The sequence below is a fragment of the Arachis stenosperma genome, chromosome 3, assembly GCF_014773155.1.
Source record: "Arachis stenosperma cultivar V10309 chromosome 3, arast.V10309.gnm1.PFL2, whole genome shotgun sequence".
Taxonomy (NCBI): Eukaryota; Viridiplantae; Streptophyta; class Magnoliopsida; order Fabales; family Fabaceae; genus Arachis; species Arachis stenosperma.
The window spans coordinates 136,885,158-136,957,246 of record NC_080379.1 but is presented as its reverse complement, the minus strand read 5'-3'; the positions used below and the strand labels follow the sequence as shown (position 1 = coordinate 136,957,246).

The 72,089-nt window shown below is 35.0% G+C and overlaps 3 protein-coding genes and 1 long non-coding RNA gene across 4 annotated transcripts in view; 3 read left to right on the top strand and 1 right to left on the bottom strand.

Annotated features, from left to right (window-relative positions):
• Window positions 1-38,341: 38,341 nt before the first annotated feature.
• On the top strand, window positions 38,342-39,142 carry LOC130966743 (uncharacterized). Its single transcript, XM_057891569.1, has one exon. It carries the CDS (start codon window positions 38,342-38,344, stop codon window positions 39,140-39,142), a length of 801 nt encoding a protein of 266 aa, XP_057747552.1.
• A 23,603-nt stretch (window positions 39,143-62,745) lies between these two features.
• LOC130968991 (uncharacterized) lies at window positions 62,746-64,059 on the top strand. The gene is made up of 2 exons (XR_009081762.1): window positions 62,746-63,132; window positions 63,894-64,059. It is a non-coding gene; the product is annotated as an uncharacterized LOC130968991 (long non-coding RNA).
• A 284-nt stretch (window positions 64,060-64,343) lies between these two features.
• LOC130968990 (bifunctional UDP-glucose 4-epimerase and UDP-xylose 4-epimerase 1) lies at window positions 64,344-67,670 on the bottom strand. Its single transcript, XM_057894531.1, has 9 exons — window positions 67,292-67,670; window positions 67,139-67,188; window positions 66,908-67,043; window positions 65,818-65,919; window positions 65,477-65,704; window positions 65,175-65,256; window positions 64,958-65,040; window positions 64,760-64,851; window positions 64,344-64,568 (listed from the first exon to the last, which is right to left on the bottom strand). Exons 1-9 carry the CDS (start codon window positions 67,484-67,486, stop codon window positions 64,484-64,486), a joined length of 1,053 nt encoding a protein of 350 aa, XP_057750514.1. The 5' UTR covers window positions 67,487-67,670; the 3' UTR covers window positions 64,344-64,483.
• Window positions 67,671-69,126: 1,456 nt separating this feature from the next.
• Window positions 69,127-72,089, top strand: part of LOC130968426 (16 kDa phloem protein 2-like) — an 11,126-nt gene continuing 8,163 nt past the window's right edge. The window contains exon 1 of the mRNA XM_057893690.1: window positions 69,127-69,469. Coding sequence (XP_057749673.1) covers window positions 69,457-69,469 — 13 coding nt within the window. The 5' untranslated portion in view covers window positions 69,127-69,456. The remainder of the gene's footprint in view (window positions 69,470-72,089) is intronic.

Sequence of the window (72,089 nt, the reverse complement as noted above, 5' to 3'; positions counted from 1 at the left end):
CTAATCAAAGGTGCATTCCGCCAGTATGAAGAACTGAATCAGAGGTTTGCTAATATGGTTTTTCGCATAGCACAGAGGCTGTTGATGAAGTCAATCTCCTTCATGTTTTACTGATTGTGATATATTTTTCTAAGCTTATCTTTCTGTAATTTCTTGAGAGAAAAGGCATTGTGAGAAAGCTTGAGAAAAAGCCAAGAGTTGAAAAAGGCTGAGAGATACACTTTAGAGAAAAGCCTAGAGTTATTTTCAGATTTCTTTAGGTTGATTAAGTGTCTTGTATCTTGTACCTGTTTGGTATCCCTTTCTTAGTTGGGATAGTACTAAGAGTGAATAGTTGAGTGTTAGCATAGCCAATGTCAAGTTAGGTTAGAACTTGAGTGTGAAATTGGTGTATGTAATACTGTTAACTATAGTGAAATTCTTCCACAGTTGTGGAGGAGACTGGATGTAGGTTGCATAGCACAAAGCAACCGAACCAGGATATATGTTGGTGTTAGCTTTTTCTTCTCTGTCATGTTCTGTTTTCTGATATTCATGAGACAAAAATAAATTGTCTCATAAATTTCCGCTGCTGAGTTCAAACAGAATCAGATTTGTAACTTTACTTAAAAAGGGTCAAAACAGCAACTTAAAAGGAAGGCATAGATTCAACCCCCCCCCCCCTTCTCTAAGCCTACCATAACCTTCAATTGGTATCAGGAGCTAAGGTCTTAAGAATCAAGCTTAACAGCTTGGAGCAAAGATCCAATGGCGAACAACCTGGGCACAACCACAGTTTCCTACACCCTCACTAAAGGCCAGTCAAACAACCGGCTACCTTTCTTTAACGGAAAGAACTACTCCTACTGGAAAGAAAGGATAAGGATCTTCATCCAATCCATTGACTACAACCTATGAAAGATCGTTGTGAGTGGTCCCAAGATCCCAACAAAAATAAGTGCTGATGAAGTGGTGACTCCGAAAGAAGAAGCTGAATGGAATGAAGATGACAAGAAGAAGATAGAACTGAACGCTAAAGCAATCAACCTTCTTCACTGTGCTATCAGCTTTGAAGAATACCAGAAGGTGTCTAGATGCAAGACAGCCAAAGAAATCTGGGAAAAACTCAAGGTTACACATGAAGGCACTAAACAAGTCAAAGAAACGAGGATTGATATGCTGCGAAAAGAGTACGAGATGTTTAGCATGAAGGATGGAGAAAGCATTGATGAAGCGTTTGAGAGATTCTCAATCATAATCAACAACCTTGATGCTATGGGTACAAACTATGCAGAACAAACTTTGGTGAGAAAACTCCTTAGAAGCCTCACAAAAGAGTGGAAAAACACTGCCACTGTCCTAACCGAGAGTAACAATATAAGTCCTATAATCTATGATGAGCTGAGAGGAAAACTCCTTGCCTATGAAGCCACACACACAAACACAGACTCAAAAAAAAAGGGAATAGCCCTCAAGTCACAAATAGAACCGAAAGAGAGTGAGTCTAGTGATGGTATTTCAGATGACGAGCTTTTGTTTTTTGCTAGCAAATTTAGAAGGATGATGAAAAGCAAGGGCAAATATAAAGGTTCAAGTTCAAAGGAGCAAAAGATAGACTTGAGCAAGGTGACATGTCATCATTGCAAGGAAACTGGACACTTCAAGTCAAACTGCCCAAAGCTCAAAAAGGAGGACAAAGGAAAGAAGGAAAGGAAGAGAGTACTCATGGCAGTTTGAGAGGATCTTGAGAATGACTCAAATGAAGAAGAAGAATCTGAAGGAGATGACAAGGACTGTTTCATGGCTGGAAACAACAATCTTGATGAGGTAAACTATTATGATTTAACCATTGAAGACTTGCATGCTATTATTGATGATCTCACTTTAAATACATCAAAACTGCTTGACAAATATAATGAGTGTAGATCTGAAAGAGATGTGTTAAGAGCTGAAAATGAATTTTTAAAGGAAAAAGTAAAGGAAACTGAATGTGCTTCGGACATCATTGAAGAAAACAGATTTCTAAAATCTGAACTTGAAAAATTAAAAGGAAAGCACATTGTGGATCCTTCTCATGAGTTGATTGCTGAAAATGAAAGATTAAATGATAAAATTAAAAGGATGAATTCACAGTTTTATTTAAATATAGTTTTCAACCATGAAATATTTTTTTATGTGCAACAAAATCATATACCATATAATAGTATATGTGTCATACATACTTTTTAAAACACATCTAATAATCATAATCTATCTATTATAAAAAAAGAGATATAAAAATATCTTGGTGTCTGAATTATTTTTCAAAAATGTCGGTGACTTAGCAAAATTTGCTCAAAGTTCTAGTAACTTGGATAAATTACTTGCAAGTCAAAGACCTTTGCTTGAAAAATCTGGTTTAGGCTACATAGCCAAGGAAGATGCAGTTTCTAATATTTCTTTTATAAAGTTTGTGGCTTCTTCATCAAATACCAAAACTATACCAAACAAAGTTGGTGTTGAAAATGCTCCAACATTTGAAAAAAAATTTGATGAAGTATACACAAGTGAAATTGAGCATTCACCAAAAACTAAACCGAGTTCAAACCGGCCAGGTTTGGGTTACATTTCAAAAAATGAGGATGCTTTCAAGAAACAACCATTTTACAACAAAACCTCATTTTCGAAAGGTAAAAATATTCAAAAAAATTCTGGTGAAAACATTTTTGCAAAGAGGAATAATTATAACAAAAATCAGTTTGTCAAAAGAAATGCATCTCCTCCAAAAACCAGAAAATTCCAACCATTTAATTATTTCAAGCAATATAACTCACCTCAATTTCAGCGGCACACATCAGAAAATCATTGTGTTAATTGCAAGAAATTTGGTCACTCATGCACAATGCTTCATTGAAAAGAGAGTTGTAGAAAACAAAGTTTACAATGTTGTTTGTGATTTCAATGCACTTGGGCAACCAAGATGGATTAACTTCAAAGGATCCAAATTAGTTTGGATACCTAAGGCTACTTGAAACTCTTCATGCAGATTTGCCTAGCATCCAAGAACAAAAAGGACATGTGGTACATGGATAGTGGATGTTCAAGGCACATGACTGGAAGGTCAACCTACTTCATCAAACTAAATAAGTATGATGGAGGTTTTGTGACCTTTGGAGATGATGGTAAAGGTAAAATCATTGCTGTTGGAAAAGTAGGTAATGAGCAATCTACTTTCATTGATGATGTGCTTTTGGTATGTGGTTTAAAGCACAATCTTTTGAGCATAAGTCAGTTGTGTGATTTAGGATATTTAGTTATTTTCAAAAGGCTTGAATGTTGTGTTATAAATGAAAATACAAATGAAGTGATGTTTGTTGCCAAGCGTTTCAATAATATGTATGGACTTACTCTTGATGAACTAAAAGATCAAAATATAGCTTGTCTCCACTCTAAAGATTCTGAAAAGTGGTTATGGCACAAGAGATTGGGCCATGCAAGTATGTTTCAAATAAACAAACTTGTAAGGAAATAATTAGTAAGAGGTCTTCCTTTGATAAAGTTTGACAAAGACATCACTTGTGATGCTTGCCAAATGGGAAAACAAACAAAAAGTTCTTTTAAACCAAAGGAAGACATCTCTACTAAAAGACCACTTGAGTTGCTACACGTTGATTTATTTGGTCCAACAAGAACTCAAAGCCTAGGTGGTAAACATTATGGTTTAGTAATTGTGGATGACTATACTAGGTTTGGTTGGGTTTTATTTCTTGCACACAAAAATGAAGCCTTTTCGGCCTTTGAACCTTTTTGCAAGAAAATTTAAAAAGAAAAGGATTTGAAAATCTCTTCTATAAGAAGCGATCATGGAACTGAATTTGAAAATAATTTGTTTGAATCCTTTTGTGAGGGATTTGGAATATCTCACAACTTCTCTTGTCCAAGGACACCACAACAAAATGGTGTTGTGGAAAGAAGAAATAGAAGCATACAAGAGATGACAAGAGCTATGCTTTGTGAGAGTAATGTTCCAAAATTCCTTTGGGCTGAAGCGATTAACACGGCTTGCCACATTTTGAATAGAACAATCATAAGAAAATTTTTGAAGAAAACCCCTTATGAACTTTGGAAAGGCTACCCACCAAACTTAGATTACTTGCACATCTTTGGATGCAAATGTTTTGTTTTGAATAACAAAGAAAATTTGGAAAAATTTGATCCAAAGGCTTATGAGTGCTTGTTTGTAGGATATTCCACAACTAGTAAAGCATATAGAGTTTATCATCAAGATGCTAGAATTATTGAAGAATCCATACATGTTACATTTTGTGATACTAACTTGGTGCAAAGCATTTTGGAAGATGGTGATGCAGGAAATCAAGCTCAAAAGGAGAATGAAACTGCTCAGAATCTTGGAAAAGAAAAATCTGGACAAGCTGAACCAGAAACAGCAAATGCTGAAAATTCAAGAGACAATTCCATTTTGTCTCATGAATCTGAAGGAAATTCTGCAGACAGCAGCACACAGAATCTTTCGGTGACTGAATCTGCCTCCAAGTCCACCAGACCTCGTGAATGGAGATTCTTGAAGAATTATCCTGAAGAATTTGTAATTGGGGACGTCTCTCATGGAGTGCAAACTAGGTCTTCCACTAGAAAGGCAAATGAAGTTCAAACATTGCCCTCCTTTCACAAATGGAGCCTCAAAACTTCAAGGAAGCCCTTAGTGACCCCTCTTGGATTAAGGGTATGGAGGATGAGCTTCTTGAGTTTGAAAAGAACCAAGTGTGGACGTTGGTTCCAAGGCCAAGTGGAAAGAAAGTGACCGGCACCAAGTGGATATTTCGGAACAAGTTGGGAGAAGATGGTAGCATTGCAAGAAACAAGGCAAGGCTAGTGGCACAAGGATATGACCAAGAAGAAGGAATAGACTTTGATGAATCCTTTGCCCCTGTTGCCCGAATGGAAGCCATAAGACTTCTCCTAGCCTATGTTGTATTTTGTGGTTTTAAATTATACCAAATGGATGTGAAATGTGCATTTTTGAATGGTGTGATAGATAGAGAAGTATATGTGGAGCAGCCTCCTGGTTTTGAAAATAAAGAGCTTTCTAATCATGTTTTAAATTGTCTAAAGCTCTTTATGGTTTAAGACAAGCTCCTAGAGCTTGGTATGAGAGACTTAGCTCGTTTCTTTTAAAAAATGGTTTTCAAAGAGGCACCACTGATACAACTTTATTTATCAAAAATTCTAATGATTCTTTTATTTTAGTCCAAATATATGTTGATGACATTATTTTTGGATCAGCAAATGAATCCCTTTGTACTGAATTTGGAAAGCTCATGACAAGTGAATTTGACATGAGTATGATGGGTGAACTTAATTTTTTCCTTGGGCTATAAATTAAACAAACTGAAAATGGTATTTTCATTCATCAAGAAAAGTATGCCAAGGAATTGGTTAAGAAATTTGGCCTTGAAAATGCCAAACCCATGGGAACTCCCATGTACCCAAATTCTAAATTAGATAAGGGAGAAAATGAGAAAGATGTTGATGAGACGAGGTATAGAGGAATGATTAGTTCTCTTATGTACTTAACTTCCTCTAGACCCGATATTGTGCAAAGTGTTGGATTGTGTTCTAGGTTCCAATTTAAACCAAAAGAGTCACATCTTTCGGCAGTTAAGAGGATCATTAGATATGTTCATGGCACATCCAATTTTGGTCTTTGGTATCCTAAGATTGATGTTTTTTCTGTAGTTGGTTATTGTGATGCAGATTTTGCTGGTGATAGAGTTGATAGAAAGAGCACTTCTGGTTTATGCTGCTTCCTTGAAAAGTCCTTAAATGTTTGGTCAAGTAAGAAGCAACCAACAGTGGCCTTATCCACTGCAGAGGCTGAGTATATAGCTGCTTCTTCTTGTTGTTCTCAGCTTTTATGGTTAAAAACACAGCTTGCTGATTACAAATTAAATGCTGAAAATATTTCCTTAATGTGTGATAATATGAGTGCCATCAATATTTCTAAAAATCCAGTTTTGCACTCTAGGACTAAGCATATTGAAGTGAAATTTTACTCAATAAGAGAACATGTCCAAAAGGGGATATTTGCATTCAATTTGTTAAATCAGAGGAGCAATTAGCAGATATTTTCACAAAACCATTAGCTGAGGATAGATTCTGCTTGCTTAGGACTTGTTTAGGAATTTTAAGTTATGATTCTTTATTTGAAAAGTGCTGATGTATTTGCTGGAGATTTTTTGTCTCATAAAGAGGCATGAGACAATTCTGGGCAGGCGATGAACGTTTTCCTCAAGTCAGCGTGATCTGGGCTTGTTTCAAGTGAAACTCAATCTGGGCCAACTTCAAAATTCAGATCAAGAGTGGTCCAAATGTGTTTCATTAAATCCAAATCACTTCAAGGCCCAAACATGAATGTTACAAATTTTTTAAATTTTAGTGGCCTGTGTGTTTATTTTTTATTTTTGTCCAAAAAGGATTTTCAGTGTGATTTGTTTTTTTAAAGATTTTGAAAATTTAAAATTAATTTTTAAAATCAAATCAAATCTTTCTTTTATGATGTCATGTCTTTTCAAGTCTTTTCAAATGGTGATGCAGTTGCATGGTTTTGGAAACTTGCTTTTGGGTTCGGTTACCAACACTCCCTCTCTTCCCTCCATAACTTCTCCTCAACCCTTCGGTTTCTTCCCTCTCACACCACTATCTCTCTTCCATCAAAAGCATCAATTTAACCAAAATGGGGAAGAAAGTCATTGCCAAAAGAGCACCTCGTGAGAAAATCCATAAACTTCCAGGTTTTCCTAGACCATCAACCCGTTCTCAAGACACCACCTTCACTCCCTCACCTTCTCCTCCTACCTCTCCTCCTCGCTGTGACCCCATGGCTCGGACCAAGAACACTCCAAGGTATCCTGCTCCTGCCAAACCGACGCCACCATCGAAGGCAACGCCATCCAAACCAAGTTCCACAAAACCTAGTTCATCCAAGGGTAAGCGTCCTGCTGCTGAAGAACCTGTTCCTGAGCCTACAAAACCTAAGTCAAGGTCTGTTCCTGTGCGTTCACAAAGAGGTAACCCTCATCACCCTCTCAAATCTGTTAACGAATCAGACATTGATCCCTTTGCTCACAAATCACACTTCATGACATCTCACTCAGACTATAACCCCCATCGTTTCAAATCTGCCATGAACCATGACTTTTATGAGGGAGTTATTCAGTACCGTAATCTATGTCCCTCTTTTCTTGCTGATTTACCTGATTTGAAAAAGAAAGGATTTTCTTTTGTTGAAAATCTGGAATTTTTAGACTGGAATCACCTTTTCAAAATCAAAAAACCAGTATATCCTAAGTTAGTCAAAGAGTTTTATGCAAACATGACTTACCATGAAGGAAGCGTGCATTCTTATGTTAAGGGCAGAGACATTATCTTGAATAATGAGACAATCAGTGACTCCTTGAAGTACACTAATGTAGGGCCGTGTGCTTATACATCTGTGAAGTGGGATGAAGGTGTTGGTATCTCTTACCATGATGCTCTTGCTCACATCTGTGAACATGTTTCTTTAATTGATGGCATCACACCCACTCACAAAGCCCTAGGATATGAACGTGCTCAGTTGCATCGTATTATCAACCACATTTTAATTCCTCAAAGTGGTTCATATCAAAGGGTTTCTTACACAGACACACTTGTTTTGTATGCCCTAATCACTAAAACAGAAATCTCTTTTGCCTATTTGATGGCTAGATACATGTTTGATTCTGTTAGAAGTGTGAAAGATAAAGCACTACCTTATGGCATGTTTTTAACTTGCATATTTGAAAATTTTGGTGTTGACCTGTCAAATGAGGATTATGAAAACAGACATTCATACCTAAAAGGGGGTGGTTCAGTGAAATAGTAAAAAGGGCCAACTAGATCTGAGAGAGTAGTTTTAGATGATGATGATGAGGAGTATGTACCAGATGACTCTCCTCCTCCTTCCACTGAGGGTACTTCCATTTCCACTGGGAAGAAATCTGCTCTGCTGAATGTAGTCAAGGATGTTGCTCAAGAGTTTGTTTCACAATCAAATCACTTAATTGCCATGAGCAAGGAACAAAGGAAGCTAACTAGCAAGCATGAGAACTTCCTGAAGAAATCAAGAGATAGGGTGGCTGTGCTCATAACCTTCATTGACAACCTTAATAATGATGAAGACATTGCCACCGATGTTGAAGAGGAAGCTGTAAATCATGTTGCTTGTATGCGAAGTTTGTATTCGTAGGTTTTGATGAATGACAAACCAACAAACGACATGAAAGACAAACCAACAAACAACTTGAATGAACAAGCATGTTGAAAGATCAACCAACATTCAACGTTGAGGAATGAAGAGTTGAAAGCAACACAACAACAACAAGAAACTCAAGTCCACAACATTTGAAGACAAGTATAGTGTCTTAGGACTTAGGTAACTTCTTGTTAAGAACCAATTGCTAAATCTCTCAACACACACTCACAAAATGTTTTGATTATCATATCATATGCACATCTTGCAATTCGATGCTAGCCAAATGGTTTAAAACTTGTTTTCAAAGGTACAAAAGCATAGGAATTGACTCCAACAAGTTTGAGATCAATCCTAAGTATTTTAAAGTGATTTTAAGCCATTCTTTAAGGTTTGCATCGATGCACACTCATCTTGCATTGATGCAAAGCATGCAACGACTTGTTGCATCGATGCAAAGATGTTTGCATCGATGCAACCTAGCTGAAAATTCAAATTTCAGCTTCAAAGACACATTTGCATCGATGCAAAGTGTTATGCATCGATGCAAATGATTCAAAAACATAAAAAAACGGCTAGTTTTGACAAAAAGGCTCCATCCCATTAACTCCCCAACGTTTCTAAGGTTTGGGGAGTCTATAAATAGATGGATTGAAGCCTTATTTCATATACTTGAGTATTTGCAAACTATCTTGTTCATATTCTTTCATTCTACACATTTTTTAAGGTGTTATAATACACAATTTGAGAGAGCAATATTAATTGGTTCAATAGTGCTAAACTTGTAATCATACACTTTTCTAGAGAGTACTCATTTCATCTCAACAATTCTTTGAGAATTGTTTTCTTGTACACTTTGTAAATTGGAGTGTGATCTCCAAGGTTGAGTCAAGAGTTATAAACACTATAGTCGGTGAGGATACCAAAGAGGTATACTAAGTACTCAAGGCAAATCTTAGAGAAGGTATCTCTAAGTGGAGTGGGTTAGTATACGAGTGGTGATCATATACCGTGAGGTGTTAGAAACTAAGGACTCGGATTGTAAAAGGTTTTGTGCAAGCACCTTGAAGCTCGGCAATAGTGGAACTTCTCAATAGCGATTGAGAAAGAAAGTGGACGTAGGACAAGGATTGTGCCGAACCACTCTAAATAGCGTTTGCATCTCTCCAAACTCATCTCTTCAATATTATTGTCTTTTACCTTTGAGCAAATAAATTGTGATCGAAAAGTAGCTTCGTAAGTACTTAAGGAATAGCTTAAGTCCGATTGGTGAAAAGCTTGATCAATTTATTTGAATTGGTGTCTATTGGAAAGTAAAAGCTCCTTATAAATGCTTAGCAATTGAGTTAAGCTCTTGGAAAAATACTAGTACAATAACACTTTTGTATATTGTCTTTAACTTTCGCAAAAAGATTCATTGTTGTTGCAATACTCAATTCACCCCCCCCCCCCTCTTGAGTAATTGTGCATAGGTTCTACAGAAGCTGCTTCGGAGGGGGATGGTTCTGATGCCTAAGATTTGTCTCATGAATTCAATTTATTTTGCAACTGTTGAACTGTTTGTATTTTGGATGACTGTAATAACTCTAAATACTGCTGCACTTTTGTTGGTTTAGTTAGAACTTTGGACTGTGATCTAACCTTTTCTTGCAGGATTTATATTGATGTTTTTGTTGATCTTGTTTATTTTCCACCCTTGATGACAAAAAGGGGAGTACTAGAAATTCTTGCATTATTTTGGTGCCTCTTGACTTGTTTGATATTGTTGGGTGATGAAACTTTTAAATCAATGCTTCATCTTGTATGACTCTTGTGTCTTTGTGCATTGATATGACCTCATATTGTCTTTCATGACCCACTTCTTCTTATTTGAACTTGATGCTCAATACACTCTTCATGCTTTAACTTTACTCTTGCATCGAGCTTAATGATATGCCTTAGCTTACATTGTTTTCTCACTCACATGCTTAGCTAACATGTAGTAGAGAATCATACTCTTATTTGGCATTAGCCCCCGCCTATGTTCTAATTGCCTGGATATCTTTATTATAGGCTTAATTTTCTTTCTTTCTTTCCTTTTGGGTTGGCCACCAATACGGAAGGAAAGGAAAGTTTCTAAATGGGGCAACGAACAAGTCATCCGCACAACCTTTTGAAGGAGCTCATCAATTGCAACAACCCGTCCACCCTGCTCTTCTTTGTATGCACCGAGGACGGTGCAAACTTTTAAGTGTGGGGAGGTCGTCCGACCGTTCGGCGATTTTGGGTGACAAGTTTCTAATCCCAACACTTTTGCATTTTATTCTAGGATTTTAGGATTTTTACTTGCATTTTCTTATTTTTGCATATATATGCACAATAAGCTTAGTCAAAATAATGAATTTTTCATTTTTCAAGATTTCTATCTATAGGGCACCTTAATTGATTTGAGTAAAAAAACTTTTTCATAGAACTTGCTTGAAATATATATATATATATTGTGGAACATGAATTTTTGAGCCAAGAACACAAGCAAGTGAGTTTTGAGCCTATTGATGTGGTTACATTTTATAATCACTTATTTTCCATTCTTGTGTGAAATTGTTCTCTTTCTATGATTGTGATCCTTGATTTGCTTGATTATATATGTCCATTTATTTCTTGTATTCATGCATCTATATGATTGAGGCCATCATTTCATTGAGCTTACTTACCCAAATAGCCTTACCTTTTATCTTCCTTTGTTAGCCATATTTGAGCCTACGCTTAACCCACTTGTTCTTAATTTAGCACATTACAAGCCTAAAGCGGAAAATAATAAATGTCCTTATTTGGATCTTTGATTGGCTTAGGCTAGTGTGTGTGAGTATCATTCAAGTGTGGGAATCTTGGGACATTGGGGGAATAAAATGGTAGTTTTGTATTTTTATTGAAATTATTGGGAATTGGGGTACATGCTCATGTATTGATTAAATGTATAGATCTTATGCATTGATGTTCTTGTGTATATAGAAAGAAAAAAATGAGAAAAAAAAAGAAAAAGAAAAGAAAAAAAAAAGAGAAATATAGAAAAAGAAAGAAAAAGAAGAAAAAGAAAGAAATAAAAAGGGGACAAAATGCCCCAAAGCGAAGCTCAATAAGATCAATGCATAAGTGTTGAGAAATGAAAAGGGATACATGAGTATGTGAAAAAGTAAAGAATGGGTAGTTAGGTTAGCTTTGAAATTGTATAGGATGTCATAGGTTAGGTGGGAAGCTTAAGCTTATCAAAGATTCAAATTTCAAGCTCACTTAACCATATATGCATCCTACCTTGACCCTAGCCCCATTACAACCAAAGAAAAGACCTCATGATACTTGTATGCATGCATGAAATATATGTCGATTGTTAGAAGAAAAACAAATCTTAGAAAGCATGATTAGGAGAGAATTGAGTGAATCAACCCTAAACACTTGAGCGAATAGAGTGCAAACACTACCGGTGAGGGTTTTGATGCTCAATTACGTGTTTCCACCTATGATCATCTTTTCATGCAAGTTTGTAAAAATATTTAATAACTCAATTCAATTGTGGATTAGACTTGCTAGTCCTTAGCCCTTGTGCATATATGCTTCTTGAGAATTGATTTATTTTGACCAAGCAATTGCATTCATTTAGATAGTTGCATGTAAGTAGATTGCATTTAGTTAGTTCCATTGAATAAATGCCATACCCTTTACTTCATTCTTGGTTTAAGCATGAGGACATGCTTGGTTTAAGTGTGGGGAGGTTGACAAACCCCATTTTTACGGTTTATCTTGTATTGATTTTAGGGGATTTTATAACCTTTTACCCTCATTTATCCATTGAAATAGCATGGTTTTGTGATTGTCTCCTTATTTGTGCTTAGATGAGAAAACATGCTTTTAGACCCTTAATTTGATGGTTTTAGTCTCCCTTTGATTCCACTAGATGCCTTGATATGTTTGTTAGTGATTTCAGATTGAAAAGGGCTAGGAATGGATCAAAGGAGTGAAGAGGGAAAGCATGCAAAGTGGAGAAATCATGAAAAGTCAAAGAAGTTGAACTCGCCCATGGACGCGCGCGCGCACCTGGCGCTTGCGCGCACTTGCGAATTACCCCATGGACGCGTACGCGTGATGTGCGCGTACGCGTCGGTGTTGGTTTATGATTTTTTAATGAAAACGTGGTCAACGAATTCTGAAGGGTTGTGGGGCCCAATCCTAACCAACTTTGGCGCCAAAGATGCTATTTAAAGCCAAGGATTGAAGAGCAAGGGGGATCCCATTCATTACACACATTAGGATTAGTTTAGAAGTAGTTTTCTAGAGAGAGAAGCTCTCACTTCTCTCTAAAATTAGGATTAGGATTAGGTTTAGTTCTTAGATCTAGATTTTAAATCTTTGCTTTCTTCTACTTCTACATTTCAATTCTTTGTTGTTAGATTCATTCTTCTTCCACTCTTTTGTTGTAATTTCCTTTATGTTGTTCTTATATTTTGTTGTAGATCTAGTATTGTTCCTTCTACATTCTTCCAATTCAATAAGAGGTAATTCATACTAAATATGTCTTCTTTGCTTTTCTATTGTTGATCTCTTGTTTTTGTAGTTGTAGATTCCTTTAATTCTTGCATTTAATAATGATTACTTCTATTGCACTCTATGTGTTTGTTGAAATGCCTCTTCTAGATATAGTATAGATTTTGTTCCTCTTGGCCTAGGGAGAGTAATTAGTGACACTTGAGTTATCTAATTCCTTTGTTGATTGGTAATTGGAGAGATTGCTAATTGATTTGGAGTGCACTAAAGCTAGTCTTTCCTTGGGAGTTGGCTAGGACTTGTGGCTCAAGTCAATTCATCCACTTGACTTTCCTTTATTTAGTAAGGGTTAACTAAGTGGTAGCAATGAACAATTCTCATCACAATTGAGAAGGATAACTAGGATAGGACTTCTAATTTTCATACCTTGCCAAGAGCCTTTTATAGTTGTTAGTTTATTTTCATTGCCATTTACTTTCATGCTTCTTATCCAAAACCCCAAAACACATTTCTAACCAATAACAAGACACTTTATTGTAATTCCTAGGGAGAACGACCCAAGGTTTGAATACTTCGGTTTATAAATTTAGGGGTTTGTTTTAGTGACGAACAACTTTTTGTATGAAAGTATTATTGCTTGGTTTAGAAACTATACTTCGACAAGATTTTATTTGAGAAATTCTAAACCATCAAAAATCCAATCATCAAAATGGCGCCGTTGCCGGGGAATTGCAATGGTGTTATGTTATTGGTTATTGTATATATGTGAATATTGTGAATATGTTTGCTTTTTGCTTCTTTGTTAGTTTTTAGTTTGTTCTCTTTATTTGTTACTATATTTTTTGTTTTTATCTTCTCTTTTCATCATGAATTCTCACTTTGGCTATGAGTGTGATTACAACTATGTTGTAGGAAGTGGAGATTACAATGAAGATGTGTATCAAGGATGGAATAATCAAAGGTGGGAGGAGCCATATGCATATGACCAATCCTCATGGCAACAACCTCCACCATTGCACTATGAAGAAGAGCCATTTTTTGATGCATATCAATCTAATGGCTATGGTGAATCACCTTGTGACTTTCAAGAACCACCACCATATGCCTATGAACCATATCCTCAACATAACTCTCAACCATACTCACAAGCCCCTTCTTACCAACCACCTTCATATGACCCTAATCCATATCTATCCTACCAACAACCATATGAGCCATATGAACCACATATAGAGCCACCAACATTCCAACATCAATATTTTCAAGAGCCACCCCCTCCATATTATCACCAAGGTGAACCACCTCCAATATATGAAAATTTTCAACCACAAGATGAATACTACTTTCCACCACAACCTTCCATGGAAGAATACTCATATCCATTGATCCAAGAGCCACATGATCCTAATCATATTATCCAAGAGGAACAAGAGTCAAGGGATCATCTCAAGGAAGCATTGGATCAATTTCAAGCAACCATGGAGTGTGTTGTGCAACAAGTGGAAAGAATGGAAAACATTGAACCACCACAACTCTACCAAGAAGAACCACCTTCCTACTATGAACCCTTCTCCCAAAATGATGAATCCTTCCACCAACCCCAATCTCTAATGGATGAAACCCTTGGTGTTCTTGTTCAAGGGCAAGAAGAGATGAAAAGGGACGTGCAAAATTTCATGGTCGCCTTGGATGCGGTAACAAATCAATTAGCCTCCCAATGCTTGAACACTCAAGGAACTCCCACGGCTACATGTGGAGAATCAAATGAAGAACATAGCATGAAGGAGAGATTGGAAACTCCGGTGGAAAATGAAGGAAGTTGCTTTGTATTGGAACAATTGGAGGAAGCTTTAATTGTTGAAGACAAGGAAGAAGTGGTAGAAGACTTAGGAGATGCGGAGCCTCCATGGGAACATAAAGTTGAAGAAAACCCCTACAAGATGATTGAAATTGATGCTAGGGAGGAAAGTGCACACCTTCCAAGGCATATTCCATATGAAGACTTGGATGGGATAGAGAAAGAATTGAGTTCCCTTGGTGATGAAGATCAAGCATCAAGTCTTAGTGGTGAAGAATCCTTTGAGCATGAAGAACCTTCTCCAGTTGGATTTAAAAACGTTGAGGAGGTAAATTTTTCTCACCCTCTCTATTATGATTTGAGTAAAGGAAAAGATTTAGATAAAATTGTTAAACAAAGGATTAAGATTAAGAGATCTTGTGAAGAGGTGGAAGTCCCTAGAAATAGAAGAACGAGGGTTGGATATGCTTTGTCAAGATCTTTGGAAGCATATTTGCCTAGGTTGCCATCTACACCTTCATTTGAGTGGGTGAAATTCATTTCTATTAGCTTTATTATCCCACTTGAATATGGTTTGCTTGAAACGGATGGCCAACTTAGGGAAGTTTGTGGGATGAAGCGTAAGCGGAAAAGGTTTTGTGGTGGGCGTTGCAAATCAAAGCTCATTATGGTTGATGCATCAAACATGAGATATAAAGGTTGGAGTAGTGCTCAAATAGATGGGTCTAGAAGGATTGTTGGGCACTTCATAGAGAATTCACCTTACTCACCACCCGGTTGGACTAATAATGATGATCAACCTCAAGACGGGTGTGAAAACAAAGTGTGGGACCCCGGATCACAAGAAGAGGATCAACTTTGGGAGCCCCAAGCTTGTGAAGAACTCCATCAAGACTTGGCTCAATCCATGAAGAATCTTGGGGCACAATGGAAAACCAAGCATTGGTGGGAGTTCCAAGATGAATACAAGCACAAGCCACCTTGATAAGAAGCTCCCCATAAGTCCAACTTAAGGACAATAAATAAAAGTGCTTGGTGGGAGACACCCCACCATGGTAAACTCTTTCCATACTCTTTTAGTTTGTTAATAAGTGAATTGAGTTGCCATTATAGGTAGATTCTCATTTTCATTTTTATCTTTTGTAAATATTAGTAGAATTAGTTTAATTTCTTGTTTTTATTGTTTTATCAAGTTTAGTTAGTAGTATAGTATGTTGAATAAGGTTCTAGGGCGTTTTGGTAGCTGTTTGGAGGATTGAAAGGCTTGGATTGGTGTAAGAACTTAGAAAAATATTTTTTGAAAAACAGAACACCATCCACGCGTGCGCGCACATGACGCGTACGCGCACCTGAGCATTTTTCGACCACCCACGCAGACGCGCACTGTACGCGTACGCGTGGATGCAAAATTTCACCTCCGGCTAAAAACCCGAGAGTTAGGCCTGCGCTGTGCGAACATTGGGCCTAAGGCACAAGTCTATGCACGCGTGCGCGCACTTGGCGTGTACGCGCACATGATCTTAAATTCGCAATGCACGCGCACGCACACTGTGCGCGCGCGCGTCGATTGAACAATCTGCACCCCCAGTACTTTTACCCGAGAGTTGTGCCAGACTTGGGCCGACACTATGCGTCCGGCCTAACTCGACGCACGCGTGCGCGTACCTGGCGCGTACGCGTCCTTCGACCAATATACCCATCGACGCATAAACGTGCATGACGCGCATGCGTCGGTAAAAAAAAAAAGAGTTTTTTTTCTCATCTTCCATTTTCTTTTGTTCACTGCATTCGCATACTTCTACTCTTTCCATTTTCATTTTGTTTCTATAGCATGTTTTCATTTTTTTTAAGTCATTTCAATAATGGTGTTGGATTCTTATACTCAATTGTTGAGAAATTCTTGCATTATTTTGGTGCCTCTTGACATGTTTGATATTGTTGGGTGATGAAACTTTTAAATTAATGCTTCATCTTGTATGACTCTTGTGTCTTTGTGCATTGATATGACCTCATATTGTCTTTCATGACCCACTTCTTCTTATTTGAACTTGATGCTCAATACACTCTTCATGCTTTAACTTTACTCTTGCATCGAGCTTAATGATATGCCTTAGCTTACATTGTTTTCTCACTCACATGCTTAGCTAACATGTAGTAGGGAATCATACTCTTATTTGGCATTAGCCCCCGCCTATGTTCTAATTGCCTTGATATCTTTGTTATAGGCTTAATTTTCTTTCTTTCTTTCCTTTTGGGTTGGCCACCAATACGGAAGGAAAGGAAAGTTTCTAAATGGGGCAACGAACAAGTCATCCGCACAACCTTTTGAAGGAGCTCATCAATTGCAACAACCCGTCCACCCTGCTCTTCTTTGTATGCACCGAGGACGGTGCAAACTTTTAAGTGTGGGGAGGTCGTCCGACCGTTCGGCGATTTTGGGTGACAAGTTTCTAATCCCAACACTTTTGCATTTTATTCTAGGATTTTAAGATTTTTACTTGCATTTTCTTATTTTTGCATATATATACACAATAAGCTTAGTCAAAATAATGAATTTTTCATTTTTCAAGATTTCTATCTATAGGGCACCTTAATTGATTTGAGTGAAAAAACTTTTCATAGAACTTGCTTGAAATATATATATATATATATATATATATATATATATATATATATATATATTGTGGAACATGAATTTTTGAGCCAAGAACACAAGCAAGTGAGTTTTGAGCCTATTGATGTGGTTACATTTTATAATCACTTATTTTCCATTCTTGTGTGAAATTGTTCTCTTTCTATGATTGTGATCCTTGATTTGCTTGATTATATATGTCCATTTATTTCTTGTATTCATGCATTTATATGATTGAGGCCATCATTTCATTGAGCTTACTTACCCAAATAGCCTTACCTTTTATCTTCCTTTGTTAGCCATATTTGAGCCTACGCTTAACCCACTTGTTCTTAATTTAGCACATTACAAGCCTAAAGCGGAAAACAATAAATGTCCTTATTTGGATCTTTGATTGGCTTAGGCTAGTGTGTGTGAGTATCATTCAAGTGTGGGAATCTTGGGACATTGGGGGAATAAAATGGTAGTTTTGTATTTTTATTGAAATTATTGGGAATTGGGGTACATGCTCATGTATTGATTAAATGTATAGACCTTATGCATTGATGTTCTTGTGTATATAGAAAGAAAAAAATGAGAAAAAAAAGAAAAAGAAAAGAAAAAAAAAGAGAAATATAGAAAAAGAAAGAAAAAGAAGAAAAAGAAAGAAATAAAAAGGGGACAAAATGCCCCAAAGCGAAGCTCAATAAGATCAATGCATAAGTGTTGAGAAATGAAAAGGGATACATGAGTATGTGAAAAAGTAAAGAATGGGTAGTTAGGTTAGCTTTGAAATTGTATAGGATGTCATAGGTTAGGTGGGAAGCTTAAGCTTATCAAAGATTCAAATTTCAAGCTCACTTAACCATATATGCATCCTACCTTGACCCTAGCCCCATTACAACCAAAGAAAAGACCTCATGATACTTGTATGCATGCATGAAATATATGTCGATTGTTAGAAGAAAAACAAATCTTAGAAAGCATGATTAGGAGAGAATTGAGTGAATCAACCCTAAACACTTGAGCGAATAGAGTGCAAACACTACCGGTGAGGGTTTTGATGCTCAATTACGTGTTTCCACCTATGATCATCTTTTCATGCAAGTTTGTAAAAATATTTAATAACTCAATTCAATTGTGGATTAGACTTGCTAGTCCTTAGCCCTTGTGCATATATGCTTCTTGAGAATTGATTTATTTTGACCAAGCAATTGCATTCATTTAGATAGTTGCATGTAAGTAGATTGCATTTAGTTAGTTCCATTGAATAAATGCCATACCCTTTACTTCATTCTTGGTTTAAGCATGAGGACATGCTTGGTTTAAGTGTGGGGAGGTTGACAAACCCCATTTTGACGGTTTATCTTGTATTGATTTTAGGGGATTTTATAACATTTTACCCTCATTTATCCATTGAAATAGCATGGTTTTGTGATTGTCTCCTTATTTGTGCTTAGATGTGAAAACATGCTTTTAGACCCTTAATTTGATGGTTTTAATCTCCCTTTGATTCCACTAGATGCCTTGATATGTTTGTTAGTGATTTCAGATTGAAAAGGGCTAGGAATGGATCAAAGGAGTGAAGAGGGAAAGCATGCAAAGTGGAGAAATCATGAAAAGTCAAAGAAGTTGAACTCGCCCATGGACGCGCGCGCGCACCTAGCGCTTGCGCGCACCTGCGAATTACCCCATGGACGCGTACGCGTGATGTGCGCGTACGCGTCGGTGTTGGTTTATGATTTTTTAATGAAAACGTGGCCAACGAATTCTGAAGGGTTGTGGGGCCCAATCCTAACCAACTTTGGCGCCAAAGATGCTATTTAAAGCCAAGGATTGAAGAGCAAGGGGGATCCCTTTCATTACACACATTAGGATTAGTTTAGAAGTAGTTTTCTAGAGAGAGAAGCTCTCACTTCTCTCTAGAATTAGGATTAGGATTAGGTTTAGTTCTTAGATCTAGATTTTAAATCTTTGCTTTCTTCTACTTCTACATTTCAATTCTTTGTTGTTAGATTCATTCTTCTTCCACTCTTTTGTTGTAATTTCCTTTATGTTGTTCTTATATTTTGTTGTAGATCTAGTATTGTTCCTTCTACATTCTTCCAATTCAATAAGAGGTAATTCATACTAAATATGTCTTCTTTGCTTTTCTATTGTTGATCTCTTGTTTTTGTAGTTGTAGATTCCTTTAATTCTTGCATTTAATAATGATTACTTCTATTGCACTCTATGTGTTTGTTGAAATGCCTCTTCTAGATATAGTATAGATTTTGTTCCTCTTGGCCTAGGGAGAGTAATTAGTGACACTTGAGTTATCTAATTCCTTTGTTGATTGGTAATTGGAGAGATTGCTAATTGGTTTGGAGTGCACTAAAGCTAGTCTTTCCTTGGGAGTTGGCTAGGACTTGTGGCTCATGTCAATTCATCCACTTGACTTTCCTTTATTTAGTAAGGGTTAACTAAGTGGTAGCAATGAACAATTCTCATCACAATTGAGAAGGATAACTAGGATAGGACTTCTAATTTTCATACCTTGCCAAGAGCCTTTTATAGTTGTTAGTTTATTTTCATTGCCTTTTACTTTCATGCTTCTTATCCAAAACCCCAAAACACATTTCTAACCAATAACAAGACACTTTATTGTAATTCCTAGGGAGAACGACCCGAGGTTTGAATACTTCGGTTTATAAATTTAGGGGTTTGTTTTAGTGACGAACAACTTTTTGTATGAAAGGATTATTGCTTGGTTTAGAAACTATACTTCGACGAGATTTTATTTGAGAAATTCTAAACCGTCAAAAATCCAATCATCAAGCACAAAGCAACCGAACCAGGATATATGCTGGTGTTAGCTTTTTCTTCTCTGTCATGTTCTGTTTTTTGATATTCATGAGACAAAAATAAATTGTCTCATAAATTTCCGCTGCTGAGTTCAAACAGAATCAGATTTGTAACTTTACTTAAAAAGGGTCAAAACAGCAACTTAAAAGGAAGGCATAGATTCAACCCCTCTTCTCTAAGCCTACCACAACCTTCACTATTTTATACAAAAATTGGGTCTATGAAGTTTACGCCGTTCGAAGAATGGATGAAAATGTTTTAGAACGAAAAAGTAACGTGTGTCGAAAGTTTGGAGGGTAAAACTGAAATTATGTAGACTTAGCCATTTCTGGTCAATCTGCAGTGTATGCGTACGCATACCCTTCATTCGTGAAGGATCATTTCTGCCTCGAGCACATGCGTACGCGGACAAGGCTATGCGTACACGAAATGGTCCGATATGTCCGCCCACGCATACGCGTACGCGTGACCTAGGCAAAATTACACATATGCGTACGCATAGCCCTGTTTTCCAGCAAATGAATATTTTGTGTTTTAAACCCAATTTTGAACCTCTAAACCTCTATTTTCATTCTTTTAACCCTAGATCTTAATAGTATGCATAATAATGATATGGAATGAGGAAAGAGTGGTAACTTGGGGTGAAGTAAGGTTGAAAAATAATGAATTATGTATAAAAAATTTAAAGAACTGAAGTATATGTGATGCCATTGCTGTAAAGGATGATTATGCATTAGTTATAAATGATTATGAATGAATTGGGAAAACGATAAAAACTGAATTAGATTGTGAAATTGAAGGATTATGAATGAATTACAATGATAATGAAATTGAAATTGATTGTGTTATGCCTCCGGGTAAGATGCAGTGGTGTCATCCGCTTGCTTCGGGTAAGAGATGAGATTGCCGGGTTAGATGCAGTGGTGTATCCACTTATTCCGGTTAAGAGTTCGAAGCTCTGGGTAAGATACAAGGGTGGAATTCTGTCGCCGCTTGCTCCGGGTTGAAAACTATAACACCACCTGGGTAACAGGCATAGTGAAGTTGTCCCTTACTCCGGGTACACGGGTAAGATGCAAGGGTTGTGGCACTGTCTCACTTGCTCCGTGTTTGGTGTTCTGTCCATGGTTAGCTATCAGGACATGTCAGGCTAGCTAAGTAACTGACAGTTGATATCAACAGCCATAGGACAGGCATGCATCATATGCATATTGTTTGAATTGCTTGTTCATGCTCTAATTGAAAATGCCTATGTGACTTTCATATGCTTACTTGTATATGTGCTACTTGCATTACTTGTATCCTAATTATGTTTGTTATTGTCTGCTTGTTTGTTTGTGTGATTCTACTGGTGTTGGAGGTTTTGGAGGAAAGAGGATGATGGAGAGTTAGGTTAAAGTATTTGGTTAAGTTTAGGAATCCTTAGAAAACCACCTTATTTATGGTTTCCGTTTTATTTCTTAAGTTTTATAATCTGAGTGTCGGCATTCTAGGATTGTCTCTGGCATTCCAAGGACCTTATATCTTATGTACGTGGCACCTTTACCATGCTGAGAACCCCCAGTTATCATTCCATACGGAAATTTGTGGTTTTCAGATGCAGGACAGACGGCACCTCGCTAAGGCATATGCTGGAAGCTTCTGATAGCGGAGATCTTTGTCTTTGAGACTTTATCTTATATATATGTAGATGCTTTTATCTCCACTGTCTATATATTTGTTGTATTATCTTTCTCTTAAAGGCTATTTTGGAGAATTAGGTTCTGTAACTTTGTATTTTGGGCTTATTTTGGGTTCTCCTATATTTATGTATATATACTTATGTGCTCAGGCCGATTTATCTTCGTGAGCCGAGTCTGAAGCTTTGTTATTTAAACCGTAGAATTCTCTTTGGTTATATCTATATTAGTTTTTTTTTTTAGCTTTTTCGTTTATCGTTTACGTATCGTGAGTGTTGCGCTTTTCACTTTATGAATTTCAATTTTAAACTTTTTCTCAAAGATTTTTAAAATAAATCTTCTTCAACTATATTATATATAAGCTTTTATTTTAGAGGTCGTAATACTAAATGTAAAGCTCTGTGGTAAGGTATTACAGATTTTTCATCTGTTTGATATAAGTTCTTCGACGGTTTCTTTTTGGGAAGATAAAAATTTGCTTTGGGATACAATTTTACTTTGGGAGATTCTGTGGTATAGATTGCGAAAAAGCTTGCTCTACAGTAAAGATGTAAATCCATATTCATAAAGATTTACAGAGATTTCTTCTTAGGTTACTGTGAGTCGACATGTGCATACATGTGAGGGAGCACGTCACGTAAGGAGCCGCTACTTATTTCAGCTTGTTGAGCCGGTCAACGCTATTTGTCTCCATTGATGTAACATAGAGATGTAGGCCTCTGTTTGGGTCAATTTTAGTGGGCCTTTTTAATTTTCTAAGATGGGGATTATTTAAGATATTGGGAAAAATTATGATGTTGGGTTTGGACTAGAAAATAAGATAGTTAGATTGTATGGTCTATGTTTGGTTAGGCTAGTTTAGTGTGGATAATGAGTTATGTTATTATTAGGTTGAGACATATTTAGTAGTCCATGAGGTGGTGGAGGATATTGATTCCAAATAGTTCACTACTTCACTTTACTTGCACAGTTGCACTACTTCTACTTTGAGTCCAAAGCAAGTAAAAAAAAAAATCGAAAATAAAGTAACTAATGACCAAAAAAAAATATAAATAAATAAATAAAGTAACTTGTTCAACGGCTTTTATAGTTTATGTATCATGAAAAAAACAAACAAGAAAAAAGCACTAAACGTATATTATAAAATAAACATATAAATGCAAAATTTTAAAAAAGAAAGCAAACGAAAAATGTCGATGACTGATTGTAGAAGAGAGATAAGTGAAAGAAAAGTAGTACGTGATATGATTCTCGTGTTGGAATAAATTAATTTTAATATCCCAGATCATCCATATTGAATCACCAAAATAACATAATGCGGAAGCGTACCTGAATTCATAAATATGAATCATATGATCGGAAGAGTTTGGATCTTGTGGTTCTTTCGATCTTCCTCAACCAAAGCCTTCTGTATTCCTAGGTGGCTAAACTGCAACTCTTTTGATGGGGAAAGAGCAACAAAGGCGGCTTTGGTCTATTGGGGACCGAAACCCTGAAGGTCTATTTATATTTGAGCATGGCACCCATTAAACCCTTAAGCCCAAATAAAATAGTATCTAAAGCCCAAAAGATAATATATCTAAAATCCAAAAAAGATAATTATCTAAGGAACAAAAGATACTATCCGGTTTTATTCTCATTTAATTCCAAATCAAAAGTAATAATGACTTATTCAATTAGCATTTATAACAATAAATGAGATCATCATTATATAAGTCATTTAATTTGAAATAGCATCATTTGTGATTATAATTGATATATGTATTGCCCACAAATAAGTTAGGAAATTAAATAATTTCCTAACAATCTCCCACTTGGGCTATACATATATTCTTTCTTGACATAATCACATTTTATAAACTTTATGCGCGCATTTGAATGCTATTTCTTTCATTACTTTAACAATCTGGTCCGTCTCATACATTAGATATGGAACTACCGCAGCTTTTATCACATTAAATGCCATGACTAAACCACGCCAATCACCATCCTAATATACTTAACGACATAGATCAAATTTGGATGAGTAATATGGAAATTACATGCCAAGTGATCTCATGCATGTCTATTTCCAGCTGGTCCAACTTTATTGAGATCAAACACAATACAAATATTGCAAAATGAACATTTCATATAACATGAAATAAACCATCAACTTAATTCTGCAGAAAATAACTCAATATCTGTCATAGGACATATAGCATAAAATAAACTCCCACTAAACCAAGGCATCATAAATATTGACACCCATCCGAGCAGTGTGCTCATGAAAAACTTTAGGGTTCAATCCCTTGGTAATGGGTCTGCTAGCATATACTCTGTTTCCATATGTCCTATGGAAATCTGTTTTTCTTAAACTTTCTCCTTGACAACTAAGAAACTTGATGTCTATATGCTTCGATTTTGTCAAGCTCTTATTGTTATTGGAGTATAGTACTTACTGACTTATTGTCACAAAATATCTTTAATGGCCCTTTCAATGTCATCTACTATATGAAGCTTAGTGACAAAGGTTCGCAACCATATGCCATGAAATCGGAATCAGAGTACCTAATGATCTCCAAATTTTTTGATCTCCAATAAATAAGCATGTAATCCTTTGTTCTCTTTAGATAACGCATTATGCGTTTAACAGCTATCCAATGATCCATATCCGGATTGCTCAAGTATCTATCTAACACTCCCACTATAAATGATATATCAGGATGTATGTAGACTTGAGCATACATTAAATTCCCTAGTGCTAATGCATAAGGTTTATCATGCATTGCTGTCCTCTCAAGATCATTTTCAGGGCATTGTTTGAGACTGAACTTGTCTCCTTTAGCTACGGGTGTGTCCATTGGTCTACAATTTTCCATGCCATATCTACTTAAAATCTTTTCGATATAGTTCTTTTGTGATAATCCAAGAATACCTTGAGAACGATCTCTTAGTATCTCGATTCCTAATACAAAAGAGGCATCACCAAGATCTTTCATTTCGAATTTGTTCGATAGAAATTTCTTAGTTTCATGCAACAAGCCTATATCGTTACTAGTAAGTAGAATGTCATCAACATCTAAGACCAAAAGGATATATTTACTCCCACTGAACTTGCAGTATACACATTCATCTATAATATTTACCTCAAAACCATATGAGGTAATAACTTGATGAAACTCGTGATACCATTAACGAGAAGCTTGTTTGAGATCATAGATGGATTTTCTCTTTTCTCTATTGGATCTCCTTAATGACACTTCTTGAGGTTGTTGAGCTTGCTGTATGGATTGGGATTGAGGAGGATTCTCATTATTTTACTGTGCTGTAGCAGTATCTTGAGCAACAACGATATTCTCATTGTTCTCTTGTACTGTAACTGGATCTACAGTAGGATTCTCATTGTGCTCTTGTACTATAACTGTGTCTTGAACAATAATAGGTACAAAGACCTGATCATTGTCAGTTACAGAATCCTCATCAAAAGCAACATTCCTAAAATTTTCTTCCCCCCAAACTCAACATCCTCAAGAAATCTCGCATTTCCCGTTTCAAAAATAGACCTTAATGCAGGATTGTAAAACTTGTACCCCCGTGAGTGCTCAGCGTAACCAACAAAGTAGCAACTAATTGTCCTTGAGTCCAAGTTTCTTTCATGCGGCCTATAAGGTCGCGCCTCAGCTGGACATCCCCAAATATGCAGATGCTCTATACTGGGCTTATTTTCAGTCCAAATTTCATATGGGGTTTTGTTAACTGCTTTGCTTGGCACCCTATTAAGGATGTACACTGCGGTCTTTAAGGCTTCTCCCCAGAGTGATTCAGGCAAGGAAGAATGACTAATCATACTTCTCACCATGTCTTTAAGAGTTCGGTTCCTTCGCTCTGCAACACCATTCATGCTAGGTTTGCCTGGCATGGTGTATTGCGGAACAATACCACACTCCTCTAGGAAAAGAGCAAAAGGTCCAGGACGTTGCTCACCTGAACCATCATATCTTCCGTAGTATTCACCACCACGATCAGATTTGACAGCTTTGATTTTCTTTCCAAGTTGAAGTTCAACTTCAGCTTTGAAAGACTTGAAAACATCCAAGGCTTGGGACTTTTCATGAATTAAATATAGATACCCATAACGAGAGTAATCATCTATGAACGTAATAAAGTACCGTTGTCCATTCCAAGAGACAGTAGAGAATGGGCCACATATATCGGTATGTATTAGTTCTAAGACATCTTTAGCTCTCTCGGCACCTAATTTCCTTTCGTTTGTCCTTTTCCCCCTTTATGCACTCAATGTAGACTTCAAAGTCCGCCAATTTTAGGGGTCCAAGAATTCCATCCGACACAAACCTCTGAATTCTCTGTTTAGAGATGTGACCTAGGCGTTTGTGCCATAATGATGCCGAATTCTCATTTAGTTTTTGTTTTGTACCCGTTTGCAGTATTTATTATTTTAAGTCAAGCCTATATAGATTATCCACCAAATGACCAGAATAAATATTATTCGAATTATAAAAGAGACTAACTTTATTGTCTCCGAACGAACAAAAATAACCTGATTTGTCCAAACGAGAAACAGAAACCAAATTTCGTCTAAATGACGGTACATAAAATGTCTCTAATAAATCCAAATAAAATCCACTCGTGGAACATAATCTAAAGGTTCCTATAGCTTCGACTGCAACTATATTGCCGTCTGCCACATAGATGTATCTTTCAGCATCACTTGGCGATCGGCTCCACAGGCAACCCCTTCTTTACACGCCAAGTGGCATATTTGGTACAATCATTCTTCATGTGTCCCGCCTTCTTACAGAAGAAACAGGTTGAAACTTGATCCTGTTTCTTAGCCTTTTTCTGCTGAGAAGACGCATCCGCAGTAGTATCACGCTTTCTTTTATACTGAGAAGATGAAGCCATGTGAGCACTTTCAGTCTTATCTTTGCTGTAACCTCTCTTCTTCTTGCACACAGTGAGATATAAGCTCATTTAAGGACCAAGTGTCCTTCAGAGTGTTATAACTCACTTTGAATTGCCCAAAGTGTGAAGGAAGGGAAATCAAAATGAAATGCACGAGTAAGTCTTCAGACAACTCTAACTTTAGTGCTTTCAACTTTGAAGCAAGATGAGACATTTCCATAATGTACTCCCTTATGTTCCCTGTACCTTTATACCTCATGGAGACAAGTTTGCTCAAAAGACTACTTGCCTCCGCTTTTTTCATTCTTAGTAAAGAATTTTTCAACATCCTTTAGGAACTTTTTTGGCATCTTTATCCTCAGTAATTGAGCCCCGAAACGCCTCAGGAATTGATCGTTTCATGATCATAATGCTCATTCGATTGGATCTCTCCCACTTCTCTATTTTAACCTCATTGAGATTTTCCGGAGTGGAAGTGGGTTTCTCCTCTCGAAGAGCTGTGTCTAGATCCATACAACCGAGGACAATCTCCACGGTATCCTTCCAAACTTTAAAGTTTGAACCATTCAGCATAGGAATACTGCTAATTTGCGCAGAAACATTGGTAGCTAAAGCCATAGTTTCTGAATTCGAACAAAAGAACATGCAGTAAATATTAGTTAATTAATGGGTAAAAAAATCCATATTGAGATATCTAGCACAACATTAATTTTCAATCTTTGGATAGAAAAATTAACTGTAAGTGATACTCTCATTGCAGTAATCAAATATTGTCAAAATTTCTGTCACACATTAAACCTTTCTTTGGACCGACCTAATGCGCACATGGAAACTTAAACTTCGCAACCTATTTATTACCGCATATATTTTCTATTAATTGGCCAAACAATAACCTTCCTTTGGGCCGATTATTGATCGCATAATTAATAGAAAATAAACAAAAGTGTGCAATGCTTATTATTTGGCCAAACAATAAACTTCCTTTGGGCCGATTATTGTTCGCATAAATAATAAATATTACTTTATTCTTTAATTAGTTACCCAAATATGTATTTACCATCAATATGTGTATGTAATTCGGCCAAATACAGACCTTCCTTTGGGCCAACCAATATTCGCATGAATTACATATCACCATATTCCTAATTTTTTTAAATAAATCAATTTTCACAAAAGAGGCTACTTTGGCAGCATAATGTTCAATCAATTTATTTCAAAACCAAATCTTTATAAAATAGATGGGTATACTAATCTAAATTGTTACTAGTTTCTTTATGTAACAATTAAATAATATTTTCTATTATTTAAATATTATTAATATGTATACATAACTTGGCCAAATATAAATCTCCTTTTGGATCGATTAATATTTGCATAAGTTACATATACATAATAATCCTTATATCCTAAAAGGATAATCAATTAACTTTACACCAAATTAATAGTACACATAATTAAATCCAAAATAATCATAATAATGTTCTTTAGAATAAAACACCTGTTTATTACGTAAATTAATTGTCAAATCGCTCTCATGTAAAATATATATATATGTATATAAGTATACCTTAAGGCATAACCAAATAATGATAATATATATACAAATATCCATACATAATGATACACATATATATGCATATAAGAAATTGCAATCAACGCCATTGGCATAAAAAATTTTAATCTCCTGTTCGTCCAACAGTAGCAGCTATATACATACGACGTATATATTCAAAAGCAACCAAAACGGCGATATGTTACGTTGTATATGTGGAACAATACTAAATACATATACACTAACAAACACAGTCGCACAAATATATATAACATCGTAACGTAATAAAAAAAACATATATACATCGATCCATATATCAATTCAGTAATTAAAAATAAAATCGAATGTTTTCGATGATTAAATTATGGATGGCTCTGATACCACTTGTTGGAATAAATTAATTTTAATATCCCAGATCATCCATATTGAATCACCAAAATAACATAATGCGGAAGCATACCTGAATTCATAAATATGAATCATATGATCGGAAGAGTTTGGATCTTGTGGTTCTTTCGATCTTCCTCAACCAAAACCTTCTGTATTCCTAGGCGGCTAAACTGCAACTCTTTTGATGGGGAAAGAGCAACAAAGGCGGCTTTGGTCTATTGGGGACCGAAATCCTGAAGGTCTATTTATATTTGAGCATGGCACCCATTAAACCCTTAAGCCCAAATAAAATAGTATCTAAAGCCCAAAAGATAATATATCTAAAATCCAAAAAAGATAATTATCTAAGGAACAAAAGATAATATCCGGTTTTATTCTCATTTAATTCCAAATCAAAAGTAATAATGACTTATTCAATTAGCATTTATAACAATAAATGAGATCATCATTATATAAGTCATTTAATTTGAAATAGCATCATTTGTGATTATAATTGATATATGTATTGCCCACAAATAAGTTAGAAAATTAAATAATTTCCTAACATCTCGTTCTTGGTAAATGGTTTTCTAGCTACATAATTATCCTTCCCATACATCCATGATTTAATTTTGGCGGACATCGGTGGGATAAGGTTTCATTCACAATGGACACCTAAGCATAAGGTTTCAATGAGCAACGATAAACTAATTAATTTAGAAATGAGTAATTATCTTAAAATCAGATATTTTAATTTTTAAAAAAAATTGATAGATAGATTAATTTTTAAAGTTTTATTCTAGCAGATAAAGCAGTTTTTAATTCATTTTTCGGTAAAACAATTACTTAAATCAGTTCCTAAAATTTTTAAAAATGAATATTTTAGTCCCAAAAAAAATTAATGTACAAATCAATCCCTAATGTTTTTCTCTGATCCATCCAAAAATAAAATAAAATAAAATTGTTATGTAATTAATAATAATAATAATAATAATAATAATAATAATAATAATAATAATAATAATAATAATAATAATCAATAAAATTATTAGAGATTATTTTACAAAAAATTTAAAGTTAAAACCATTTGATATTTTTGTATTTACTATAATCAAAAGATGTACTATTTTAAAAAAAATGTTTATATTAAAAAAATATGTATTTAATATAAATTTAAATTAAAATATTTTCTTTTAATACATATTTTTTAATACAAACATATATATTTTTTTTACATAGGACATCTTTTGATTATATTAAATACAAAAATATCAAATAATTTTAACCTTGAATTTTTTGTAAAATAATCTCTAATAATTTTATTATTATTATTATTATTATTATTATTATTATTATTATTATTATTATTATTGAGTGACTATATATATATAAGAATTTAATGAATAAATTTATTATTATTATTATTATTATTGTCCAAAAAATACAAAAAATTTAGTACAATATTATTGTACAATTAATAATAATAATTATTTTATTTTATTTTATTTTAGACGGATGACTATTATGTTTAACAAAGAGAAACATTGGGGATTAATTTGTACATAGTTTTTTTTTAGGACTAAAATGTCCGTTTTTAAAATCTTTGAGGACTAATCTAGGTAATTATTCTGCTGAAAAATAAACTGGGGACTGATTTGTCTACCGGAGTAAAACCTTAGAGATTGATCTATGTATTAATTTTTCTTAGGGACTAAAATGTCCGATTCTAAAATCCTTAGCGATTGATTTGGGTAATTACTCTTTAAAAATTTATGCACCATTTCATACAACACATTACTAAGATAACATGTATTAACTTTGCGCGATTGACTCCTCTTGTTCATTGAGGAAAACACCACAATTTTTTTAGCTCTAGCTTTAATGCCACACCTTTTTATTCCACTTAGATTATAGATTCAGGTGTCTCATGTCAAGTTAATTCGAGGCATAAATTTTTTATTTCTTATATTATTAAAAGTTTTGGTAAGATCAAATTGGGAGATAAAAGAGTGTGTGGCATCATTAATATGAAAAATATGTGATTTAAAATCAACATGAGATACAAGTTGCAGTTGAAAAATGTTAGGCATGAGTCAGATATGCAATTCAGTTTGATTTTATTGAAGGCATTGGATCAAGAGGGTTATTACACTTTGTTTGGTAGTGAAAAATACAAGATTATCAAAGGAGTTCTTATTGTTGCTAAAGAAGACAATAGTCTTACTACTCTCTACCAGTTGCAAGCAAAGTTATGCAAAGAAGAGGTGAATATAGCTGATGATTCCTCTTCCGATTTATGGCATATGTATCTTGGTCACTTGAGCGAGAAAGGACTTAGCGTCTTAGGCAAGAAGTACTCATTTCTAGTGAAAGGTACAACTTTAAATACTTATACTCATTGTTTTGTTGGAAAGCATACTAGAGTATCACTTTATAGTTCTGGACCTCATAGGAGATCACATGTTCTAAATTTAGTTCGCAGTGATGTTTGCACTATGGATGCTAAGACACTAGGCAGTGCATCATACTTTGTTACTTTCATTGATGACTATTCTTAAAAAGTGTGAGTTTTTTGTTTTGAAATCTAAAGACTAAGTGCTCGATGTCTTCAAGCACTTTCATGTAAGTGTTGAAAGAGAAACAAGAATGAAATTGAAATGTGTTCAAGCAGATAATAGTGGTGAAAACAGGGGTCTATTTGAAAAGTATTGCATAGGACATGGGACCAAACTCGAAAAGACATTTTCTAAGACTCCTAAATATAATGGAGTTACAAAGAGAAAGAATTGCACTATTAACGATAGAGTCAGGTATATGCTCTATCATGTAAAGTTGTCTAAATCCTTTTGGGGTGAAGCAATGAGGACTACAATAGATTTGATCAACCTTTCTCCTTCAGTTCCACTAAATGGTGATGTTTTAGAGAAAGTCTAGAGAGAAAAAAATGTCTCTTATAGCCACTTGCTAGTATTCGACTGCATGGCTTTTGTTTACATTCTAAAAAATGAAAGGTCTAAATTTGATGGAAAGTTAAAGCAGTGTATCTTTTTTGGGTTATGGTCACAAAGACTTTGGTTATGGGTTATAGGATCCGGTAAGTAAGAAAATAATTATAAGACGAGATGTGATTTGTTAGAATCTGGTTTTCGGTAAACTAACTTTCGGGCTATTTTGTAACTTATTCTACAAAAGTCTGAACCACTGCTCAATAAGAATTAGTGAAGCAGGCACAATGATAAAAAAACAAAAATAAATTAGAAAAAGAGCAATTAATGAGTCAAACTTGACTTTATGAGGGTAATTAATTCCTCTAAGTCAAATTTGACTAGAAAAAGTGAAGAATTAATTGCCATTGGTTTATTTTTTTCACTATAGACTTTTTGAGCCAAAAATTTACTTTTTTAGTGACGGTTTTGCGCTCGCAAAAAAAAGTTAGTAATTGAAAACCTCGAAACTAGTGGTAAAAATAATTTATACCTTGGTAATTGTGTCCCAAAATTAATCTTATCCATCCATTCATGATTTATTTCTTTAAGAATAAACCTCAACTACTGGTTATTTTACTGCAGGGTAAAAGTTACTCCGAAACGAACTTCTGACTATTATTTAGCAAATAACTCCTAGAGACCCCAAATCCTCTTACTTGCCATCCAAGTAACTCGCCCCTCCCTCTCAACCTCTGGGCCAAGATTATCTCAGCCGAGATTATCTCAACCTCTCATCCCTCTCTGCTATGTTTTTAACCCTGAGTAACTAACTACAATTAACTGTGGATAAGCTCGACACGCAAGCGCTAACCAAGCTTCTTCGTTTTCACGCCCCTTCTTCATTAATCCTCAGCCCTTAACCATGAAACTCTTAGCCCTTTTTACCATAATAAATTCATCCAAAACTATGAATTTTTATTTAAAAAAACCTTACTCATAAATTTTACAAACACATGAATTTTTATTTAAAAAAATCTTGCTCAAAAATTTTACAAACACTTATGCATTTTTACCACCTTTTTGCCCGAAAGAGATAAAGAGAGAAAAATGTTGAACCTTCCCTATGCATTTCAACCTTGGTTCCAGCAGCTCTTCCATTGTTTTTTATGTGTTCTTCAAGAATCCAAACCATACAAACACAATTTCTTTCCCGTTTTCACTAATTCTTGCATTTTTACCAAAAGTTCAGCAAGGTGAGCTCTTGTTCCTTCTCCATTCTTTTCTATTTTTTCAATACTTATCATGGTGATTTTTTGCTATCTTTCATGTCTAGAAAAGCCCTCTTGAAGACCATATAGAACACGCTTAAGGAGATATACAAATTCAAACCCAAAATGGTCAAATTTTATCACTTTTTGTGACACTTTTCCGCCAAGAAAAATTGCACCACCTCCAGTTGTGTTTCTTTTTCTTTAGAGTGTCTTTTGGTGTTTAAGAGGCTTAGGGACTGAATTAAACAAGATTTAAGGGTTAGGAATAGTTAGAATATGTTTAATTCTTATGGTGATTTTGTGCATAATTTTGTAATCTGTATATTCAGTGGTGTTTCTCTATTTTTGACTTGTTATTTGAGTGATATATGAAGCTTATTTGCCTCTAAAATTGTATGGAACAAGTGAAACTATTTGGAACACTTGAAATTTAAGTTTCAAGCCTTCAAAGTTATTAAAAGTGGAAAAAAATGAAAAATGAACTCTTAAAAATTCAGCCACTGAAAGATTTGAAAAGTGACGTGTTAGAGGGTTAGAAGAAGATAGAAAACTAGTTTTAATCCAAACAAATGTGTAAAAGTAAAAAAAAGGTGTTATTGTCATTTCGGGTAAAAAAAAGAAGATTAAAAATATAATTTAAATAAAATATAAGTAGAATTTTGAATTTAGTATATTTAAGGATAAATAGTAATTATATAAATTATTTGGATCAAAATTATAATTAAAATAAAGTTTTGGGACTAAATAAAAGCTTTAGTAAAAATTAAGAGTAAAATTATAAAAATGGTAAATAAAATAATTAAATAAATTAATAAAGAGTAAAATAGTCTTTTAGGCACCTAAGCGTAAAATTGATATTTATTAAAAATATTAAGGATAATTTGGTCATAAAAAAATTCTAGGATTAATTTGGTAAATTTTAACGCTAAATAAACTTAAACAAAAAATCTAGAACACCTAGGGATAAAATGGTAATTTTAGGCACAAAATAAAATATAAGAATGGTTAATTAACTTAATTAAGGGTAAGAAGGTCTTTTAAAAAATACGTGAGAGTAAAGTGATAAAATATTACTATTAGTGGTAAAAACGTCACTAACAAAGCTTAAAGAAAACTAGAAAAAAATTAGAAATATATACATATATAAGTACCAAGGACAAAATAGTAAAATGTGACACAAGACTAGAGAAATTTCAAGAATATATAAGTACCAAGGAGAAAATGGTAAAATATGACACAAAACTAGAGAAATTTGAAGAAAAGAGACTGGACACAAGTTTTTATAAAAGAATGACAGATAAGTTCTTTAAAGAGAAAGTTTATTAAGATGTGTCGAGAAAAAGAAAACTGTAAACCCCAAGGTGTTAGTGTAAGAACTGGAGTTTCTCACGTAAAACCGTTTTAATAAAATAATTTCTAGTTAACAGGGTAGATTCAAAATTTAGAAGTTTTAATTTAAAAATATAAAGGTGAAATTCGATTTCGATGAATTTTTCTGAGCTGGAAAACGTATCTTTTTCGAAAAGTTTTTATAAAAATGCGTATTGGCGCTTAATCTGGCAGTACCGGCTCTAATCTGTCCAGTACCGCATATTTTGGAAAATAAGATTTTAAAAATTTAATTTATTGTTTTGGAAAGACAAAAATAATTTATAATTGAAAACCGGGCACTAATCTTAAAGGTTTAGCCCCAAAGTGGGCCGAACCAAAAATGCTATGCGGTTGGACCGAGCCCAAGTTGGGCCCAAGCCAAACATATAACAGCATATTCTAATGAGCTTATTTAAGCTCATTTTCAGCACACACACAAACAGAGGGGCGCTGGTTTTGAGAGAAGAGAGGAGGAAGAAGAGCAATATTCATCTCCTCCTTCTTTTGACCATATCTTGAGCTACGGAACTCCGATTGACGAGCCATTTGCGGCCACGCGAAACTCTTATCGAACTCTTCATTTCTATTTAAGAAAACTTGGTAAGAAATTGTGTCTCAATCTCCAGTTTTCAGCCCTAGAATTCTGCATTTTTTGGGTTATAGTTTTGAGTAGATTTTGTGGTTTTGCATGTTTAGGTGATCTCTAGTAGCGAGTAATTGTTGAATTTTACCCCTAATCTCGTTAGGTAAGGTAAGGTTTCACTAAATCCTTGTGTTTAGTTGTTTTGTGTATCTTAGGTTTGATTTTGATATATATATGATGTTAGTTGAGCTTTGGTGGCTTATTGGTGAGTTGAAAACTTGTTGGACTCCAATCTTGGTGCGGTATGCATTTTGGGGAGTGGCCAAGGTTTGGTTTCGGTCTCCTCTATATAATATGTAATATCTCTGGACACTTAGACTAGTGGACCATAGGATATGATTGAAATTGGATGTTGATGAATATGATGTATGATGACTTTGAGTATATGTAGCATGATGATGGATTATTGATGTTGTGTTGAGATTGGTATTGGGTGATTATTATGATGATGATGGGTGGTAAGTGATGGATCTATGTATGAGAAATTATTGATGTGTAACGTTGTTGTGAAATGTTTGGGAGCTTAATGATTTGATGATGAATGTTGAAAATTATTATAGTTGTTGAGAGTTGTTGGTATTGTTGATGATTGATGATGAGTTGTGAAAATGTTATTGGTGAATGAGGAGAATTATGAGTCTTTATGATGATTTTGGATGTTGTTGAATAATTGTTATGAAGTGTGATGATATATGTTGATGATGATTTTGGGGTTTTGAATCTTGTGGTTGGAAATGATATTGAATGGTGATTGAAAAAATTGGATGTGATATTAGGTTGAATTTAGAGTCGAATTGAGGTAAGAATTAAATGGTTTAATGACTGAGAAGGTTGTGTGATTGGAAAGGAGTGTTTGGTATGAATGTTAGGTTGTTTTGGTATAGTTAAAAATGGGTTTGAGTTGGTCTTGAATTGAGAGTTGTGGCAAAATTAAGTTTTTAGTGTTTTTTGTAAAAACAGATTTTTGGTGAACTTTGACGGATCATAACTTGAGTCTCAGTTTTCAAAATTTGTTGAATTTTGCTTTAAATTAAAGTTCATTGAAAAATATTTAAACGGATATAAAGTTTGTAGGAAATGGGTTTTTGTAAAGGAAGTTATGATCTTTCAAAGTTTGGTGTCAAAATCTGAATTCTGTGCATGCTATAGAATTTGTGATTTCTGGTTTGTGTGCACACGCACAGCCTTGTGCGCACGCACACCTCTGTGAGTTTTTAAACCTGTGCACGCGCACAGCCTTGTGCGCACGCACACTCAGGGGAAGGCTTGGTGTTGAGAGCACTAGCACGCCCTTTGCGCACACACATCCAATAAAGTTTTGCAACCTGTCCGAATGCACAGCCTTGTGCGCACGCACACATTGGAAGCTGCACTCTGTTGGTGGTGTTCGCACGCCTTGTGCGGATGAACAGAGTTTAAATTTTTACTACCTGTGCGTACGCACTCCTCTATGCATACGCACACATTTGAAAACTTTCTTGGGCGTGCGTACGCACACCCTTGTGCATACGCACATGCCCTTTTTCTCAACTAAAATTTTGTTTTTAACTGCTTCACCTTCCCAACAAGCTTGTAGACTTGTGTGACACCTATTTAAGACTTTTTAGCTTGTTTTTTGATGTTAAACATAGAGAATACTATAATTATTTCTGGCAAAATTTTAGAAGACAAAGACTTAGGTTTCTGGAATATTGAGAGTGATTTAGATGAGTGAAGTGATAGAGTACTGTAAAGATGACCGGTATGATAAAATTGTGGCGTTGAGGATTTGACGATGAACTTGAGACATCGAAGATGAATGATTGTGGACTATGAGATGGATATAAAAGGACTTGTGATATGAGCATTGTTCTCTGAGAGTGAGATTCTGATTATGATATGCATTATTTTCCGTCGTAGGGGTTGTAGCAGTCTCCCGCCTACTTTCAGATATGAGGGTTGAAATTGGGCTTCTCACTCATAATTATCGCTCCAGAGGAAGGTGGTAGGGCACTCATCCCTCGGAATTTTTCCTCCTGAGCATGGGTTTCACTCTGGTTACAAGGTGGTAGGGCACTAACCCACGGAATCATGCGGCATCCAGAGGAAAGTGGTAGGGCACTTATCTCTTGGAATTATTCCTCATGGGTATGCGCAACAGAGAGACTAATCCGGGAGTTGCCAACCGGATTTTGAGTCAGGCTTGGCACTATAACCGATATGTGATATCACAGCCAATAGGATAGACATTCATCATATGCATCTTCTATATATTTGCTTGCTTTGATTAATTGAGTTTGCCTAATTGTATAATATGCCTACTTGCTTCTTGAATTACTTGTTATATATGAATATTATCTGTGTTTTACTTGCTTGCATTATTTGTGTTTGTCTGGTGTTGAGGAGGTTAGGTAGGCGATGGCGATGTGATCGCACAGAGGGTAGGTTGGTGAAGGCTGTGGAACAGCAGCGATTACTTTTAGTTAGAAATCCCCTAAGTTTAGATACCTTGTTTATTATTTATGGTTTAAGTTATTTATTTCGTTAAGTTTGAATATATGTTTAGTATGAAGCTCTAGGATTACCTCTGGTGTCTTGGGGTCTTACATCTTACATTACTGGGTACTGTTACCATACTGAGAACCTCCAATTCTCATTCCATATTGTGTTGTTGTTTTTCAGATGCAGGTCGCAACCCACCTCGGTGAGTTGCTTGATGGTGACAGAACGGAGGACCTTTATCCTATTTTGGAGTTTTTTGATTTATTAGTACTCTCAATTTTGTATTTTATTTGACTTAGAGTCTTACTTTATGAGAGATATTTTGTATAAGCTGTTTTACCTTGAAAACTCTCTATGTTAGTATTTAACTAGTCGGCCTAAACTCCGCGGAATGTGGCTAGTATCTTATGATTATTATACTCGTATATAACTACATATATCTTGTTATCTTACATAGTGGATCTTGCCGTTTACGCTTGTGGCTTCGTGTGAACGTTCGCGCTTTGTAATTCTGTATTTGAGCTTATTTTCTTCATAGGGCTTCTAGAATTATTATTTCTTTCTATATATATTTATGTATAAGCTTTAGGATTGTCGTAACCTCTGATTAACCATTACTTTACGGCTAGAGGTAAGGCCTAGGGTAATTAGGGTGTTACATTTAGTGGTATCAGAGCGGTTCGTCCTCGTGAGTCTGAGGGATGGATCGATTGTGCTTTATTACATACTCTGGGTCATTTTTCTTTCATGCTATTTAGGTTATCTACTTGATATTGCATAGCATGCTTGTTTGTGAGTGCCTTTTTGGGATAATTGAAGTACTAGGCTTTTGATATTGAGACTGATCACCTTGATATCGATTGTTTAGTGTTGACAGAAACCCTAATGGCTACTCACAGACAAGGTCGTACTCTTACCCAGGGAGGAACTAAGAATGACCAACCAACCGATAATCATGCCGAGTTCATGGCGGCGATGGCCAACTTGGCTAATACCATGGAAGCGAATGCTGCTGCAACTTTGCAAGCTGTGCAGAGATTGGGTCAACCGGCGGGAAACGAAAACAAATTTGGGGATGGAAATGGAAATGGAAACGGAAACGGTAACGACTTGGGGGTGCTCCAATGACCTTGGCTTCATTTTTGAAAGTTCACCCACCGACTTTCAAAGGTTCAAACAATCCTACTGAGACGGATAATTTGTTCCAAGCTATGGAGCGTGCGTTGCAAGCTCAGCATGTCCCGGCTAACCAATTTGTAGAGTTTGCGACATATCAACTTCTAGGAAACGCTCAACATTGGTCGCAAGGAGAAAACCGCTTACGGCAGCTTCAGAATACTGACATTCCTTGTAATATTTTCCAAACGGCCTTCTATAAGAAGTACTTTCCTGAATCTGCAAGGGAAGCAAAGGAGATGGAACTTATGCAGCTGAAGCAAGGTTCCTTGTCTGTGGTGGACTATACTAGCCGATTTGAGGAGCTTTGTAGGTTCTCTAGGGTGTGTCAGGGCGCCCCAAAAACCTATGAAAGCTGGAAGTGCATCAAGTATCAAAGGGGCTTGAAGGATAACATCATGACTGTTATGGCTCCTTTGGAGATTCGGATTTTTCCCGATCTAGTGAATAAGGTGAGAGTTTTTGAGGAATATGCACAGACGGTAGCCTCGTCAAGGGACACTCGTGGAGGAAACACTAATAGGAAACGTGACGATTACCTTGGACCAAGGGGACAAAACTTCAAGAGAAATGGTGAAGGGAAGCGGTCAAGAGCTTACTCCCCTGATATGAAATGTCAAGAGTGTAGGAACTACCATCCGAATAAGCCATGCCGGTTGGGTATGAAACTATGTTACAAGTGTGGCGCACCGGGACATTTGGTTAGAGATTGGCCACACCGAGGAACACATGAGTTAGGTCGATCATAACAACAGGGTTGAGGTAATTATGAAGCCGGTAACCAAACCTTAACTTATTTTCATAGTATAGACTATCGCCATTCATGTTGAAAACTTTTTAAAGCTTAGAATAATTTTTAAATTTGGTTTGGACCTTTGGTTTAAAAGATTTAGTTTTGAAACTAGGATTGGAACTTTTGATCAAATGATACGATTTAAAAAGAAAAGTGAGTTCTATGATTTTGTTAACTTGTGAACTTGGTCTGTAATTTAACTTATCGAAAGGGATTCAAATTGAAAGGTCCTAATTTAAGGATTTCAATGAATCTAGAAAAATCATGCTTTAAAGTGATTGATTTACAAATAAATGATTTTTGACTCTTTTGAGAAGGTTTTAACAATGGACTCATATAGATTGAACTTGTTTTAAAGGTTTTGAAAAATATTACAAAATCGGTATTTGGTCTAAGGAAAATTTTCGGATTCTTAATGACGATAATCAGAGTGAGGCAGTGGAAGGCGAGAGAGAACATCGACACGGCAGGATGATGGTGAATGAGATGCTTTGGCAACTTGTTGGGTTGATAACGTTGATAGTAGAATCCTTCGTGGAGAATATATATATATATATATATATATATATATATATATATATATATATATATATATCGCATGATTCGAATTTTCGAGGGCAAAAATTTTATTAGGAGGGGAGAATGTAAGAATCGGAGTTTTTCACGTAAAATAGTTTTAATAAAATAATTTTTAGTGCCCGGAGTAGATTCAAAATTTAGAAGTTTTAATTTAAAAATATAAACGTGAAATTCGATTTCGATGAATTTTTCTGAGTTGAAAAATCTTTTTCGAAAAGTTTTTATAAAAATGCGTACTGGTACTTAAGCTGGTAGTACCGGCTCTAATCTGTCTAGTACCGCGTATTTTGGAAAATAAGATTTTAAAATTTTTATTTATTATTTTGGAAAGACAAAAATAATTATAATTGAAAACCAGGCACTAATCTTAAAGATTTAGACCCAAAGTGGGCCAAACGAACCAAAAATCCAATGCGGTTGGACCGGACCCAAGTTGGGTCTAAGCCCAATATATAAAAGCACATTCTAAGGAGCTTTAAGCTCATTTTCAGCACACACACAAAGAAAGGAGCGCTGGTTTTGAGAGAATAAAGGAGGAAGAAGAGCACTATTCATCTCCTCCTTCTTTTGACCATATCTTGAGCTACAAAACTCCGATTGATGAGTCGTTTGTGGCCACACGAAGCTCTTGTTGAGCTCTTCATTTATATCTAAGAAAGTCTGATAAAAAATCGTCTCAATCTCCAGTTTCTAGTCCTAGAATTCTATATTTTTGGGGTTATAGTTTTGAGTAAATTTTGTGATTTTGCTTGTTTAGGTGATCTCTAATAGCTAGTAATTGTTGAATTTTACCCCTAATCTCGTTGGGTAAGGTAAGGTTTCACTAAATCCTTGTGTTTAGTTGTTTTGTGTATCTTAGGTTTGATTTTGATATATATATGATGTTAGTTGAGCTTTGGTGGCTTGTTGGTGAGTTGAAAGCTTGTTGGATTCCAATCTTGGTGCGGTGTGCATTTTGGGGAGCATCCAAGGTATGGTTTCGGTCTCCTCTATGTAATATGTAATATCTCTGGTCACTTAGACTAGTGGACCATAAGATAGGATTGAAATTGGATGTTGATGAATATGATGTATGATGACTTTGAGTATATGTAGCATGATGATGGATTATTGATGTTGTGTTGAGATCGGTGTTGGGTGATTATTATGATGATGATGGATGGTAAGTGATGGATCTATGTATGAGAAATTATTGATGTGTAATGTTGTTGTGAGATGTTTGGGAGCTTAATGATTTGATGATGAATGTTGAGAATTATTATAGTTGTTGAGAGTTGTTGGTATTGTTGATGATTGATGATGAGTTGTGAAAATGTTATTGGTAAATGAGGAGAATTATGAGTCTTTATGATGATTTCTGATGTTGATGAATAATGATTATGAAGTGTGATGATATATGTTGATGCTGATTTTAGGGTTTTGAATCTTGTGGTTGGGAATGATATTGAATGGTGATCGAAAAATTTGATGTGATATTAGGTTGAATTTAGAGTCAGAATGAGGTGAGCGTTAAATGGTTTAATGATTGAGAAGGTTGTGTGATTGATAAAATGGTTGAAGGAGTATTTGGTATGAATGTTGGGTTGTTTTGGTATAGTTAAAAATGGGTTTGAGTTGGTCTTGAATTGAGAGTTGTGGCAAAATTGAGTTTTTAGTGATTTTGGTAAAAATAGATTTTTGTTGAAATTTGACGGATCATAACTTGAGTCTCAGTTTTCAAAATTTTTCAAATTTTCTTTAAATTAAAGTCCATTGAAAAATCTTTAAATGGATATAAAGTTTGTAGGAAATGGGTTTTTGTAGAGGAAGTCATGATCTTTCAAAGTTTGGTGTCAAAATCTGAATTCTGTGCATGCTGCAGAATTTGTGATTTCTGATTTGTGTGCGCACGCACACCCCTGTGAGTTTTTGAACCTTTGCACATGCACTGCGTTGTGCGCATGCACACTCAGGGGAAGGCTAGCTGTTGAAAGCACTAGCACGACCTGTGCGCACACAACCAACGAAGTTTTGCAACCTGTGCGTACGCACAGCCCTGTGCGCACGCACACATTGGAAGATACACTCTGTTGGCGGCATTTGCAAGCCTTGTGCGGATGAACAGAGTTGAAATTTTTACTAGCTGTGGGTACGCACTCCTCTATGCGAACGCACACATTTAAAAACTTTCTTTGGCGTGCGCACGCACACCCTTGTGCGTATGCACATGCCCTGTTTCTCAACTAAAATTTTGTTTTTAATTGCTTCACCTTCCCAATAAGCTCGTAAACTTCTGTGACACCTATTTAAGAATTTTTGGCTTATTTTTGGATGTTAAACATAGAGAATATTATAAGTGAGTTTATCCAGATATTTCTGACAAAAGTTTAGAAGACGGAGACTTAGATTTCTGGAATACTGAGGGTGATTTAGATGAGTGAAGTGGTAGAGTGTTGTAAAGACGATTGGTATGATAAAGTTATGGCGTTGAGGATTTGACGATGAACTTGAGACATCGAGGATGAATGATTGTAGACTATGAGATTGATATAAACGGACTTGTGCTATGAGCAGTGATCTCTGAGAGTGAGATTGTGATTATGATATGCATTGTTTTTCGTCGTAAGGGCTGTGGCAGTCTCCCCGCCTACGTTTAGATGTGAGAGTTGAAGCTGGGCTTCTCACCAGGGCTCACGGTTTTGCCTTTGAATAAGGATGATAGCCGAAGCCCCCCAACACTCACTCGTCAAAACGCGTCATACTAGGGAGAGGTATCCACACCCTTATAAGGCATATTTCGTTTTCCTCCCCAATCAATGTGGAACCTTACAAAAATTATATTGAGAAGGTTTTATAGAGGTTTAACATGAGTGATTCCAAAACTATTAGTACTCCACTTGATAGTCATTTCAAGCTGATTCTGTAGCAATGTCCTACAAGTGAGAAAGAAAAAGAAGAAATAAAAAAGATTACATATGCATCTGTGGTTGATAGTTTGATGTATGTTATAGTCTGCACCAGGCCGGATATTGCTCATGCTGTTAGAGTTGTTAGTCGATTTATTTCTAGTCCTAGCAAAAAACACTGGCAAGTAGTAAAGTGGATTCTCAGATACCTCAATGATACTTTAGAGTATGCTTATGCTTTGGGAGTGGCTAACCTGTGTTGGATAGTTACACATGCAGATATGGTTGGGAATCTTGATTCAAAAAAGTCTCCTTCTGGTTATATGATGACTTTTGCAGGGGAGCATGTCGTGACAATCCCGACTTCAGAAATGTGTTACTTTATCTACTACAGAGACAAAATACATTACTGTTGTTGAAACTTCTAAGAAAATCTTGTGGATGAAAAAATTTCTACAAAAGTTAGGCATTAATCAAGAGAAGTTTGTGTTATTTTGTGACAGTCAAAATGCTATTTGTCTCAGCAAGAATCCGACGTTTTATTTTAGATCAAAGCACATAAAGTGAGATATTATTGAATATGTCAAGCGCTTGAGATGAAGTCATATGCACTGAAAAAGATCTATACTAATGACAATAAACTTCAGATATGATAACTAAGAATTTACCTATTGCTAGACAAAGAAAATATTATCTAAAAAATGATTTATCAATTAAGTTGATTTTCTGGTGATATTTGGAATATACTCATCGAATTATGCCAAGGTCTTTTAATTTTTTATTAGAATGATTCAAAGTAGGTTGTAACTGACACGATGTTATTAGACATATTTGGTCAAAGATGTAACTAATAGAGGTAGAATGCAAAGCGTCAAAAAAATATAGCGAGAATAGTTAAATGATAATGTTTTGAAAATTTAAGTGGCCTTTAGGAATAATTGTCAATTAGGCATTGGGTTAGTCTATAAATAAAACTTTAAGCAAATATTGTAACAAGTTAAGCTCTTATTGGGAAATATTTGGAAACCCAAAAATATTCTCAGCCTCCGTGGCATTATGAAATAAAACTAAAAATCTTAACTAATTCCTCTAAAGTTTGAACTCAAAATTGTACTCTACTTTCTATTTTTAATTAAAATTCTTTACTTTTATTTGTTCTTCTTCGTCTTCTTTTCTTTCTTTCTCTTTTAATTTCTACATTTTATTTTGCCTCAAATACCTTGTATTTTTTATTTTCTAATTCTATTTTTTAATTTCTGTTGACACTACAATTGTGACATTGAGATATCCACATTTTCGGTGAAAAATAGATTAAAATTTGAATAAAATACCTGTAATAAAGTTTAATTCTTGCAAAGAAAAGATGAATTTGATGGAATAACCTCGCCTTACTTAAGTTGATGAGAAAGAGATTTGTCAGTAGTTCCAACTCAATTAGGGCCCATAATTTAAGAGAGAGAGAGAGAGTTCATTTTGAAAAAGAAAGAAAAGAGTCAGGGGGAGAGAAGAGAAAATCAACGAGAAGAAGAAGAAAAAGGGAAAAAAGAACAGTGCTATTTTGATCTTATTAAACTCGTAAACTTGTTCTATTTCTTATAAAATTTGAGTATGTTGTTTCTGGTGTAGAAATAAACATTAAGATATAACTTATTAGTTGTATTCTTTTTTTTTTTTTGTCTGATTTGAGATATCTACTTTATGGAGAGTTTATGTTGATTTCATCAATTTTGATTATGTATGTGTTTATTGTTGAGATACCCTAGTGCTACTAGAAAGATTGATTGTGTATTCATTATTTGAGAGTGAAAGATTATACTAAAATGAGTTTCGTAAGTTTTTTTTCCTTCTTTTGAAGATTTTTTCACGATAAAAATTTTGATGTCTGATCTTTTAATTTTTGTTATTATATTTTCTGCTTGAAATATCTTTAATATTGTCTATTTAATTGCATAAATTATAAAAAAAATTATTTTTAATACTTTTGCTGTCAGATAGATTCTTGTTCGAGTTTCAAATTTTTTTCCAACAGTTATTAATTCATAACTAAGCCAATATTAGTCATCATTAAATATTATTAATTTAAACTTTAAACTCAACAAGATTACGTAGGCAACTACCACCAAAGTCCCATGGTACGCAACGCATCCATAAGTATTACTTCTTCAATTTAATCTTATTGGATTCCATTTTGAATATTTTCATTGTTTTGCAGGCCGTCATCTTGAGCCTATACTGCATTCACAACACCTTTTTTATATATCTCTTTCTTAAATTTTCATTTTGATTTTCACATTTTGTTTTTGCTTATTGTGAAACATAGAACTAGTGAGATGGTTGGTTGCAGAACTTCCTTTCTCAAGGAGTTGAAAGACATAACAAGCTTGAGGTTGACTTCAAGTATGCTCCTCTTACATCTAACCTTGCTAAAACATCTTATAATTGATCTCCACATTTCCCCTTTGCTAAATAATTGGTTCTTCAGCTTGTTATATTATTTGTAATGGCAATTTCTTAAATGTTTATTATATACTTATCCATGGTATGATTGCTCTAGATTAAAATTTAGCAATAAAGCTGTCCATTCTCTTCGCATATCCGCTAAATTCCCTTGAAAGTAGTGTGTTAGTGGTGAAATGGCTAATCGTAAAACCACTTTTAATTATCAACTATATTTGGTGTACACCAAAATTAATTATCAGTATAGAATACACATTAAAATATAAAATATATATTAAAAATAAATTTATATATATATATATATATTTGGATTATTTTAATAGCTGATTTTAATATACAAATAGCAGTTTTGTTTAATTTTTTATGTAACAAATTTAACTATTTTTTACTTATCTTGTTCATTAGTAATCTCTTTCATGATATTTAAAAAAATAAAATAAAATAAAATAAACAAATAAAATCTTTGTCCAAGAACTCTCTAAAGTAGCGTTTGAAAGAAAAACTGAGACTGGAAGACAGAGATTAGGAGACAGAAACTAAATTAAATTTCTGTATTATGTTTGGTGTAGAGTGTATAATACTGAATTATGTCTCAATATCTTCTTTGATTTAAAACAAATACAGATACTGAAACAAATAAAATTACTTAAATATTCTAATTAATTAAAACAATGAAAACAAAAACTTAAACCCTAATCCCTCTTTTTCTTCGTCAGAATCATCATCAAAAAATTTCAAAATGGCTATAATTATAATTTATGTGTTTCTTCGTTCAAATGTGGGTTTTCTAAGGTTCATAAGTTGGGGCTTTATGTATTAGGATAGTGAATTGGTGAAAAGTTTGAATCTTTCCAGGAATTTGGGTATGATGGGTGGTAATGAGGAATTTAGTGACGGTTGGTCTGACAAAACGGCATCGCAAAAGACATGCCAGGGTTGGAGTAGAGGCGACAAAGCCACAAAATTCGTCATGATGAGCCTCTTTCGGTGGAAACTGAGAAGCATGACAGTACGGACGATGACAGTGTCACGAAGATCAGAGAGTGGTGGGTGGTGGTGATGAGGAGTTGGAGAGGAGACATTGCCGACGAGGAAAGGACCCTTGTTTGCCGCTGTCATTGGGAAGAATGATGGAGAAAGTTGTGGCAGAAGAGATGGAGGGTGTGCAGAATGAGGTGAGGGAAAATTGGAGATGAAGATGGAGAAGGATAGAATAAAAATTTAAAAAATTAAATGAGGATATTTTTGAAAAGAAATCCTATTAAAATTTCGGTCTCCATCCTCAAACACAATACTGAGTCTCGATCTCCCCTAGTCTCAGTACTCCAATCCAAAACAAATGCTACCTAAGACTGTGTTTGGATGTACTACAGAGTCAGAGACAAAGGACAATACCACATTTTGTAATATGTTTAGTTTAGGAGACAGAGACAAAATACATATCTTTGTACATGTCTCTTAGTCAAATTTATGTATCAGACTCCACTTGGGACATCTGGAGACACTGGATTTAGAGACCATCTTAATAATTGTTTTCCTTCTTTACCCCTAATATATTTCACAAATACCAGATCTTGTTCTTCTTTTATCAAAACCCTAGCTTTATCTTCTCCTTCATTCTGTAGCTACGCAACCAACAAAGAAGAAGAGAAGCTCATGCCTCTTCCTCTTCTTCTTCTTCTTTTCATTTCTAACCTTTTTCGTTTCTCTCTTTTTTTTTTTAACTTTTCTAAGATAAAATTTTCAACTATTTTCCCTCCCAAGGCATCACATAACTACAAATATGTAGAGTTTATTGTTTGTGTTTGTTTGTTAACTCAATTATTTTTATTTTTCATTTTTATTTGTAGATTTGGTAGTTTTAATACATTTGTCAAAAAATTTTACTTTAGTTAAGATATTTTATTTTAGGTAGTACTCTATTTTTAATTTGTATTGCTTCTTCATTTTTTGAATATGTAATCTTCTTCATCATGGATTCTCTTAATTTTTTCTTATAAACCAGTAATGTTTTTGGATTTTAACAACCATGTAAATACAAGCATTTCAGATATATGATTCTTTTCTTTTTCTGAATCAGTAATGCTTTTATCATGTTTTTCTTGTTATATTATTTAAAAAAATAGTTTATATCAATGCAACTTGTAAATAGTTTTTTTATCTATTGATACTATTTTTTTATAATCTTGTCTTTATTTTAATTTTCATAGATTCTAATACAACTCTTATCCCTGAATTTGGCTATTTGTAGGAAGAAATAGACCGTAATAAACAAATTAGCTAATGTGTTAGTTATTATATTCAGATGAGGATGCAACTTGACATAATGTTGCTAATTATTTTTTAACTCTATTTTTGCATGTAAAAAGAAAAGTAGTGGTCGTCATTTACTTGGAATAAGGACAAATACAATTCTATTAAGACGAGATGTATTAGATTGGATTATTGGGGAGAAGGGCAATGATATGAATTGCATATGGAAGTTGAGAATGAGTATCAATATATTTATATTATTGTGTGAGTTACTTCAAGTTTAGGGTGGGTTAAGTGAAGATGGATTTGTTTATATTGTTTAACAACTAGCAACTTTTTTAACTAATTCTAGCTCATTATACTGAAAACCGTAGCATTCAAATTAGATTTTATAGGTCAGGTGAAATAATTAGTAGGTATTTTTACAAAATATTATGTTCGAGTATACGTGTCCAAAGCATTTTATTTGTGAAGGCAGATCCGGCCCCAAATGACTGCATAGATCCTAGATGAAAGTGGTTTAAGGTACTATGATACTCCACGTGCATTGCCCGTAAGTTTAGACAACAATCTCAGTTGAAGGACATATTTTGGAGCCTTGAAGATGTGCAAAAACTGTCTATGTAAAAATAATTATGCATAATTAGTTGCAGGCTCTATGATGTAGTATTTTTTGGGTACAATGATACTATTTTTTTGGGTATAAGCTTTCATTGATACATAATCTGTTACTTTAAACTTAGAATGAATGTTATTTTGGTTTGGATTAGCTAATGTAACTGAATTATGCAGTAAATAGTATAAATGTTATTTTGGATTGGATTATGTAATGTAACTGGTTATGTATGCAACCATAGTATGAATGTTATCTTATATGATTTGTAGCAAAATTCTTAGGAGGTGGAGATTACATTATGCAACCAGATGTTTTTATATACGCAGTGCACAATATATCTTCTGATTTATGCACTATTTTTTTATTTTGAAAATATATTTGACAAACAAGAAATAGTAATGCAATAGTAATTTTATGAATTTGTTTGTTTAATTACTTGACTACTTTTATGAGTTATTAAAACTTGATTAATAAACGTGTGAGAAATGCATGATTTTGACCTTAGTTTGAGTAAGCATCCTTTGTGAAATAGATTTTTCCTGAGTTGTATTATTGTTGTACCCAGGTGACATGAAAGTTCTTTAATTAAAGATACTTTACTATTAAATGAGGAATATTGCTTTATCCAACATTACTACCTTGACAGCTGATGAGCGGATATTTTATACGTTTTTTGGGGGTAATTTCATGTAGATTTTAGTATGTTTTAATTAGTTTTTAATAGAATTTTATTAGTTTTTAAGCAAAAATCATATTTCTGGACTTAACTATGAGTGTGTGTATTTTTCTGTGATTTCAGGTATTTTCTGGCTGAAATTGAGGAAGCTGAGCAAAAATCTGACTTAGGCTGAAAAAGGACTGCTGATGCTGTTGGATCCTGACTTCCCTGCACTCGAAATGGATTTTCTGGAGCTACAGAAGTCCAATTGGCGCGCTCTCAACGGCGTTGGAAAGTAGACATCCAGGGCTTTCCATCAATATATAATAAGTCCATACTTTGCCCGAACATAGATGACGTAACTTGGCGTTGAACGCCAAGTATATGCTGCTGTCTGGAGTTAAACGCCAGAAAAACATCATGATCCGGAGTTGAACGCCCAAAACACGTCATAACTTGGAGTTTAACTCCAAGAAAAGCCTCTACTCGTAGATAGCTTTAGTCTTAGCCCCGGCACACACCAAGTGGGCCCCAGAAGTGGATTTCTGCACCAATTATCTTAGTTTACTCATATTCTGTAAACCTAGGTTACTAGTTTACTATTTAAACAACTTTTAGAGAATTATTCTGTACCTCATGACATTTTCAGATTTGAATTACATACTTTTTGACGGCATGAGTCTCTAAACTCCATTGTTGGGGGTGAGGAGCTCTGCAGCGTCTCGATGAATTAATACAATTCCTTTGTTTTCCATTCAAACACGCTTGTTCTTATCTAAGATGTTCATTCGCGCTTAATTATGGAGAAGGTGATGATCCGTGACACTCATCACCTTCCCCAAACCATGAACGTGTGCCTGACAACCACCTCCGTTCTACATCAGACTGAATGAGTATCTCTTAGATTCATTACGCAGAATCTTCGTGGTATAAGCCGGATTGATGGCGGCATTCATGAGAATCCGGAAAGTCTAAACCTTGTCTGTGGTATTCCGAGTAGGATTCTGGGATTGAATGACTGTGACGAGCTTCAAACTCCTGAAGGCTGGGCGTTAGTGACAGACGCAAAAGAATCAATGGATTCTATTCCAACCTGATTGAGAACCGACAGATGATTAGCCGTGCTGTGACAGAGCATAGGAACGTTTTCACTGAGAGGATGGGAAGTAGCCATTGACAACGGTGACACCCTACATAGAGCTTGCCATGGAAGGGACTTTGCATGTGAAGAAGGATTTCAAGGAAGAGTTGAAGTTCAGTAGACAAAGCATCTTCAAAACTCCAACATATTTCTCATTACTGCACAACAAGTAACGCTATTATTCTCTTTTATTTCTCCAATCTAATAATTCCAACTGATAATTTTGATTAATATCCTGACTAAGAATAATAAGATAAATATAGTTCGTTTCAACAAAAATAATCTCCGTGGGATCGATCCTTACTCACGTAAGGTATTACTTGGACGACCCAGTGCACTTGCTGGTTAGTTGTGCGGATCACAAATTCGTGCACCAAGTTTTTGGCGCCGTTGCCGGGGATTATTCGAGTTTGAACAACTAAAGGTTTATTTTATTTCTTAGATTAGGAATAATTTATTTTTATTGTTATAGAGTCATTAAATCTTGATAGGATAGTTTCTTTTCAAAAAAAAATTTTTTCAAAATTTATTATTTTTCTTAATTAATTGCTAATTTTCGTGAGTTTAGTGTCTTGTTCTAAGTTTGGTGTCAATTGCATATCTTATATTTTTCTTTAAAATTTTTTACTTGTGTTCTTTGTTCTTCATTGATCTTCAAGTTGTTCTTGTTTATTTTTCTTGTTTGATCTCAAGTTTTTCTTGTTTTGTGTCCTTTCTTGTTTTTTCTTGTGCTTTTTCAAAACATTAACTTTCAAAAATTTATATTTTTATCCATAAATATGATACATTTTTAAAACCAACATTGAGATTACTGCCCAATTGGCTGGAGCATTGGTAGTTGTTCTTGATAATTGGGTATTCGCTTTGGAATCTTTTTCAAAAATAATTTTTCTTTGATTGAATCTTGTGCCAAACTCTAAGTTTGGTATTTTCTTGTTAATCTTTCTTTAATTTTCGAAAATTTGTCTTGGTTTTCTAAAAATTTTAAGTTTGGTGTTCTTTCTTTTGTTCTTGGTGTTCTTGTGAATCTTCAAAGTGTTCTTGAGTTTTTCTTGTGTCTTGATCTTAAAATTTTTAAGTTTGGTGTTCCTTGGTGTTTTCCCTCCAAAAATTTTCGAAAATAAGGAGCATTAGATCTAAAAATTTTAAGTCTTGTGTCTTTTGTGTGTTTTTCTCTTTCATCATAAAATTCAAAATTCAAAAAAAAAATTATATTTTCTAACTAATTTTGAACTACATTTTTCGAAAATTTTATATAAAAATTCAAATTTTAATTTCAAAATATTTCCAATTTCTTTTATTTATTTCGTTTTTTATTTTATTTTATAAAAATTAATTCAAAAAAAAAATAATATCAACATATAAATTATCCCTTGTATTCCATCATGGAAGCAAGTAGGAATGAACAGTCCAAGAGGACTCTGGGGTCATATGCTAACCCCACTACTGCTTCATATGGGAGTAGTATCTGTATACCCTCCATTGGAGTTAGTAGCTTTGAGTTGAATCCTCAGCTCATTATCATGGTGCAGCAAAACTGTCAGTATTCTGGTCTTCCACATGAAGAACCTACAGAGTTTCTGGCATAATTTTTGCAAATTGCTGACACAGTACATGATAAGGAAGTGGATCAGGATGTCTACAGATTATTACTGTTTCCATTTGCTGTAAAAGATCAAGCTAAGAGGTGGTTAAATAACCAACCTAAAAACAGCATAAAAACATGGAAGCAGCTGTCAGAAAAATTCCTGAATCACTATTTCCCTCCAAAACGGATGACACAGCTAAGGCTAAGCATCCAAGGCTTCAAACAAGGAGATAATGAATCTCTTTATGATGCCTGGGAGAGATACAAAGAGATGCTAAGAAAATGCCCCTCTGAAATATTTTCAGAATGGGTGCAATTAGACATCTTCTACTATGGGCTTACAGAAAAAGCTCAGATTTCTCTAGACCACTCAGCTGGTGGATCTATACATATGAGAAAAACAATTGAAGAAGCTCAAGAGCTTATTGATACAGTTGCCAGAAATCAACATCTGTACCTAAGCAGTGAATCTTCCATGAAAGAAGAAGCTAAAACAGTAACTGCTGAACTCAGTCCGGTGGATCAGGCTAATGAATTCAATCAGCAATTAGACTTTTTAACTCAGCAGCTATCCGAATTCAAGGAAATATTACAGGAAACAAGAATGGCTAACAGGAATATGGAAGTACAATTAAAGCAGACAGAAAAGCAACTGTCAAAACAAATAGCAGAAGAATGCCAAGCAGTTCAATTAAGAAGTGGGAAAACATTAAATACCTCACTTCAAAGCAGCAGGAAACCAAGAAATGAACAAATGGCTACTCAAAATCCCTCTGAGGACAGTCAGAGCCCAGAGAGGAATAAAGCTGGCGTTGAACGCCCAGACCATGCTCATTCCTGGCGTTCAACGCCAGAAACAAGCATGAATTCGGCGTTGAACGCCCAAAGGGAGCATGGTTCTGGCGTTCAAACGCCAGTAACAAACAAGGAGGTGGCGTCTAACGCCACTCCAGCTTCCACCCCTGGCATTCAAATGCCAGTGGGGGATCAGTCATATACAAGTGCTGATAACAACCCTTCTAAAAAGGCTTCCCAACCCACTTCTATAGGTAATAAACCTGCAGCAACTAAGGTTGAGGAATACAAAGTCAAAATGCCTTATCCTCAAAAACTCCGCCAAGCGGAATAAGATAAGCAATTTGCCCGCTTTGCAGACTATCTCAGGACTCTTGAAATAAAGATTCCGTTTGCAGAAGCACTTGAGCAAATACCCTCTTATGCTAAGTTCATGAAAGAGATCTTAAGTCATAAGAAGGATTGGAGGGAAACTGAAAAAGTTTACCTCACTGAAGAATGCAGTGCAGTCATTCTGAAAAGCTTACCTGAGAAGCTTAAAGATCCTGGGAGCTTTATGATACCATGCACATTAGAAGGTACTTGTACCAAGCAAGCTTTATGTGATCTTTGGGCAAGTATCAACCTAATACATGCATCTACTATCAGAAAGCTTGGTTTAACTGAAGAAATCAAACCAACCAGGATATGTCTTCAACTTGCTGATGGCTCCATTAAATACCCATCAGGCGTGATTGAAGACATGATTGTCAAGGTTGGGCCATTCGCCTTTCCTACTGACTTTGTGGTGCTGGAAATGGAGGAGCACAAGAGTGCAACTCTCATTCTAGGAAGACCTTTCCTAGCAACTGGTCGAACCCTCATTGACGTCCACAAAGGGGAAGTAACCCTGAGAGTCAATGAGGAGGAGTTCAAGTTGAATGTTGTTAAAGCCATGCAACATCCAGACACCCCAAATGACTGCATGAGTGTTGATATTATTGACTCCCTAGTAAGAGAGGTCAATATGGCTAAGAGTCTCGAATCAGAGCTAGAGGACATCCTTAAAGATGTTCAGCCTAATCTGGAGGAATCAGAGAGAATAGTAGAACCTCTGAAAATCTCTCAGGAAGAGGAGAAACCTCCTAAACCCGAGCTCAAACCATTACCACCATCCCTGAAATATGCATTTCTGGGAGAAGGTGATACCTTTCCTGTAATCATAAGCTCTACCTTAGAGCCACAGGAAGAGGAAGCACTAATTCAAGTGCTAAGGACACACAAGACAGCTCTTGGGTGGTCCATCAGTGATCTCAAGGGCATTAGCCCAGCCAGATGCATGCACAAGATCCTACTAGAGGGTGACGCCAAGCCAGTGGTTCAACCACAAAGGCGGTTGAACCCAGCCATGAAGGAGGTGGTGCAGAAAGAGGTCACTAAGTTACTAGAGGCTGGGATTATTTATCCTATTTCTGATAGCCCCTGGGTAAGCCCTGTCCAGGTTGTCCCTAAGAAAGGTGGCATGACAGTGGTTCATAATAAAAAAAATGAACTGGTTCCTACAAGAACAGTTACTGGGTGGCGTATGTGTATTGATTACAGAAGGCTCAATACAGCTACCAGAAAGGATCATTTTCCTTTACCATTCATAGACCAGATGCTAGAAAGACTAGCAGGTCATGAATACTACTGCTTCCTGGATGGATATTCAGGTTATAATCAAATTGCATTAGATCCCCAGGATCAGGAGAAAACGGCATTCACATGCCCATCTGGAGTATTTGCATACAGAAGGATGCCATTTGGCCTGTGCAATGCACCTGCAACCTTTCAGAGGTGCATGCTCTCAATTTTCTCTGATATGGTGGAAAATTTTCTGGAAGTCTTGATGGATGACTTTTCAGTGTTTGGAGACTCATTCAGCTCCTGCCTTAACCATTTAGCACTTGTTCTAAAGAGATGCCAAGAGACTAACCTGGTTTTAAACTGGGAGAAGTGTCACTTTATGGTGACTGAAGGAATTGTCCTTGGGCACAAAATCTCGAACAAGGGAATAGAGGTGGATCAAGCTAAAGTTGAAGTAATTGAAAAATTACCACCACCCGCCAATGTTAAGGCAATCAGAAGCTTTCTGGGGCATGCAGGATTCTATAGGAGGTTTATAAAGGATTTTTCAAAAATCTCCAAACCTCTAAGCAACCTGCTAGCTGCTGACACGCCATTTATCTTTGATAAAGAGTGTCTGCAGGCATTTGAGACCCTGAAAGCTAAATTGGTCTCAGCACCAATCATCTCTGCACCAAACTGGGCATTGCCATTTGAACTAATGTGTGATGCCAGTGACCATGCCATTGGTGCAGTGTTGGGACAAAGGCATGACAAGCTTCTGCACGTCATTTACTATGCCAGTCGTGTTCTAAATGACGCACAGAAGAATTACACAACCACAGAAAAAGAGCTACTTGCAGTGGTTTACGCCATTGACAAATTCAGATCCTATTTAGTAGGATCAAAAGTGATTGTGTACACTGATCATGCTGCTCTTAAATATCTACTCACAAAGCAGGATTCAAAACCCAGACTTATAAGATGGGTGTTGCTTCTGCAAGAGTTTGATATAGAAATAAGAGACAGAAAAGGAACAGAAAACCAAGTAGCAGATCACCTGTCCCGAATAGAACCAGTAGAAGGGGCGTCCCTCCCTCTCACTGAGATCTCTGAAACCTTTCCGGATGAACAACTCTTTGCCATCCAGGAAGTGCCATGGTTTGCAGACATTGCAAACTACAAGGCAATGAGATTCATACCCAAAGAGTACAGTAGACAGCAAACAAAGAAGCTGATCATAGATGCAAAGTATTATCTTTGGGATGAGCCGTATCTCTTTAAGAGATGTGCAGACGGAGTAATCCGTAGATGTGTGCCTAAGGAAGAAGCACAGAAGATCCTATGGCACTGCCATGGATCACAGTATGGAGGACATTTTGGAAGTGAGCGAACAGCCACAAGAGTCCTCCAATGTGGCTTCTACTGGCCTACTCTCTATAAAGACTCCCGAGTGTTTGTACTTAATTGTGACAGTTGCCAAAGATCTGGCAATCTACCTCATAGTTATGCCATGCCTCAACAAGGGATCTTGGAGATTGAGTTGTTTGATGTATGGGGCATTGACTTCATGGGACCTTTCCCACCATCATACTCAAACACTTATATTCTGGTGGCAGTGGATTATGTATCCAAATGGGTGGAGGCTATTGCAACACCCACCAATGACACTAAAACAGTGTTAAAATTCCTCCAGAAACACATTTTCAGCAGATTTGGTATCCCTAGAGTATTATTCAGTGATGGGGGCACTCATTTTTGCAATAAACAGCTTTACTCTGCTCTGGTTCGCTATGGAGTTAGCCACAGGGTAGCTACTCCATATCACCCACAAACTAATGGGCAAGCTGAAGTCTCAAATAGAGAACTCAAAAGAATCCTGGAACGGACTGTAATTAACCGTAGAAGGGATTGGGCAAGAAGCTTGGATGATGCTCTGTGGGCATACAGAACAGCATTCAAGACCCCTATAGGGACCTCTCCATACCAGCTTGTGTATGGAAAGGCATGTCACTTGCCAGTGGAACTGGAACACAAGGCCTACTGGGCAACCAGATTCCTAAACCTTGATGCCAAGTCAGCTGGAGAAAAACGATTGCTCCAGTTAAATGAGCTAGAGGAATTTAGACTCAATGCTTTCGAGAATGCAAAGATTTACAAAGAGAAAGCGAAAAGATGGCATGATAAGAAATTATCATCCAGAGTCTTTGAGCCGGGGCAGAAAGTTCTGCTATTTAATTCTAGGCTCAAATTATTCCCCGGGAAATTAAAATCCCGGTGGAGAGGTCCATATGTAATCACAAACGTATCACCATATGGATACATAGAGCTTCAGGATAATGACTCTAACAAAAAGTTCATTGTTAATGGACAAAGAGTTAAACATTATCTTGAAGGCAATTTCGAGCAAGAATGCTCAAAACTGGGACTTCATTAAAACTCAGTAATAGTCCAGCTAATGACATTAAAAAAGCGCTTGCTGGGAGGCAACCCAGCCAATCACAAAATTTAATTTTATTTGTTTCTGTTGATTTTTACAGGTATAGGTCAAAATATCCTCAAGGTAAAAAAAGCAATTGATTGGATTCACAGAGTTAAAGGGGAATTTGGAAGTTCACTGGCGAAAAAAGGCCAGTAAGAAACATTTTGGGCGTTGAACGCCCAAAAGAAGCACCCACTGGGCGTTCAACGCCAGTAAGGGTAGTTATCTGGGCGTTAAACGCCAGAAAAGAGCATCTTCTGGGCGTTAAACGCCAGAAAGAAGCACCTTCTGGGCGTTTAACGCCAGATTGACAGCATCCTGGGCGTTCAGAAAAACGCCCAGTAACAAAGGACTTCCTGGCGTTCAACGCTAGAAAGATGCATCAGCTGGGCGTTGAACGCCCAGGAGAAGCAACATTTGGGCGTTAAACGCCCAAAACATGCAGCATTTGGGCGTTTAACGCCAGGATGGTGGGGAGGAGGTAAAATTCATTTTTTTTACAAATTTTCTAAATTTTTATGTTTCAATTCATAATTTCTTGCATCAACATGTTTCAAAATGTCATCCTTCAAATCAAATTAGTTTTCTAAGAACCCTAATTTCTAAAATTCCTTTTTCAAAAATTTCAAATATATCTTAATCCATAAGGACAAATTGTTTTCCAATCCAATCCAACTCTTTTAAGTTTGTTTTTTTTTAAAACTCAATTATCTTTTTAAAATCTTTTTCAAAATTAAAAATTCAGATTTATCTTTTTAATTATTGTTCATATCTTTCTCTTTTTTTTAACTATATCTTTTTCTTATCATATCTATCTTTTCTAAATCATATCTTCTATCTTATTCTTTTGTTATTTTCGAAATTTCCCACCCCCCCTCCCTATATATTGAGTTCGGCGCCCCACTCATCATCACCTTGCAATACTTGCTCTCCTCCTATCCCTCTCCTTTCTTCTCTTTTGCTTGAGGTCAAGCAAAGCTCTAAGTTTGGTGTGGTTATCCGTGATCACAAAAACATACTCATTAAGATCATGGCTCCTAAAGGAAAACAACCCACCCCAAGAGGCAAGAAAGAGAGTACTCCAAAGCCACTTTGGAATCAAGGGAAGTTCTTAACTAAAGAACATTCAGACCATTACTACAAAATAATGAGTCACAGATCAGTGATCCCGGAAGTCAAATTTGATCTGAAAGAAGATGAATATCCGGAGATCCAAGAGCAAATTCGAAACAGGAATTGGGAAATTCTGGCCAATCCTGAAACGAAGTGGGAAGGAACATGGTTCAGGAGTTCTATGCTAATCTATGGCAGACAGACAGGCAAAGAATAATTGGAGCTGCTCTCTATGACCATCGGACCTTAGTCAGAGGGAAGATCGTTCATACCCATCCTGACAAGATCAGGGAGATATTTAAGATTCCTCAACTGAAAGATGACCCAGACTCCTTTAATAGGAGAATGATAAGGGTAAATAAAGGTCTAGACAAGATTCTAGAGGATATATGCATCCCTGAAGTCAGGTAGACCACCAGCACCACTGGCACCCCAATTCAACTCAAAAGAGAAGATCTAAAACCAGTAGCCAGAGGCTGGCTAGATTTCATTGGGCGTTCCATATTGCCCACCAGCAACCGTTCTGAAGTTACCATTAAAAGAGCAGTAATGATTCACTGCATCATGTTGGGAAAAGAAGTAGAAGTCCATCAACTGATCTCATGTGAGCTATACAAAATAGCAAACAGGAATTCCAAGGACGCCAAATTGGCCTATCCAAGCTTAATTTCTATGCTCTGCAAAGATGCCGGAGTGAAGATGGGAATAATAGAGTATATCCCAGTTGAGAGGCCAATCACTGGGATATCAATGGTCAGACAACAGCAACAAGATGATTCAGCCAAAAGGAGAGCACAGGAAGCCCTCCCAGAACTGCCTCAATTCGAATATTGGGGACATCTTGAGGCTTCTATTTCCAAATTGCAAGAAGCTATGGACCAAATAAAGGAAGAACAGAACAATCAAAGTAGCATGCTTTGCAAACTGCTTAAGGAACAGGAAGAGCAAGGGTGTGATCTAAGGGAGCTGAAGCGCCAAAAATTAATCCTTGAAAAGCACCCCACAGATTAGAGGAACATCTACTCCTCAAAACAACAGGTTGTTGAGTTCCAATTTTTCTGCTTTAACTTAGTGATAGTGTTATTATAGAAATTTACCTTAGGAGATATATAGTAGTAGTAATTAGTATATCTATTTTGATTTTATTTCCAATTAAGCTATAATTTATTTTTTTCATCATCATCAGGCATGAATAAAGTAGTAGATTTTTTTTTTTGGAATAAAGAAGTAATCTATATTTTTCGAGTTCTTAATAATAAAAATTATAATTAACTATGTGTGGTGGCAATACTTTTTGTTCTCTAAATGAATGCTTGAACAGTGCATAACTTGTACTTTGAATTTGATGAATATTGGCTCCTAAAAAGAATGAGGAACACGAAAAATATTACTGATGATCTGAAAAATCATGAAATTGATTCTTGAAGCAAGAAAAAGCAGTCAAAAAAAAGGAGCAGTAGAAAAAGCCAATAGCCCTTAAAACCAAAAGGCAAGGGTAAAAAAGATCCAAGGCTTTGAGCATCAATGGATGGGAGGGCCCAAGGAAATTAAATCCAGGCCTAAGCGGCTAAATCAAGTTGTCCCTAACCATGTGCTTGTGTCATGAAGGTCCAAGTGAAAAGCTTGAGACTGAGTGGTTAAAGTCATGATCCAAAGCAAAAAGAGTGTGCTTAAGAGCTCTGGACACCTCTAACTGGGGACTCTAGCAAAGCTGAGTCACAATCTGAAAAGGTTCACCCAGTCATGTGTCTGTGGCATTTATGTATCTGGTGGTAATACTGGAAAACAAAGTGCTTAGGGCCACGGCCAAGACTCATAAAATAACTGTGTTCAAGAACCAACATACTACACTAGGAGAATCAATAATACTATCTGAATTCTGAGTTCCTATGGATGCCAATCATTCTGAAATTCAAAGGATAAAGGGAGATGCCAAAACTGTTCAGAAACAAAAAGCTACAAGCCCCGCTCATCTAAAAAGAATCTGAGCTCCATTTAAAACTCTTAGATATTATTACTTTTTAATTTCTCTCATCCTATTTTATTTATCTAGTTGCTTGAGGACAAGTAACAGTTTAAGTTTGGTGTTCTGATGAGCGGATATTTTATACGCTTTTTGGGGGTAATTTCATGTAGATTTTAGTATGTTTTAATTAGTTTTTAATAGAATTTTATTAGTTTTTAAGCAAAAATCATATTTCTGGACTTAACTATGAGTGTGTGTATTTTTCTGTGATTTTAGGTATTTTCTGGCTGAAATTGAGGAAGCTGAGCAAAAATCTGACTTAAGCTGAAAAAGGACTGCTGATGCTGTTGGATCCTGACCTCCCTGCACTCGAAATGGCTTTTCTGGAGCTACAGAAGTCCAATTGGCGCGCTCTCAACGGCGTTGGAAAGTAGACATCCAGGGCTTTCCAGCAATATATAATAAGTCCATACTTTGCCCGAAGATAGACGACGTAACTTGGCGTTGAACGCCAAGTACATGCTGCTGTCTGGAGTTAAACGCCAGAAAAACGTCATGATCCGGAGTTGAACGCCCAAAACACGTCATAACTTGGAGTTTAACTCCAAGAAAAGCCTCTACTCGTAGATAGCTTTAGTCTCAGCCCCGGCACACACCAAGTGGGCCCCAGAAGTGAATTTCTGCACCAATTATCTTAGTTTACTCATATTCTGTAAACCTAGGTTACTAGTTTACTATTTAAACAACTTTTAGAGAATTATTCTGTACCTCATGACATTTTCAGATCTGAATTACATACTTTTTGACGGCATGAGTCTCTAAACTCCATTGTTGGGGGTGAGGAGCTCTACAGCGTCTCGATGAATTAATACAATTCCTTTGTTTTCCATTCAAACACGCTTGTTCTTATCTAAGATGTTCATTCGCGCTTAATTATGGAGAAGGTGATGATCCGTGACACTCATCACCTTCCCCAAACCATGAACGTGTGCCTAACAACCACCTCCGTTCTACATCAGACTGAATGAGCATCTCTTAGATTCATTATGCAGAATCTTCGTGGTATAAGCCGGATTGATGGCGGCATTCATGAGAATCCGGAAAGTCTAAACCTTGTCTGTGGTATTCCGAGTAGGATTTTGGGATTGAATGACTGTGACGAGCTTCAAACTCCTGAAGGCTGGGCGTTAGTGACAGACGCAAAAGAATCAATGGATTCTATTCCAACCTGATTGAGAACCGACAGATGATTAGCCGTGCTGTGACAGAGCATAGGAACGTTTTCACTGAGAGGATGGGAAGTAGCCATTGACAACGGTGACACCCTACATAGAGCTTGCCATGGAAGGGACTTTGCGTGTGAAGAAGGATTTCAAGGAAGAGTTGAAGTTCAGTAGACAAAGCATCTCCAAAACTCCAACATATTTCTCATTACTGCACAACAAGTAACGCTATTATTCTCTTTTATTTCTCCAATCTAATAATTCCAACTGATAATTTTGATTAATATCCTGACTAAGAATAATAAGATAAATATAGTTCGTTTCAACAAAAATAATCTCCGTGGGATCGACCCTTACTCACGTAAGGTATTACTTGGACGACCCAGTGCACTTGCTGGTTAGTTGTGCGGATCACAAATTCGTGCACCAACAGCAAAGACAATGCTATTTTTCTCTTGGTATTTGGCGATGCTAGAATGTTCGGCAATATGCAGATAGAAAAATGGTTAAAACTTTATGACAATGCGCTTAATAAAGATAGACATGTGAAACACAATAAAAATAAAATACACATGTGAATAATGAGAATAATGATACACCTCAGAGTAGTCAAATTGATGTCCTTTGCTTTGGACTTTTTAAGTACATAAAATAACCTCTTTGAAAAATGGGAATAATGATAACCTTAGAATTAAGTGCATGTTACAATAATTACTAAACTAGAGTATTCATATTTTGCTACATAAATACATTACAAATCCTGCTAGAGTAGGCATATTTTGTTGCATAATTGCATAGGTTGTTGCATAATTTATATTTGTTCTTTATAAAGATACACATTCAACTAGAGTTTTCCAAAACAAAAGTATCTATTCATTACTCTAATACAATACAAAATAACAACTCCTATTAATAATTCCAAGCAAACAATCACCACCATTTGACAAAGGCCTTTTTCCTCTCAATATGAAGTTTCTTCTTAATTTTCATATTTTTTTTGTACATGCTTCATGTAAAATGGTATGTGCAGTAGAGGGATCATACACTTCTTCAGCCCACCTAAAACAACTACAGCTTTATGACTTGTTCTTCTAAATTAGACACGTCCAAAATTTTCTACCAAAAATATGTGGCTTTAAAGACTCTAACAATATTGATTTAAAACCGCATCTACAATAATAGCTACTTGCATATGCATTTGATGATAAAGATAAGGACCTGAAACACAAAATTTTCAAAAAAATAATCATAAAAATTAGATAAAGTAAAGTTATGCAATTAGCCAACCAGTATTCAGTAGGGGAACAACATATAATATTCGTAAAAAAAAATATATGGTTGTATTAAAAATCCAATATCAAATTATGAAATGAATGAAAAAGTACAATATTAAGTAGAATCTAAAAAAAATCTATTACATTTTTTTCTAGTAAAAGAGCAAGAAACATTACATTTTGCTTGATGTTATTATAGCATTAACTATCAATCGAAACAAAATTTTAGTAACTCAAACCCTATTCAAGAATCAACAAACCCTAAACACAAAAAATTACCCTCTTAAAGTCAACAAAAATTTTAAAGAAATGTAGAAAATTAATATTTACCTTGCTGCCATGACAACCTCCTGCTACTTGGTTGTCGTCTGTGTTATCTTGGTTTTGTCGTCTCCGAAGTTTGACTCCATCCCATGCATACTAGTATCGTAACTGGAAAAGCAAAAGTGAAGAAGATGAAAGGGCGAAGAAGATGAAGGAAGAGTATGAAGGGGGAGTAAAGAAAATGAAGGATTAGAAAGATGAAGGAAGAATATAAATGTGAAGTAAAGAAGATAAATGTTGAACTAGCTGGAATTTGATTGAAATAGATCAAGAGGACACAGGGAAGGGAAGTGTTTTCTTTTATTACAAGTTGGGATTTGATCGAAAAAGTATTTCAGTTTTTTGAAAAAAAATTAAAAAGATATATAATGTCTTTTGTTATGTATTTAGTAAATCGTATCTATCTTTCTAAACCATGGTTCTGAAAATCAGATCGGATCGGCCAATCGAATTGGTTAAACCAAAAACTGGCGATGTAAGCGGTCTGGTCCAATACTTAAAACCACCAGATTAAAAATCGTTGAACCGGCCGGTTACTGGCCAGTTGGACCGGACTGTGAACCGACCAGTTCTTATAAACAACGCCGTTTTGATTAAAAACAACACCAAACGCGTAATGCGTCAACCCCCCTTCCCCTAACACCCTCCCCCTTCGTTACTCATTCAGAATCAGAGTCAGAAAAGCAAATCTTCAAAGTTCAAAACTTAGGGTTCTACCGGCGCCGTCCGTTGTTGTCAGTGCCTCCGCAGCCTCTTCCTTCCCTCTGTCCCGAACCCAGCCCCTCTTGTAGCTCGACACGTCATCCCCATCGTCCTGTGGCTTCTCTGGTTGAGGGTTGAAGTTGCTCGCTGTCGTGTTGCCGTCGCGCTCAAATAGAGGAAGAATCATTGCAAGCGCCGTCGTTTCCTCCTCCTCTCGGTCAAGCCGTCATCTGCTTCTCAGCCGTCCTACTTGCCGCGGTCCTTATTGTCTGTGACCCTCAGTCACGCCGCATCCTCTATCCTAGGGTTTGTACCTTCTTTTAATTTCTTTGTGTGTTTTAGTAACTTCTGATGTGATCTATGCTACTATTTTGTATGTGTTGTGATTTTATTATTTTAATTTACTGACTATTGAATGTGTTGTGATTATTGATTAGCTTTGGTTCTTCTGCTGTTTTTTGTCATTGTGTTGCTGATTGTTCCAGATTTTTAAATGTGAAATCATTAATTTTGTATTGTTATGCTATTGCTGCTATTTTTTTTTTTTTTGTGGCTCATTGTTCTTGATTTCTGAATGTGAAATTATTTGATTTTTGTGTTGCTAATTAGAATTTTTGTAAGTAGTTATGACCAAACCAAACATAATTAAGCAGTTAAGAAATACTCATCTCATAGAAAAGTCTCATCTTTTGGGACCGAAGATTCTTGTTGTACAGTAGGAATGAATGCTTGATCCCCGTCTCTTGATTTTGTACCCTATTAGCCTAGACATGCCATATTGTATCAAGTTTGTAACTAATAAACCTTCTAGTTTATATTTATCAACTTGCATTGTCGTCTTTTTAATATGTAGACAAATCAGAATTGTTTTTTAATTTCTTCACATCCCAGACAAACAAATGTTATGTTTGCAGTGGGAGACTCTCTTTTAAATTCAAATAATAAATTGTTCTTCTCTCGATTATTTTTGCTTTGATTTCACTTAATACATACATACATCTCAAGCTTTAATATGTTTTGAGCCTTAATATTAATGTTTTTAAATTATCTACTTGAAACTTTATTAGGGAGCAGCTCAAAGTTGGGAGTGGAGTAGCTTGCAGCATTGAGAGTTGTTTTATAATTTATTTATTATTTTATTTTAAAACAGTTTTTTGGTTAGATTATGATTGGACTAGTTGAACCAATAAATCAATAAATAGAACGGTTTGATGATCGATCCGGTTCTCAGAACCTGCCTAAGAGTCAAAAAGGCTTGATCTACTTTTATGATTGAGCTATTTGAGTGTTGTTAATAAAAATGAATGTCAAAATATTGTCGTTACCTACACAATATAAACATCAAAATTGTTATGAATTATGTTAATAAATTTTACATAGTCATCCAATCACATTGCTCTTTTAAATATCATTCACACAATCGTAGTTATTCTTGCTGATATGTAGTTACGCAATTAGATACACGTAAAAATTACTTTATATTGCCAGTGCATCAAAATTAATTTTATATTTTGAGATCAAAAGAAAAAGTTTTAGATATTATTCATTTTTTTCTTGAAAAATAACAAACTTTATCCTCATGATATTGATATCGAGGGCGTAAAATATAGACAATTGAAGTTGTACATATAACTCAAATTATGTTGTCAAGTTTCATTCAAGGCTTCCCTTTGTAGCCCCACGGGTTGTTCTTTGCCCAATTCCATTGGTCCCTGCACATCTCCTCTACGCCATATTTTGCCCTGAACGTAAGAGTAAAATAATAAAAACCAAGAGCGTAAATTGAAAGGTAACTGCGAGTTGTTTAGTGCAATGATGCTAATCTTTTAAATATAATGATTTCAGCCAATAAACACAACCTCGATATTTACCAATTTCACCATGTTTGTTACTTGTAAAAGATAAAAGAAAAAGATTGCGATTGACTACTTACTTCCAACCAAGTTCTTTCTCAGCCTTCGCTGTAGATGCATATACCTCAGTAGCATCTCCCGGCCTTCTTGGACACAATTTTATGGGAATTTTCTGAAAGATTAAACATCCAATGGAAAATGAGAAACCTGTGAATGCGATCCGATGACTTTATTCATTTGAATATTCATGAATGTATGTGGGGAAGCCCCACAATTACCTTGCCAGAAGCTTTTTCAAATGCTGCAACCATTTCGAGCACAGATGTACCTTGGCCGGTTCCCAGGTTGTAAGCAGTACAGCCTGAGTACAAATTTATTTACATCAGCATACAAAAATGCAAAACAATCAATCTATAAAAAAACAAAACACTTGAAATGTCAACAGTACTGCAGGGAAAAGCAATATGTAAGGGAAGAAAAGGGGGACAAGTTGACCTATGTTATCCGATGTGAACAGCTTTCTCAAGGCAGCAATGTGGCCATCAGCTAAGTCCATCACATGGATATAGTCCCGTACCTAAATTCGTATATGGAAAAAGAAAGAAGTTGGTTAAGGTTTTTAAGGGAAAATACATATATTTCTCCCATGTAATTTGGTTTATTCACTATTAATTGCTTCTATTTACGCTTTTCAACACAAATAGCTTGTCCAGTTTGTGAAGAAAAATTATTCTTATTCTTGTTACAATATTATAACATGAAAAAGAAGTTGCAACGTTTGTGTGAATTTTACGAACCGCAGAGCCATCCTTTGTGGGATAATCATGACCGTATACATTGAGTTCGGGCAGCCTTCCAACAGCAACTTGTTGAATGTAAGGCATGAGGTTATTTGGGATACCCCTGGGATCTTCACCCAGTCTACCACTTTCATGGGCTCCAACTGGATTGAAGTATCTCAGTAAAATGATCTTCCACTCTGGCTCAGCCTTTTGGATATCTCGAGCAATTTCTTCAAGGAAAACCTACAATTAATTTATTAAGTTCAAGAGAGCAAACAATTAGGCCTAAAACAAAAAGTACGCATTTTCAACTCAGTAGTTTATAATTAATATTATGTAGCTAATACAGTAACTACCTTGGTCCGTCCATAGGGATTCATAGCCTGTAACTTGAAATCCTCCATGCAAGGTATCTTTTCAGGTTGGCCATAAACAGTTGCAGATGATGAGAAAACCATCTGTCCAAGAGCATACACATGCTAAGTAATAATCTTTGGTACCACAAGATCCAAAGAAGATATTAAACAGAAACCATCCCAGTTATTAGGGGCCTAAACCATTTGCAATCGCTTATATTTTAATTCAAAAACGGTGAAAGATTAGACAATAGAGATAAACAAGTGATCAAGTTGAGCGTTCAGGAGTTTATGTTAAAATATAATAAATCTAAAACCGAACAAGTAGTAACTAGTTTTGTTTGATTCCAAGAAATGATTTGAATGACCCAACTAACCAAACTAAATTCTATTAATTTTTGAGTAAAGTGACAAGTAAACCCCAGATGATTTATGCTTCGAACAAATTAGCCCCTAAAGGATTAAGGTAGAAGGTCTTAATTTAAACTAACTTGTCCACGTTTGCTACCGTAGAAGCCTTCATTGATACTCTTTTTTTCTTTTCCTTTAGGGATTCATCTGTCTAAGATGTATTTTTCACTTAAATCTTATAAATTTTTATCTTCAGCTTGTTTGATGAATCCAATCCCGACATTCCTATAAGTTTGATATATAATTCTCAAATATTATATGCAGAAACAAGGAAGGGAAGACCACATGTGATGAACCACTATTCATTGTTTCAGTTACACTCCAGCAAACAGATTCAAGATATCTTTGGCTTACATGAGGACATGAGGTTTAAATTGTGGATAAGACCATGTTTTAACGAAAATGACAACGAAATAATTGGCTAAGAAAAGACGAAAATCTAATACTTCATCACTTGGTACAGACGTACAGTGATATATGTATTATATATGTCTTCAATTATTGAAATCATTTTAAACATATATTTTATTTTATTTTTTGAGCTTCTTATATTATTCCAAAGAATAAAAAAAATAATCCCGATTTTAATGATTCCTCTCAATCTTAATCCAAAGACTGACCTCACTTAGCTTGTATTCATTTCTATCCCAATTTGTTCCAAAGAAAATAGAAGACGCACCTTTTTGCAATTATACTTGGCCATAACTTCATATAGATTGATGGTTCCAACCAGATTGAAATCAAAATAGCGACGAGGCTTGGCAACGCTTTCTCCAACAGCTTTAAGAGCAGCAAAGTGGATAACAGCATCAAACCTGTGACATATGAAAAATGAAAAACAACGCTTCCACATATACTTCCGAAGAAAAACATCAAAAAAACAGAGTCCGAATTCTAATGTTTCACGAACTTTGTTTTGGAGAAGAGTTTCTCCAAGTCATCCTTATTCCTGAGATCGCCCTGCGAAAAAGGAAGGAAAGGAAACATAAAAATTCAGTTGAATGCAACGCAGATTAAAAAAAAAGAGCTTTGCTCGAAGAAAACGATTGAAATTGGAACATACGAGGTTGAATTCGAGGTTCTGAGAGAGGTGAGGACCGACGAGCTCTCTGACCCTGTCAACAGCTTCCATGACGGAATTGTCGAGATTGTCAATGATTGAAACCCTAAAACCTCCCTTGAGGAGTTGAACCACAGTGTGAGTGCCGATGAAACCGGCACCACCGGTCACCAGTATCGTTTGATTGGACGACACCATAGTCTCTCGGAAAGAGAGAAGAAAGTGTTTTACTGTTTTGAGCGAACAGAGTGACTAATGAGGGCGATGGAAAAGAGAGAGAATGCGATTGAGGTGTGAGAAGTACGGGTTGTTTATATAGGATAAGTAATGGGTACTGGAATCTTTAATTTGTGTGAAAAACAGTTTCTATTGTGTTCACTGTATCCCTATTAATCCGTTTGATTAGTTGGTTTGGCGCCTTTTCTTTCCTTTTCTTTTCTTTTCTTTTCTTCTCTGGTTTGTAATTTAATTCAGTTTAGGCTTTGCGGATTGGGTTTACACGTCAGGTCCCACTATTAACACTATGTTTGTTTTAAAGGAAAATAAGAGGAAAGAAAAAGGATAGAAGGAAAATGAATGGAAAATGTTATTTTTCTTTGTTTGGATGCTAAAGAAAATGGAAAGGAAGGAAAATTTTTTTGTGGGTCTCACCAAAAAAATTTTCCATCCATAACAAGTAAGAAAACTAGGAGAGAAAAATTATTTTTGTATATTTACAATATTGCCCATAGTTATATTATTATTAATAATTATCAATATAAATTTAGTTTTAATAGTTTTAATATATTATTATAATAAAAATTTATATTTAAATATTATATGTGTATTAAATAAATAATTTAAATTAAATATATAAAATTATAATATTTTAAATATTTATAAAATGTGATAAAATATAAATAAATAAAAATATTTATACTTTATTTTGTTATAAGGGTATTAATGTAATTTTATATTTTATGATTTTCTTTTTTTTCACTTTTCTTTTCATCTAAACAAAAAAAAATTTTTCTTTATTTTCTTTCCATTCATTTTCTCTTAATCCAAACAACATACAAATAACTCTACTTTTTTTTTATTTTTTTTTCACTCATTTTCTTTCCTCTCATTTTCTTTTCTTCCATTTTCTTTCCTCTATCCAAACAAAGTCTAAGTGCGACTCATTAATGAACTGGGACTACAATCACACTCCCATTCCCATTGGGATCGTTCAATTACAGCTGCACGATGCAAAAGCTTAGGATTACGTTAGATCCGCAATTATTGAAAGATATAAAACTAAAAATAAGTTTTTATTATCACATAAAGGATAAATAAATAAATTTGATTTAGATAAATTTTTTCTATAGAATACTCTCTTTTTAATTTTATTCTTAGATAAATTTTAAAGTTTACATGATTAGAATAAAAAAATTAGTATTTATAATAGCGAAAAAATATATTTAAGCCACTAAATTTAAATATTTTTGTAAATGACAAAATTAAAAATTCATTTACTATATTATATTTGTTGGTGATTGGTTAAAAAATTTAATTGCTATGATTGTGATCCGAAGAAAAGAGAAGCGAGTCACCGCAACACAAAATAACAGAAGAACATGGGCATATATAATGAGTTGAGCAATTGACCGGCACAGCTGAATGCCTGAATCCTTGCTGAAGATTCGAATATGAATATGTACGAGGTGACGTAAAACGGCCAGCAAATGATATGGATAGGATAATCAATAGAAAGAAAATGGAACGGATAAACATTTTAATTAAATAAATACATATATTATTGGAATTAGTATAGGCATAAAGATAATGGCATATCTGTAATGTGTCCCTACATGAGTTTTTAGCTTCGAAATGATGGGTATCGAATATCGGCTACCTTAGCCCATTCCCAAATCCCAAGAGATATTGTTCCGTGAACGAAAGCCTTTTCCCTTTGGAGAAAAACAATAACATATCTAAGAAAACTTTGTATTTGTCTGCCCTGTGTTTTCAGAGGTAAAAATAGGGCAACAAAGTAATTTAGGTGATTTATAAGCATATAATAGGCTAACAGCGACCCCTATCAAAGCATGTATCTGATCTTGCAACGCTATATGAGACGACAAACCATGGCATGTGAGGAAATAGGCCATATATACAGCATCTAATTATCCTCAGAAGAGGTGAACATGGCGCTAATTGGTAAGGACCATATTATTTGGTGAAGCTTTTATGAATTTTTTTTTGGTCTGGAATATAGCTGATCATTTCATTTGGTGCATTTATCTTAAACTTAACGGCCCATTTTCATAGAGAAGAATATTTTCTTTATCTGAATACAGAAGAAACCTGTGATGGAAGATTTTTGTTTTTCCTAAAGTCTATTCGGCTTACCCCAAATGAATTTGATGATATATGATTTAGAGAAAAAAAGTTCTGACCAACAAAAATGAAAAGAAAAGTTGGATTTAGGCATTGTCCAAATATTTCATCCTCAACCCCAATACATATTCCCCCATCCCCTCCTGTCTAACAACAGCTTGAAAAAATATTTTACAGTGTCAGAAATTTTAATAAAAAATTATATAATAATATTTATATTAAAATAAAATTTATAAATATAATTATTTTATTTTTAAATTTATTATTAATATATAGGATTATATATAGTTAAGATTAATAAAAAATAATTCTGATTTTGATTAATAAAAAATTTTGTTTAAATTAATAAGTTAATTTGATTTTAAATAAAAAATCAATTTAAAAAAATCAGTTTTTATATGAAAAAAATTTAGTTTTTGCATGAAAAAATTTAATTTTTGCACATAAAAATTTATTTTTATTTAGAAAACTATTTTTTATCTAAAAACTGATTTCTCTTTTTAAAAAATTAATTTTTTATTTAAATTATATAAAATTAATTATAACTTATAAATTAACTTTTAATATTTTAAAAAATTAATTTTATTTTTAATAATATTTATCTTTTAAAAGTCTCAAGATTAATTATTTTTATTATTATTTTTATTACAAATTAAATAATATAATACAACAAAATAAAGTCTTAAATTTCTAATAAAATAAAAATATCAAAATTTATTAATATAAACAGTATTATACGATAATGATATTAAATTTATAAAGTTGATTTAAAAATAAAATAATTACCTTTTATTAATAACTGATATTATTATTAGCTATATTATAATTTTTATTGTTCTAAAAATAAAATAATGCATGAAACTATATGAAAAATTAAATATAATTTAGTGTTAATTCTATAATGATATTTAATTTGTAACGTTGATTTAAAGATATATTATTTATTGTTTATTTAAAGATATGCTATTTATTATGTCAAATAGAATAGAATAAAAAATTTTAAAAAAATGATAAAAATAGACATAAAATTCAGATATATAAGTTAAAAATATATCAATTTAATCAAATAAATTAATTTTATTTTCTTTAAAGTAAAAATATTTTTTACAAAAACTTTTGGAAACAGGACCTCCCCTTATCCACACAAAACTCTACCACTGATAACAACACCCCAAAAAATACAAGACTCTTAGAGTGGTATCTTCAGCCACTAATTTTTTTTTCTTTAAATCGTTCTTACAAATTCGACTCTAAACAAGGAGAAAAACAAAGAATTTGTAATTCATTTACTTTGATATTGCCAACAAGGACATACCAAAATTCACGAGTGTTTAGCCACAACAATTATAACTTAAAATACACCAAACATAACACACTAAAATAATCCACACCAACCATGCAACACATCATTAAGATCATAAGAAAAGCATTGTACACAATTATTTAAAAAAAAAAAAACTATTGAAATTATGGAGCGCTGCCAATGCAATCAAAATCAACACCACCATATTGCCATGAGCTTAGTAGATTTAAGCACACCATTTACCTATGAGATGCATGTCTCGGTCTAGCTATAGCCACTGGGCCCACTGCACCCAATTGTTATTATTGTCTCACTAAAAGGAAAAGAAGTTTAATCATGTAATTGGGGCTGGTTGGCCTCCTAGAGTTGTTTCTTCTGTGTAGTCTCTTTGTTTGGGCCTCTGTCCCTCTGTTTAGAAAAAAAAATAGTAATCAAATAAACAAGAAAGACTATGAAGGTGACACTATTCTAAGTCATAGTTTACACTTTACACGGCATTGGATAATGAATTAAACGAACGAAACTTCCCTGTCCAAAAAAAACGAATGAAACTTCCAAGCAATCTTTAATTCTAGAAGAGCTCGATGAAAAGGCATCGCGTCTCTATACTTTTATCCACTTTACTTGTTTTCAATTGAACAAGATATTTTATGACTTTTATCTGTCCAAAATTTTTTTCAGAATAATTTTTAACTAGATATCTTTTCTTTCTTTTTTTTTTCTTTCTTTAAAACAAATTAAAAAACCTCGCCTCGTGCGTCTATATTTTTAAGTGAAAACAAACTCGCATTGTGAAGACTGGCGTTTACATTTGTCAAAATTTTTTTTATGACTAAACAGAAAAGAAAAAAAAAACAGAGACAAAACTAAATTAATTAATTAAATTCATATCTAAATCTATTAAATGTTGAAACTCATTTCATGGTTGACTCCAATTCGAGTAAATGTCCGAGCCAAAAACAACTGCTCTAGCCATACAATCTGCAACACTATTTGTATTTCTCTGAATTAAAAGAATAGAGACTCTCCAATTCCAATTCATAACCTCATGTATATGCTTTTGCCAAATTCTATTCTAGAATATCCTTACCAAGCATTATTTAGTTTACTAAGAAAAGAGTTTTTAAGCAGTCCGTT

Coding starts and splice junctions, on each gene's coding strand:
- LOC130966743 (XM_057891569.1), top strand. CDS start 38,342: ATGACCTTGGCTTCATTTTTGAAAGTTCACCCACCGACTTTCAAAGGT.
- LOC130968990 (XM_057894531.1), bottom strand. CDS start 67,486: ATGGTGTCGTCCAATCAAACGATACTGGTGACCGGTGGTGCCGGTTTC. Junction 65,705..65,817: donor ATCCCTATGGACGGACCAAG/GTAGTTACTGTA, acceptor AATTAATTGTAG/GTTTTCCTTGAAGAAATTGC. Junction 64,852..64,957: donor TTGAAAAAGCTTCTGGCAAG/GTAATTGTGGGG, acceptor TTAATCTTTCAG/AAAATTCCCATAAAATTGTG.